Here is a 59,496-nt window from a genome sequence, read left to right on the forward strand (position 1 = left end):
CCCTGGTTTTGCAAAAGTTCCCTGCTGACAGCTTTGGGTGAGCTGATTTTCTGTGGCAGGAGAACGGTATGAACTCAGCACTGCTTAGGCAATGGGGAGAGTGAGATTTTTTATCATCCCAGGGTTTTATATCTCTGGTGCTCTACAAGAAATGACCTTTCTGGAAAAGACTTTGCCGTCAGTAGCTGTGGGAGCTCGACACTCTTCTTGAGCAAGCTGCCGGCTGCGTGTCCAGAGAGATGAGAGTTAATTTTAAAACATCCAGCATCCGTATTGGCAGGGAGGAAGGTTCCCTTGATTTTTTAAGCGCCAGCAAAACCTAAGCTTCTAAACCTTAATCCTTCTCTAAGCTGGAGCTGCCAGGCCAGGGCCAAGGGCAGAGAAAAACCCCCACTGCCTTAGCCAAACCAGCCGCATGGCTCTTCGGTGCCACCGCAGCAGGATGGAGGTGAGCCCACCCCTTCCAGCCAGGCTCCCTGTGAACCCCAAAACTTTTGGGCCACTCTGCCACACCGTCCTCCGAGACCATGCTGCGTTTACATCTGTCCTTTCCCAGCTTGGGCGCTTCAGAGTGAGTCCCGTGGGGCCGTCCCGGCAGCCACCCCGCTGCTGCAAGTTCAGCAACCGGGTGTTTGAGGTGGGCAGAGCTGGACGCGAACTGCAGGCAGGGTGCACTGGCAGCAGGAGGGGTGGCCCTGCCTGCGGGACAGCTCCAGGCTCAGCCCCCCAGAAGAAACCAACTATGAACCAAAATACATGAAAGCGCATTTTTTGCCGGAGCAGCGCGGCACTGGAGGTGTCCCCGGGAACCGCAGCGGCTGGGAGGGTCACCCCCAAAAAAGCCCTCTGCTGCTCAGGCCACTTCTCCCCGCGGGGTAACCCATCTCCCTGCAAGAGGGCATCCCCCAAACCCACCGGGCGTGGGGCCCCCCACGCAGCCCAGCAGGGCCGGGGCCGGGGGGCGGGCGGGCAGCGGCTCTGCGCGGGGCCGCGCAAGTCGCGCGGAGCTGCGCACGACCGGGCCGGGAGAGGAGGGGGGAGCAGCGCCCGCTCCCTCCGCGCCGCTCCGCGCCCGCGGGGCTGACGTCACCCTGCCCCGGGGCCGCCCGCGCTTATTGGCTGCGGGTGCCGTCAACGGTGTCTTCCCCCCCCCCTTCTTCCCCCCCCCTCCCCCCCCCCCGGTCCCGAGGCATGACCTCATCGCCGGCGCATTCTCGGCGGCGCGCGGAGCGGCGCGGAGCACCGCGGAGCAGCCCCCCCCCACCCCCCCTCCCCGGCGCCTCCCTGCCCGCCCGCTCGCCGCGGCATGCGGGCCCTGCGGCGCCGGCAGCGGCCGCGCCAGCGGACAGCCCGCGGAGCGGCGCGGCCGTCCGCGCCCGCCGCGCCGGGTCAGTGCAACCCCCTATAGATGTCTATAAGTGCCGGGTCTGTACGCCCCGCGCGGGGTGGGGGGACGGGCGGAGGGGGGGGGTAGCGCGGTGCAGCGCGCCCGCATGTGCGGAGCGGAGCCGGCATCGCGCCCAGCGCCGGTGGACAGCGCGAAAACATACACCTATGTGTGTACGTGTGTGTATGTAGATACAGGGCTTGGGGTTGTGAAGGGGCGGTTGGAATTATTCTGGTGCAAGGAAAAAAATGGGGGGGGGGGTGCTGGGGAGGGAGCAGCCCTGCAGCGGACTGCGCCGCGGGGATGGGAGGGCGGGGGGGGGGGGCGGGCGCTGCGCGGGCGCGCATGTCGGGGACGCTGCGCTTGTTTCGGGTGTGTGTGCGGGGGTGAGAATCCCCCCGTGCCTTCGCGGAGTGCGTGTGCCGGGCGGTGGTGGCGCAGGTGAGGAGGGGGCTTTGAGAAGGGCCGGGGAGCACCCGCTGTCCTGCGTGGCCGGGGGTCGCGTACGGAGGGGGTTTCTGTTGGGGGCCGAGGGCTGGTGTTTGAGGCACCGGCGTTAACAGCGCCGTGGGTTTTTCTGATGATGAAAGAGGTTGGAGTGTCGCCCTGTGTCCTTGGCGTTTAAACGAAGCCGGCATGTGTTCAGCAGCGGGGGTTTTCATGCAACACTTCACTGCTGCGGCTCCGAAGGTGCTGCTAGCGATTAATAAATTAAGCTGCCCGTTTAGAATAATCCCCCCCGCCTCCCCTAACGTGCATGGACCGATTGATCACACACCCCCCCACCCATTATTATTTAGTGATAAATGTTGCTTTTTGTGCTGAGCGGTGGTTGTTTTTAAAGATTCCTGGTTATTTCCCTTATTGATAAATAAGTTCCTTCTCCTTCCTGCTCCCCCCTCCCTTTTCTCCTCCCCCAGAATTAAATTCCTGAGCAACAGCAAAAGCTGATGTCAGTGCTTCGGCTTGCATTGAGGGAGCTCTGTGCACAGGTCAGTAATTTGCGGTTTCGTTAGAAGGCAGGACGCGGTGCAGTGCTGTTCTCTTAAGGATATTCGGATTTTTCTGGGCACGGATGCATTTATCTTTCCATATTGCGGTAGTTATCAGCAGCTCCCTCGTGGGAGCTGGGTGCTGCATAAGCATCTGTGGAAGAGACCGTCCCCATCCCAAGCAGCTAGCGATGACAAATGCGTTGGGAATAGTGGCCAGAGGTTTTGATCTCCCTCTAATTTGAGGTATAAAGGCAGACTCCCTCCCAGGAGACAAGCGAGATGCCCAAGAAGCCCTGAACAGGTAGCGCTGAGGATTGCGCCTGGCAGTCCAGGGGCCATGTTAACCTTGAAAGCAGCTTACCCATGGACCGGTGTTTAATGTTCGTGTGCATTGTCTCGTCCTCCTCCGCTAAGGCGAAAGGCTGGGGGCACGGCTGCCTGAGCACCCAAACGCGGCTGCAGGGAGCTTTGTTTTCGGAAGGACTCGGTGCACGGGAATTGGCGCTTATGGGTTTGGCCTTGCCTCATTCAGACAGGGTTTGCTTGTACTGTTGGAGGGTGTCCGTGCCGGGAGGACTCTTGCTGCGGAAGAGGTTTGTTGGGGTTTTGGGTCTGGCTGGGGGTTCCTGTGCTTGCTTTGGTTTTGCTTGTAACAGTTCCCAAAATGAAATAAGCTGCAGCACCGAGCAAACCCTCGTGGCCATAGCGGGAGGTATTTGGGATTTTAAAATGCCTGAAAGGGCTTTGCAGGTGCCTTGTCCCCGTTTTTGCCTGGCACAGCCATGCTGGCAGAGCCTGGATGTGTAGGACTGTCCGAACGCTGGGACCAGAGAGGACAGTTGGGCGCATGAGCAGCAGACAGATGCCCAGACGCCTCTTTGAGATGGCAGTAGGCAGAAATTCCTGCCCTCAGCCCATCAGCAATGTGCTCAAGCAGCACAAATCTGGGGCTGGAGTGTCTCCGAGCAGAGATGGCAGGATCTCACACCAAAAGGCTTTTAACCCAACAGATTTGCCCCCCATGGCTTTCAGTTGTCCCTGCCTTGACGCGAGATAGGGAGTAGGAAAGTAAAACCTGGATCTAGTATTGCTGTTTAAAATCCAGACTCAGCTATGCTTGGGAGAGGTGAGCAAAGTGGCCGGAATCCTTAGGAGCGTTCACTGGTGGCTCTGTATGGAGATTATTCTTGCAAATACTGCACTGTGTTTGTCTGCGGAGCGTGTTTTTGCTGGGTGCCAGGCACCTTGTTGAGAAAGCCACTGAGGTGCCTGCCTTTGGAGAGCTTAAATTCACCTAAAATTAAATGCAACGCTACTAGTACTACCAAAACACCCCCGAGGGCTGGGTAGGACTTTGCAGTAGTGTCTGTCCCATACTGCCAAATTGGATCCTGGGAGGTGGGAGAAAACTAGCTTCTCCCCCTGCAGCCACATCCCCCCAAAAAGACCTCCCCAAAGGCTGGAAACCCATTGTGGCTCTGGATTTCTGAAGTGACTTCTCTTGGCATGAATACGAGCGAGTCCGCGCTCCGTCCCTACTCCTTACCTCTGCACTAGCTGCTTTAATCTACGTAAGAGATGATAGGGAGTGTGTTATGCTTCGTTGCCTTTGAGCGAGGCTGTTCTTAGGGATCAGAGGTTAGTTTCTCCGGTGTGCAGCTTGGCTCCCGAAGCCCTGGGCGCAGGCAGGTGCAGAGCACCTTAACACCGTCGGGGACGGAAGGAGGAAAAGGAGGTGCTCCAGCACTTGCTAGCCTTGATTTACGGTGCAGGCTCATAGGATGCTGCCGTCATACTGAAACAGCTCTGGCAAACCAAGTCTTATAGGGAAGGAGGGGATAAAGAGTAGGAGCTTGCGGATACTGACTCCTCTCTGACTGGTAGTACAGCTGGGAGGTTGCACTAGGAGAGTTTGCAGACCTTTTTGCCCTCCGCTGTGGGTTTAATGGAAGTGTTAGGGGGAAGATGGCTGCAGAAATACCTGGGTGCTCCCGCTCCTCCAAGCACAGCCACTGTGTCTCCCCCTGCTCTTTTTCTTGCTGCTATGCAGAGAAACTCCTGCAGCCAGAGCAGCAATGCCGTCATCCTGTGGGGAAAGCTTCAGTGCACTCCTCTGCGTCCCCGTGCCCTCTGGGTTTTAAAACCTGTTTTTCCAGCTTTACGTTTCTTCTCTGAAGATACACCTGTCCCGCCTGATGCTGAGTGGGAAGGAGGCACCTGACGTAATTATGGGCAGGCTTGGGGAAGGGAGGTGAGTGGCCTGGGAGCATTCATCAGATAAGAAGCTAAACGAGCTCTCCACTCAAGATTTTCTCAAGCTTGCTCAGGAGGCCTGGGCGTACTTCGTGTGCAGGGTCATAACATGGCCAGGGGAATGTGAGGCGGGTAAAAACTGACTGTGCCAAAATGCTCTGCACTAGTGGTATCAGGGTCTGCTCTCAAAGCCAGGCAGAGCTTGTGGCGTGATTAGTGGCAGTGCAGGTTCCTGTGGGGACAGTGGGTGGTGTATTGCACTCTGGTGATGGCCTGATCAGGAGCTTTGCCTGCTCCTCTCATGGAGGGGGAGACCATGGCAGGTGGATGTGTCACATCCCGATGGGAGAGATGCTCTGCCAGAAGCGGGCCAGCAGCTGAGACCATGGTGGGACATACCGAGCTATGGCTGCAGCGGGCACCTTGGTTGCCCCTTTTCCTCTTTAGCATGAATTCATGGAAAGGAAAAGCGGGCACCTTGGTTGCCCCTTTTCCTCTGTAGCATGAATTCATGGAAAGGAAAACAAGCTCTTATCTCTTCCTCTTCCAAGAGCTCTTTGTAGACTTTCTACCCCAATCCTTTGGCTCAATGCTGTCCAAGAGGCTCCGTTGGCTCTCAACGATCTCTGCTTTGAGCAAGGAGACTAAGTTTAAGGGAGGGCCATGTTGGCCTGGCACAGAGCCCTGCCCAGCATGTGCTGCAGACTGCCATGGCTCCTGTAGGATGGCTTGTTCCATCTCTCTGCTATTTGGCTCTTCCTCTGAGGTTTTCTAGACTCAGCTGGACAAGGTAATCTAGGCTGGTGTGCAGGGGGCTTCTTCCTGTGCTTTGCCCAGAGCTTCTGTGCATTTTTTCTGCTCCGGACCTCCAGTTTCCAAAAGTGACAGGTAGTGCTTGTTTGCATGATGCCTTGAAAAGATAGGTATTTCAGAAGATAGGTGCAGTGGTAGCCCAGGCTGGGATCAGAGGAGAACCTGGAGATGCTCACTGGAAACTGGTCCAGTACATGGAGAGTCTCCTCGTGCGAACAGGGAGCAATAACAGCACAGGAGTGCGGGCACTGTATTGCATGAAGGTGAAATAAGTGATACATTTTGCACTGACTTGATTTAAGAGCATCCCAGCAACCTGTGTGGGGCTGAAAATCCTTCCTTGATTCCCTCTTTTCTTCCCATTCCTCTTATGCCTTTTTCCATGTTGTTTGCTGTGCATGGAAAGCCCTCATGGTTCATGTTTGCCCCCACCTCAATGTGTGCGTGCATGACTTGACTGCCTTCCTTGTACCTTTGTTAAACCAAGCCTTCAGGTCTCTTGGGGCAGAGACCTCATGTTCTTCAGGAATTTCTCCAAAGCCCTTCAGGGTGCTCTTGCAATTTGAAGAAGAGGCTCTCTGTGTAGCATTTCTGCATGCTGAGTTATGGGGAGCATAATTTCTGAGCCTACCGATGACTGGCAACAAGTCATTTGACGACCAGAAGGACAAGACAACCTGTTCTGATGTTAACATTAGCTCTCCTTTAAGGGAGAGAGGGGTTGGACCAGATGAGCTCCTGAGGTCCCTTCCAGCCTAAATTATTCCACGACTATTCCATAAATACCCACCATCCTGCTTCTCCCAGGCTTTTGTAAAATACCTGTTATTAGGCAGTGATGGTGAGGGGACGGAAAATGAGGTGGACCACTGCTTTGATCCTGGCATCCTCCCCTCCACAGCACGCGTCCTCTGGCCCTGCTAATGATGCAGTGCGTCTTTCCGGTTCTTCTCTGCCTACCCGCGTTACTCATCCGGCATGTAGGTGCATGGTGTGCCCGTATCCATGGCTTTTCATCTCGCCTTTTTTCTTCTTTTTAATAGGGGATTGAGTTCTTTGAGGAGCGCTGCTGTCTAAAGCTAGCACATGGTAATTCAGCTGATGCAGCAGAAGCTCTGGTAGAAATTTCAGTCCTTTTATTAGGTGATTGCAGGATTTTTTTCATCAAGCAAGTCAAGCCCCTCCCACACATTAAACCTGCCTCTGCTTAAATGGCACATCTCCCATTGAAATCCAGCCCCTCCTGGGTAACACCAGGCAATCTTTGCTCCAGACAAAGAGGGCCCATCAGTCTCTGGGGCGTGCTGTTGAAAAGAAGCAACCAAGAAGCATCTACAACATCAGATTGTTTTTTCGTTGCCTCTAACGACCCTCATTTCCAAGCTTCTGATGGCAGCCTGGTCCTCTTTGAGCTGTAGCTTGAGTGGAGTTATTCATGCCATCTTCATCTGCCTTGGCCGGCAGCCCTGCGTGGGGAGTGGACGGACGCAGCCTGAGCCTGGCTTGGCACTTGAGGCTGTTGAGTAGAGGGCTGGTGCGGAGAGGGTGCCAGCACTGCTGACTTGTGAGCTAGCCTGTGAAAAACCATGTTAACCGCTTTGCTGCTGTTGGTGGACCTTACAGAGATGTCTGCAGCAGCTTTGCTAGCTCAGCAGGGCTGAGACCCAGAAGCCAAGCAAACCTGAAGCTCTGCTTTACACCTTACCTGCTGCTCACCGCAGGTTTGTCTCTTCTGGTGGAAAGTCAGAAGGACACGGCAAGGCAGGAAGGTGACCCAGAGGGATGAGCCTCCAGCTGAAACTGAGCCAGGGGGCTGCCTGAATTATTCTGTGGGGTGGTGAAGGGACAAAATGCCTCCTGCACACCGAGCAAAGTTGACTGCTGCAAAAAACCCGAATGCAAATCTCTGACTGGGCAGAATCTCCCCAGACACATCCTTTTGTAAAGCACTTGCATTGTACCATTAAAAATAGATCGGCGTGTTCTCCGCTTGCTTGCTGAATGCTGATGCCTGTAATTCTGTGTCATCCTCGCAATCCCTTCTGCTTTGAGCTTGGCTGCCTCTTTGTCTGGCACCTGAACAAGGTTCATTCTGCAGTAACTGATATAAAGATAAGTGTGAGCTCTGTTGGAGTCTAGCAGGACGAGCAGGAAGGTGAGGAGGACTGATCTTACTTAGCTGGGGGGTCAACCAGTAGCCCTACAGGGGCAAGGCTTGGTGTCATCGCCCATGCTTTCTGTTGCGTGATGCAGAAGTGGGGATGAGTGAGACCTGCTGGCATGGAAATGAGTTGGAGGATGTTGAAGCTCTGGGTGGATGTCATGATGTATCTCTGTGGGTTTTTTTTGAAACTGGGGTTAAAAAATATATATATTTATCGTGCTTCAGTGTCTGCCTGGAGTTGGTGAGGGGAGTATTGCTGCTTGTTACCCCCAATGAATGGGTTCATCTAGTTTGCCACCCACAATAGCAACGATGATTGATAGGGGTTAAGAGAGAAGGCCCATGCTACAAACTGATGCAATACTTAGCTCTCAGTGAAGAGGCTAGGCTCTAGGCTGTCATACACAAAGAGCTATGGCATCTGACCAGCAAGCGGTGGCTCAGCATGGTCAATGGGCATGTGCTTGTCTGGGCTGGTGGGGATGGAGGAAGACCTGCAAATCACTTTGACCCCCGTGTCACCTCAGATTAACCGAACAAAACCACCTGGTAATGAATCACAGCCCCCAAGGGAAAAGGAAAGAGTGGGGTAGGAACATCACCTTGGGCTTTGCCTGTTTTGTGTTTTTTCTAGATAAACGTAACCCCTCTAAACTCAGAGTTGGTGCCTCCTCATGGCTGTGATCAGAGGTAGAGCCTGAGGTGACAAGTGCTAATTCATCCCAAACGCATGAGCAATTTAGCTATTGTGTGCGTATAGGAACCTTAGCAAGCCTTGAACCAGGTCAGAAAAGCCTTGCAAAGCCTATGTTACTGCCCGGGGGGATGTCTCATCTTGTGGAAAACCAGCGTAGCCCCTTGCATTTGAGTTGAATTCTGAGTCTCCTAAGGAGGGCCAGAGTTTCAGCAGGCGTAGAGTGGCGTAACTGTGGACATTGGCCTCTGCTGGCTGGAGACCTGTGCTGGGATCTGCACCTGCACCAGTTATCGTCAGAAACTGCGTAAAACCTGCCAGGAAGCAGCGACGTTGTTATTCAGGGGGCCAGGGGTCCTATTTGTCATTTAAATATGGGGGACTAATGACACTGTGCTGGGCAGATGCCAGTGGACTGCCCCTGTGTTTGCTAGGTGCTTGCTTCACCAGCCTTGGCCTCACCTGTGACTGTCCCTGACGCTTTGCTGAGGTGGACAAACTCATGTCGCTTGGGATTGTCCTTAAGAAGTGAAATGCTGGCGTATTTATCTGCAGCCTTGAAGAAACACAGCTTAATCCTGTGCTTTCTTTCACTTAGCATGTAGGTGTTGTGGGAAAATAGTACGCAGGTCCTGGACACCCTTTCTCTGAGAGACTGCACGTGCACCCCGCAGGTATTTACGGTGTCTGGTGTCCTAGGACAAGAGAGCTGGACCAGCCCTGCAGAAGTACCTAACTGCATACCTTTCTGGGCTGCCTCTGGTAGCTCTGGTTGCAAAAAGGCAAACAACAAGCTACTGGAGATCCCCAAGATAAGCCTGCTGGGCTCATGGGGTCCTACAGCAAATGGTGGAGATATCAGACAGTGGGCAGCAAGGGCACTTGAAGCATCAGTAGGACTAGATTTCCCTTCTCCAGTATGACATGGCCTCTGTGACATGTGCCAAGCTGGTCAAAGCCGAAGGTGCTTTCAGGCCTGAGAACCTGGCCAGCTCTCAGTTTGGCAGGGTGAGGATGGAAATGGGATAGCTTTAGTATTAGAAAGCAGGGTACTTGGGAGCTCCATCCTCAGCACGGGTAAAGGTAGCGATTAAATGGCTGGCTGGTCATGGATAACCTTTGGACTTGGCTTTTGTAGGCTTTGAAATGAAAGCTTGTGTTTATACTAACAGTCTCAACTGCAACCAGAAGAGACAGTCTGCTCTGCGGGGTGAGGGATGCATGGGAAAGACTCCCTTGCAGCTGGGTACTTGTCCCCTTTCCTTTCATCCATGTGTTCCTGTCTGGCTCGAGCGTGAGCAGCCCCTGAGCTGCCCTGTGCACCGGCCACATACCCAAGGCTGGCCACCCCCCCATGCCAGCACTGCCATGTGCCTCCACACCGTGTCCCTCATCTGGTGTGAATGCACCATCTGGCATTTTGCTGAAGGACATCCTGGTCCTTCAGCCACATCCTCTGGTGGATAACACCTTCTGGACCAAGGGCTGCAGATGCAGAGGGGAAATGGGAGGCGCAGGGAGGCAAGTGGGTGCTGCTTGGGCTCGTGTGGCTCCTTGCAGGGCTCCCCACCATGCTGCTTCCAGCCTACAGGAATTGAAAGGAGACTGCGGCAGAGAAAGGAGGAGGGGGAAAAAAAATTTTAAAAATCATAAGATCAGCAAGCAGCTGGGCCTGAAACTGTGGCAAAGGTGCAGTGGCTGCCTCCCGGCACTGTGCTGTGGGAAGAAGGGGAGGCTGCCCCTACCCCCCTTCCCGAAGCCTTCCCTGCACGGAGGGGGTGCGCAGGGGCTCTCGTCCCAGGGGGAGGATGTCTGCGGTGTGTAGGGAGCTGAGATGAGGATGTGAGATCAGCGTGGATGAGGCTGGGGCGGGGAGTCCTCTGTCTGCCCTGGGAAAACCCCCTTTGGGTCTCAGGGGTTTAGAGCAGGGCAGCAGACCGCATTGCCATCTCCCCTACGTCTTCATACTGCTGGGGCTTGGGAGATGTCGTTCCTCCCCATCCTTGAGATTCACCAGGGAAAGGTGGACAAGCAGACTTTGCGTCTGGGTTGGTGGATGTGGTTAGTGGTGTTTCCCAGCCTCGTTTTAAGGAGCAAAAGAAAAAAACCACTCCATTTTTTCATCATCAAGCAGAGAAATCTTTTGTGCTGCCTTTTAAAGAGAACTTGAGTAGCTGCTAAGAAATCATCAGCGGTTACATCACCTCCAAAGCCGCTACTGCAGGCACCTGACAGCTTTGTCCCCCTGCCACCCTGGGGGATCATTAGCGCTCCAAATTCCTCACCCTTGGAGAAAGCCTGTGTCCCTTGCTGGGAGAGAGAAGCCGCTACACAGTTTATGATGCTGCGAGTGGCAGAAGGGCATCAGGAGATGGGCTGAGGTTCACAGCAGATGGGATAGAGCAGAGGGACACATCCTGGAGTTTCCTAACGCTGTGCCATTTGCTAAGCTGGGTTCATCAACCCGTGCAGGACCCCAGCATCTCTCTGGGAGTGAGCCGAAGGCGCTGCGGTAGCATCGCCTCGGGCCGGAGACGCAGCCGTTGCCTGGCAGCTGCGGGTTTCCAGGGAAACCAGAGGTGCTAACTTGTTAATGAGCCCTGCATCCCTGATTGCTGCTGCAAAATAATAATAATTAGTAATAGGTCCGTGATTTAGGAATCTCTCAAACAGCGTGAGCCTGCCGAGGGGAGTTCACTAAGTGCCGAAGCACTTGAAAGAAATGAGGGGATGGGGAGGAAAAAGAAGGGTGGAGGGCTTGGCAAAAGTGCCATGTTTTACATCTTAATAAGTGCCTGGGGAGCTGAGGACTGGTGGGGTCCTGCCAGCATCCCAGTGGTAAGCCTGGGGCTGGTGGCAAGGCTGACCTGGATGGATGGAGGAGCCCTGGCCAGGCACCATCTCATTGCAGGGCTCAGAGGACACGGATATTTCCCCAGGTGGGCTGTGGGGGGGAAAAGCCAGATCACTTAGCTCAGTGCTGCTGGGTCCCCGGTGGAGATGGCAGTTCTTCAGGAACAGCTGCTTTCGTGGGTTACTGGGGACAAACGAGCAGGCATTTCTCTGTTGTGCTCTTATCCCTTGGTAAACTCAAGGTGGAGATGCCACCACAAAAGCGTGCTCCTGGGATGAGTATCACAGGGAGTGTGCTGTAGGTCCAGTCTCACATGATGGAAGCATGTTCACGGGGTCAGAGCTGCTTCCCGCATCGAGGGGAGTATCTCCTCAACTGGACCATGTGTGGAGAGTAGAGCTCTCCAGGACAAAACTACTAGCTTGTTGCAAAGAGTGGACATGCTGGTTAGTGAGGTTTATGGTTGCTACAGAAACGTGCTGGCCTTCCAGTTGATGTCTCCAGTAAAAGAGAAACCAGATCTGCACCCTTCCCATACCACGTGTCTCAGCTGGGGCCCTTGTGCAAGATGAGAAATTGAGGGAAGTGGCCTCCAACTCGGTGACCTGTGTTGGGCCAGCACATGAATGAGTTCCCGTGGTCCATCATGCCACACAGATAGACTCAGGCTGGGGCATGTTTTGGGTTTTCTTGCTCCCTTGCCCAGCCTGATTAGAAGAGGGTCACAGCCAGGTTGAACACTTGCCCTTAGCCCGACTTGCCATGCACATCTCTGTCACACTCGTGACTTGTGTGGCCAGCACCCCTCACCTGACGCACACGTCTGTGGAGGTGACACTGGGGACAGTCCTGATGAGCGGGCAGTTGGCCCAGCCTGTGTTTAAGCTCTGACCGCCTTTCTGTCCCTCGGCTGCAGTGTGGCCTCTCCTGCTTGGCTGTCCCCATTCGGCTAAGCCCTGTGCCCATCTCCTCATTACGGGCACTCCAGGGAGAGATGGGATTAAAGGATTATGGTAATGTTCTTCAGGAACACTCAAGAAGATTAAGATGGCTTTAATAAACTGATAAGAGAGGGACACAGCTATGTTTCTGAACCCCTAATTTAGGTTCCAGGTTAACGTTTTCCTCTGGTCTCCTGTCACCATGGTGAGAAGAACTCTTACTTCAGCAGTGCTCCATGGCTATGCCTGTTCCTTCAGTTTTCCTTTTGACCCATCTGAGCAGAAGCAGGAAGGCATCTTCCTTCCTTCTCTGGTAGCCTTCCCAGGTATGGAAGCATTAGAGCTCGTTCTTCTCAGAGACCATCTCCCATGCAGGCTGAGAGGTACTGTGAAGGTACCTGGCATACCTGTTAGCTGGGGATGAACCCACTACCTCTCAGTCTGGCTTCAAAATGCCCTGTGGTTGCTGGCAGAGAAGTGGCTTGTCTGCCTTTGACCTGGCCAGACATACTCTTAGTCCCTGTGTCTTGGGTCTAATGCCAACATTACAGCTCCATAGGACCACACCCCATTGGTGATTTCCATCCCCTGTAAAGGCTCCTGGAAAGAAGGGCAGAATGGACCAGCCTTGCCTTGCCTTCCCCCACATCTTTCAGGTGGAGGTGGGAGTGGGACCTGGCTGATGTGTCACACTTGTCTGCCACCAGGTCCACCTGGGTGTGCTGGAGTGGATGTTTATCTGGTTGTTCTGCAGGAGGGTGGCTATTAGCTGAGCTGGGAAACCTCCTCATTGGTCTTCTCCAATCTCTTCCACCCAAGCTCCTGGACGTCTGCCGGAACTTGATGCCTAGAAGGCCTCTTCTGAATGGGTTTCTCTCAGAGCGGTTAGGCGATCAAGGATCTGTTATCTTTCCCAGACCCCTCTATTTGTGTCTGAGACCCCCAAAGTTTAGCTCTTGCTCATTATCTGGAGAGCAGATACCACGTTATCTCCAGGGGTACTGTGCTATGTGTCCCCCCATGTTGGATCACTCCTTCCTCCCACTTCAGTCTTTCACTCTCATCCCTCTGCCATGGTATTATGCCAATCTTTTTTTGTCTGTTGACTCTCTCCATTCCCTTTTTATTTCTTGGATGTAATTGGAAGAGCCAAGAAGAATTCACAGCCTGGTGTCCTGATGGGGAAAGGAGGCAGAAAGTGATTTGGGGAGTGGGGTGTGAAAGGAAGACGAAGGGGAAAAGCTGGCTAATTTGCATCCTTTCTGAATGCCCTGGCTCTATAGCCAAGGTACAGCAGGGGGTCTTCTGGCAAGGCAGTAGCGACGTAATGAGGTGTGTCATATCCCAGCAGGAGCCAGCCTCGCTCCCCCTCAGACCCCCTAATTAGAACTGTTTCAATTTTTAAGCTCCCCTGGAGGAGTGCTGGGGGGAGGCAGGGGGAGTGGGGTTCCTGCGGTGGGGGGATCGCCAGCCGCCCACCGAGGGGGGCAGCTCTAATTGGAGTCGCCGCAAGGAGCTGCAGAGTGATGCAAGCTCACCGTGGGGCTGGGGACAGCAATGCTGTAGTGCTGCGGGGCTGCCAAAATGCTTTGTGCCAGGAGGGGCCATCACTATTACAGCTCTTAGGGGGTTCTTCCCCCCCCCCCCAATTCGAATTAATGCGTTGGCAGAGGCAGCAGGGGTGTGAGACAGGGGCAGGGGCGGGCTGCACGTCCTATTGTGGCCTCATGTTGGGAGTTTGGATCCTGAGGCTGAAGCCTGGGACATCTACCCTCTGCTTCAGGAGGCAGGTCTGGTAGCCCAGGGAAGTTGGGGCTGTTAATGCTGGAGTCATGAGCCAGAGCAAATGCTGGAACCCCCATCCTCATTTTCTGTGGCTTCTCATCCTTTTCCTGCAAGCTGTCTGTGTCCTCCAGGTTTGGTGACTGGTAACTGAGGTCCCTGTCATTCCACCCAGTAGCGTGTCCTACCCAGGCATCTCTTCTGTGTCTTGAGCTACCATTGCAGTAAGTGCCCACACCGCAGCGGCTTCCGGTGTAGGAGCTTCCAAGAACCACTGGCTTACTCAGATCAGGGTGACTCCTAAGCCTCCTCTAGTCCATGAACCAAATCCTGGCCCTGCAGAAGTCAATGAAAATCTTTATGCTGGCCTTTCAGGCATGGTGTTCATAGTCCTCCTAATTCAGATGCATTAACGCTTCCATGGAACAGCTTGTGGGTTCTCTCTAAAATACCATCTGGCAGGAACAAGAGGAGCCTGGTAATAGCCCAGGCTTATTTTCTGAATGACTGCAGCAGCATTAAAGCCTAATGCCATTAAAACATGCCTGCAGTGACGTGTGCCGTTAAAACCTAAGAAGACACCCTGAGGTGAATGCCCCCCAGCCTGCCTATTACTCTTGCAGACCCCATGGGTGGGCATAGAGGAAGCTTGTTCTTCTGGTAGCACTTCAGAGAGCACCAGGCTCGACCCTTCTCAGCTCGTAAGATGAAGCCCAGATATGTACCCCTGTATACGAACGCCCTTTCAAACTCTGTTCAAGTTAGATGCTGGAAAACAGTTGCTGCTTTGGGCCCATCTCGGTCCAAGTACAGCTTCCCATGGCCTCTGCCCTAATGCCTAGCCTGTTTGTTGAAGGCAGGAGTGAAGGTCAACTGGACTTCTTGGCTTCCCAGAGAAGTCATCTTCTCTTGACTTGCCAGGAGGCAAGCTGGCAAGATACCCATGAGCAGGCTCTGATAAAAAGGCGTGGGAAATCCAGTGTGAAGTGATGGACGTGGGTGAACAAACCTGATTTGGTGGTGTTTCTAATGGGCCCCGAACTAGCTATTACCATGTGGCAGCAAAACCTTAGAGCTGAGCTAAGCTGCTTCTGTGAAACCATTAGCTCTGTGCTCGGCAGAGGTCACAAAAAGCAAATTGAGTGTGAGGAGCTGCTGGGCTGGGAACAGGGATAGGAGGAGACATCTTGCCGCATGCAGGTCCCTGGTGTGCCTGCCTCTCAAACACAACGTGTTGGGGCTGGACAGGGTGGAAAAAGGCGTCTGTGCAACAGGCAGCTCTGTAGATGCTCTGACCTGAAAGGCTCCTAAATGAGATCTAAATGTGGTGAGAACTGCGGGGAAGCTGATTAGGGAACGGGCATGCATGCCCTCTTCCAGTGCAAGTAGTAAGGGTCACCCAGAGGAGCCATCGGTTAGCAGATTTGAAGCAAACCAGGGGAAGGGCTTCTTCGTCACAGCTGGCAAACCGTTCTGCTCCCTGCCACTGGCCACTGTGCCTGTTAAAAGCTGACATGGCTTCAAAAAGCAATTAGACAGGTTCATGGAAGAAAACTCTGCTAAGGGCTATTAAATACAAAGAGAAAACCTCTGGCTTGGGCAGCTCTGGAGCCACAGGTGCCCACGGGCTGGGAGAACATACCTAGAAAGTGTGGCTTGTTGCACTCTTACACTCTTCTGAAGGCATCTTCTGAAGGTCAAGCCCTTGGGGACTTGGCCCAAGGCAAGTGTCACGTCCTGCCCAGCTAACCTCTTCTCCTTTCCTGTCTTTCCAGGTTCAGCACAATGAATTGGCATCCTGGGTGTTAGCAGCGTGAGGAGACCAGGACGGGTGCCGCCCTGCTCACCCCTTACCCCCTTGCTTGTTCCCCTCGGGGAGACGGGTGCTGGCGTCCCTGCCCTGTCCTTCCGTCCCTTGTCCCCCGCTCGCCATAGAGGGGACAGGCCCGTTATGGCTGGGGACAGGCTCCCACGCAAGGTGATGGACCCAAAGAAGCTGGCTAGCCTCCTGAGGAACGGAGCAGAGGGCACCCTGGTCATCGACAGCCGCTCCTTCGTGGAGTACAATTCCTGGCACGTCCTCAGCTCCGTCAACATCTGCTGCTCCAAGCTTGTCAAGAGGAGGCTCCAGCAGGACAAGGTCTCTATCACAGAGCTCATCCAGCCTGCCTCCAAGATGAAGGTAGGGGATCTGGCCCTCACCTTCCCTGGTGGATGCTCGCACCCTCTTCCCAGTAGAAAGGGGCAGGGTGGGGGTGGGATGCAGACTGGCCTAAGGGCTGGTCTATGCCTGGTACGTGCATCTTCCTCCCCCGTCCCTTGACCCCGCTATCTGCTGGCATCAATCTCTCACCCTTTGGAGAGCTGGAGCGTGATCTCATGTGGCCACAGGGCTGTCCTCGGGGACCTGTTTGTTGCCCCCACCCCAGTGACGTGGCTCCCTGCTCCAGGAGCAAGTCTAACAGGTATATCAGCCTTAGGACTTGTCTTATGCCAGCAAACAACCCCAAAAAGCCTTCCTGGAGCTGTAAGCTTAATCCCCTGCTAAAAACTCTTCCCCTCCCCTCCCCTCTGTCATCTCTAACTCCATTCAGGGACATGTAATCCTCCTCCCCTGTGACGCCAGAAGCTCTTATCCGGTGTCATGGCATATTATCTCTCCCAGGCTCCTCTCTCTGTCGCTCCTGGTTAAATAATAGAGGTGGCTCTGAGCCACGGAGCTGGACTGGAACCCCGGCCAGAAGAGCGCCGGGTGCCCCTGCGGTGCCATCGGCCAGGTCCTGCCCTCTACTGCGATGCCGTGGGAGGGCTGCGCCGGTGGGTGCCAGCGGGTGGTTTGCCATCGCAGCCCACCCTCCCGCCACCTCGCTTTTACCGGCCCCCTCTCCCACCTTGTAATTTTATGGCAAAGCGAGGGTAATTCAGGCGATTAATCAAATGCCGGACCCAGCTGGAGCCATCTGCGGCGTGTCCCACCCCCCGCCCCCGGCCCTGCAAAGCCACCACCATTCGCATTGGCTGCCGGTGACATCACCGCGCTGGGATCAAGGGGGCTCGTGGCGCGGGGGGGGCCCAGCCTCACACCAGTCTGCAGCGGTGATGCTCCGGGCTGGGCGATTTGGAGGGGATTGCAGAGACTGATTCCCGAACTGCTTTAGCTGCTCTCAAATCCCTGGGAGAATAAAGCAGAATAATCAGTTTTTCGCAAGCTAGGAGGGAAGAGCGGTGCGGCCGCCCTCCTCCTGGCGAGGGTCACCTCTGCAGTGGCCGCTGTCACGTGGAACGGCAGCAGCAGCAGCAGCAGCAGCAAAAGCGATGTGCAAGGGGAAGGAAGAAGAGGAGGATGACGGGGAAGGGGGAAGCATGGAAGAGTTAACGTCAGCTGATGCCGTCCGCCTGCGAACCTGCAGCTCGGCAGCCGCAGAGGAGCAGTGGCTCCCAAAGGGGACAGCTGGTCTGTCCTGTCGGTCCCTGCTCTGTCCCCATAGAAGGAGCAATCGCCTCCTCCCTGCTCCTGGATCATTGCGTAATGGTTCAGGTACCAGCTGGGGATGTGATTACAACCAGGGACGCTAGCAGGGCAGAGAAGAGGCGTTGCCACCGTGTTTTAATCCACAGCTCTTTTATTTTCCTTTCTTTTCCCTTTGGTATGGCTGAAATCCCTCCTGGCCATCTGCAGGCAGGAGGCAGCGTGCCCCCACTGCTGCTCTGCGCAGCCCCTGCCGCACTCGCTGCTCCAACACTGACTGTCCCCACACACACAGCCTGGGAATTAATTAAGCTTCAGAGCACCCTTGTGAGGTTAAGCCACTTGCCCTGGGAAGCTGCAGGGGGGCACCGGGGGGGTCAGAGCTGTATTCTCATCTGGCACAAGGCAGGGGTGGTGGCCGTGGCTCAGAGTGTCCAAGCCTTTTCATTCACACACCTGTGAGTTTGCATTTTGGGGTGATAAACTCTCCTCTCCCCCTTTCTCCTTACCCCACGCCTCCAATTGCAGCCACTTGGGTCATGGACGTATTTTGGGACCCCCAGAAATCAATATAGTTCTGCTGCCTAGAGGTGCACAGACCCTCAGAGGGGGGATGCTGAAAGCTGGTTTAGACCTCCCTTACCCCCGTATCATTTCCCTGCCTCCACCTGCCATCGGTGGCCAACCCCCTCCGGCCCTGCTCTGCCCCTGGCTCCCCGCACCGGGGCTGGGGCAGGCGGTGGGGTGAAGTAGGGCAGGGGGACGAGGGGTACTGCTGGCGTTGGGAGCAGATGGCAGGAAGGGTGACATCAGTGGCGCGATTGTCTGGCCCCATTATTCCTCCTGACGGGCCTCCCGCCCTCCTCCCTTTTCCTGCTCTTGGCTGGCCAGGGCTGCCAAGACAAAGGCAGCCGGCAGCAACGTGGGGCTGCCCCAGCAGGGAAAGGGCAGCCCCAAGTCCCCACCTCATCCCGCTCCTCCTCGCCTGCCCAGTGCAAAGAGAGCTGGACCTGCTCATCCCGGCTTGGCGATGCCCCGGGCAGCAATTGCCTTCTGGGGAAGGGTGCAGGGGCTGATACAGAGCAAAGCTTTTGGGCAGCCCCACTCCTCCCGTGTGTGTGCAGGCAGCGGGGATGAGAGCATTTGTCCAATTTTCTTTTCCCAGTGCTCGCACCCGCTTTTCCGTACCACTGCTAAGGAAGGGTAGCATTAACGGTGCTTCTGGATGCCACGGTTCAGAGCAACGCTGTGCGATAACAGCAGCTCCTGGCTTTTTTTGGTGCAAGGAAAGGACCATTTGGTGGGAAAAAAGAAATGGGGAAAATAAAAATCCCTTTGTTTTTTCAATGAAATATGTCTACGATCGTGGGCATAGCTAAGCCACTGCTCCCTGAGCCCCATTGCGCACCGCATCTCACTGGGTGTGTGCGTCTTCCCATGGTGCCTGGCTGGGAAACTGCAGCAGCAGTTTGTTTCCCAATTAGCAATAGTATCTGTCTGCACAAAAATGGTACCAATGTACTGCTCTGGTTTTGTTCTTGAACCCTTCTCCCAATACTAACAATAATAAATTCTCCCAATACTAAATTCCAATAACAACTGGAATAATTCAGCTCCTTGGTGCTGTTTCAGGGGCAGAGGTTATGGGAAATTCCTGCTTGGGTTTTTTACTAGCATTTCTTGAGGGAAATGTTGAAAATTTCACTTCTTCAAGATCCCCCTGGAAAGTCTTTCCACCTCTCGACCTCTTCTCGCTTCCTGAAATGTAGCTATCTCTGGAGCAGCTACAGCCGCGGTTTGAGGCATGGCAAGGGTCTCTCTGGGTGATGGGAATATTTATTTATTTGCATTGGGAGCATGGCTCTGCAAGCAGCTGTTTTGCTTGAGGGAAAGCCGGGGCTTAGTTTTGAGCCATGTGCCTGACTGCTCTCTCTGTTGATGGAAGCCCTGTTATTTCAGTGGTGTGATTCACTGTGTTTTGAAACAATATGTGACTGAGATGTTGATAGTAATTGAGCTAATAAGAATAGCTTGCTCTTATCTTAGCCCAGATCACCTGTAGAGCATCACCGTCCCTGCTTGGCAGCCGTGGAGAGGCAGAGCAGGGACCCAGACTGTGTTGAACCATCCAGTGCCCTGGACCAAATATCCCTAAGGGGGTTACCTCCTGACAGAGCTGGGGAGGGTGATGGGGAGCGTGATAGGGAGCACTGGGCTCAGCACAAAGGCGATGGATGGTCTCAGCTGGGTTTGGTTGGAGCTGTTGTCCGGGTGGTCCCTGCTCCAGGCTGGCCATCCCCCCCAGCTGAGATGCTGGCAGGAAGGAGGTTTGTCCTTGGGGACGTGCCCTGGGCCACCTCCAGCACTGGGGTGGGCCAACAGCTTTACAAAGGCATTCAGGGATTTGCAAGCCCCACTCAACATCTACTTGGGGCCAAAAGACTTGCTGTGCCTTGGCCCTGCTGTCCCTTGCTGGCTGGATTTGGGGACCCTTTCTGAAGAGTGATGCCTGGGGGTTTGGTTACTTCAGCAGTCTTGGGGTGATGGGCAACCGCCAAGGGAGAGCTCCCACCATGGAGGTGCTGCTCCTCGGAGGGACTCTTCTGTTGTCAGCCGTGCCCCTACCCTACACCAGCCCCTGGCAGAGGCAGGAATGCAGCCCTGAGCATCTCTTCAGCTTTACCCTCCTCCTCTGCCCTGGTTAGCTTTTAACCTCCGTACGTTTACGGCCAGAGATGGGGCTGTGCCTTCCCCTGCATATCAGGAGAGCGTGAGACTCCTGGGAGACCCACGGACCTGATTAGACATCTCCCTCTCATTTCCCTTTGTGGCGAGGAGCCGGGATGCTGGTGCGGGCTCCTGGTGTGCTCCATGAGGACTTGTCTGGACCATCCTGCAGGCATCCTCATCCCAGCGAGCAGGGTATTTATTTTCTGCAGCCAGGCCATGCGAGGCCAGCGCTTGTTTGGATTTACATTGAGTGAAACCTTATAACTTTAATAAGATGTAAACTGTGTCGCACATCTCTGCCGTCGCTCAGCAACCCTGCAGTAATGGCCTAAACAAAGCCGCCCCGTGCGGAGGGAACACTAAATCCTATTGTAGGATAATTCTGCTCGGCCAGAGCTGGTGTCTCCCTTGCAGCCACCCTAGCCAGGACCGTGCAGCCGGGATGAGCTCCTGCCCCACTGCAGCTCGGTCCCTACCTCACTGTGCTTTTAGGGGAGATGCTTTCGCTGGCGTGGGGCTTTAGCCTGGGGACTTGGTTTTCAGGACGTGCTAAAGGCATGCTAGCGGGGCTTGAAGGGATAGTGGCCCTGCTAAGGACTGGCGGGATCCCAGCAGCCACTGTGTTTCCCTCCAGCTGCACTTGGGGTGTCCTCCTGCAAAAGTCCTGCTTCAGGGATGTCCGAGGAAGAAATGCTGGGGTAGATCCTCAGCTGGCTTATACCCAGGTGGCTTTGGTCATTTTTCAGTGTCTTACTTTAAAATTCCCGCGTCCTTTTCTCTTCCCTCTCGTCCTGCCACTGCCTTTTCATCCCTCCTGTCATCCCCCTGACCTGTGGGGCCATTTTTGCTCTCTGGTGCCCGGTGCTGGGCTGAGGACAGGCGGCTCCTTTGAGCTCCCCCCTTCCTATTGCAGAGCCACGTGCAGTGCCCCGGTGGGGATTTCTGTTGGTGCGGGGCCATCCTTCCACTGCAGCGAGGAGACGTGATGAGCTCAGCTAAATCGGTGTGCCCTGCAGTTTTATTTGGATGGTGCTCACGTTGCTGAGCAGGGAAGCACCTGCAGCAGGGTGTGAAAGCAGCATTAATATCGACTGCAACCCCGAGCGAATCTGTTCCGGTGGTAGGATAGGGCATGAGAATGGGACAGCAAAAGGAGGGAGCGAATCTGTTCCGGTGGTAGGATAGGGCATGAGAATGGGACAGCAAAAGGAGGAAGGTGTTCATGAGTGGTTCCTAGTTCAAGTGGTCTTCTAAAGGGATTTCGAAAAGGGATGGGCAGGGGGTGGGCAATGGGCAGCTCCAACACAAGCCAGAGGAGAGAGCGGCTCAGGGGTGCAGACCTTCCCTCCCTGCCTGCTGCTGCCTCCTCCTTCTCCCGCAGTGTGATGGATGTGCCTTACCCCGCCAGCTGGGAGGGCAGATGCTCGCAAGGCAGGCATATGCCATCCATCAGGCTATCAGTGAACGTGCTGAGCCATGCCTCTGCAAGGATTTTTATCTTCTTTTCATGCACAGACCTTCAGGTAGATGTAGGAACAGCTGGCTGCACCTTGAGTGCCCTTGCTGCAATCCAGGCGTGGCGGGACTCTTGCCTGCAGACAGCTGTCTGCATGTGGGGTACCCCACCATCTCACCTGACCCGGAGACCCTGCAGCAGCAGCAGGGTTGGGTGCTGTTTGTGGCATGTAAAGTCACATGAGAGCAGCCCAGGAGCTGCTTTCCCTCTAGCCCAGCACATCTGTGCAGTGTGCAAGCCCCACCAAGCATTACAAACAGCAGAAAGAGCATCCCTCTGAACATCCACTGAGCTAAAGAAGATATTTTCTCTCTCCTTCCGCCCTCAGAGGTGATCTGCAGGTTTGGGTTGAGCTTCCAGAGGGGTAGTGCCTACAGAGGTGTTACTGTGCTGGGCACAGTGTCTTCAGGCTGAGCCCTGAAGAACTGTTGCTCCAGCCCCACTCGCTCCAGCCGCAGCACAAGGGCAGTGCTGGCCGCACCCCTGCCTGCAGAACCACCCCCAAATCCCTGTCACACCAGCCAGGCTGCAGAGGAGTATCTGAGGGCAAAGGCTGGGTGGGGAGGAGGTGGTAGAAGAAGTCGCGGCGACTTCTGGGATGCGGTTAAGTAACGGCAACCTGAGGGTGGGCGATGGGGAGGAGTTACCCTATTTTGGGTAGGCTGCTCAAAAGTGCTTGCAGTTGGTGGGGCTGCTCTGATGGGCATCTTTACTGACACACTCACTTGTAGCTGTGGAGCAGAGTCCCAGCCTGGCTGGACCCTTCATTTGGGGAGTGAAGCCAGCTCTTGGGGATGGCGTGGAGCTGGGGTCTCCTGCTTGTGTGACCGCTAAATTCAGCTTTGCTTCCCATGGTGGTGTGGGCAGCAGCATCCTCGGCGCTCAGCCTAATTCTCTGACACCCGGGTTTCGCTGTTCCCCTGCAGGTGGAGGCGGAGGAGCACCAGGATGTGGTGGTCTACGACCAGAGCACACGGGATGTGAGTGGCTTGGCTGCCGACAGCTTCCTCTCCATCCTCCTGGGCAAGCTGGACAGCTGTTTCCACAGCGTCTCCATCCTCACAGGTAGGAGCCCTGGGTTAACACTTCATCTGGCGCTCATGCCCTTGGTCTGGAGTTACAGAGCTGTGGCCATGTGTGTCTATCTGGACGTGCTTTCCTGGCCACCAGTGGCTGTGGTGGCAGAGGGCAGCCTTGCACGTGGACCAAGGAGGCTCGACCCATACTAGCATCCCTGAGACCTCCCCATGCATTTGTTCCTTGCACCGTCCAGCTCCCTGCCTCTGTGCCCACCAGCCAGGGTGAATGAGAGAGGAGGGTACGGAGGGGTCGTGGTGGCGTGGATCCAGCCACCCAAAAGCTGCCTTTCATTCCCCCATCACTGCGCTGCATCAGCCCCGCTGAACGTGCCAAGGGCCAGACCCAGTTCGGGCACTCTGCTACCTCTCGCTGCTGTTAAAGGGAGGGCAGGAGAGGAGAGGAGATCCATGGATGTACTGAGAGGGGGAAGGAGGACAGGGGCAGAGGGTCATCACTGGGTGAGTCAGGGTCTGCTGGAGATGATGCTTTCTGGGCGCAAGCACACAGGCGGGAGGAGACACACGCTGCCCTAATTACAGCCCTTCCGCAGAGCAAAATGGGACACAGGCGACTGATGAATGAAATGCTCCAACCCAGCGGCGAGGAGGAGAAAGAGGCAGCGATCTGCCAAAGGGAGAGTTAAAGCTGCCTTTAATTCCCCATGGCTGGGATGGCCGGGCATCCACCTGGCTGGCTGCCCACCCCCGAGCTTTCTGCCCACAGAGGTGTGGGCAAGCACTGCCCCACACAGCCCCTCAGTCCCACTGAGCTCAGCCAGGCTCCTAGATAGTGCGGGAAGCACAGAGATGGGGACCATCGCTGTTCCCCAAGCCCGTCCTCATCCTGTGGCTATTGAGTACTGCTTTGGGGCTGAGGCAGAGGGTGCCGACCTGTGTCCCCAGGGCATCGCAGGGATGGAGGGAGCAGCTGTCCCTGCAAACCCAGCAGCGTGACAGACCCTGGGAAGGGGTAGTTGTGATGAGGAAGGTGGCACAAGCAAGGGGTATTCAGGGAGCCTTGCCTGTGCAAGACATGGGTAAGTGCTGTTGAACTAGAGCAGCTGCATTGTGATGGGGACCACAGAGCAGAGAAATAGCGGGAATAAACCCCCCAGTTCGAGGGTTTCAAAAGCAAGCAGGGACTACAGAAAATCATGTTAAAGCTAATTCATGTGGCCCGGGTTGCAGGAGCTCTGCTGAGGCCAGTGCTGGAGGATGTGGCTGTGAGCTTGCTATGGCAGTCCCCAGCCTGACCCAGCAGCCGCCCTGCAGCGCCAAGGTCATCGCGGCATAAACAAGGGCACGGCTTGGCACATGGTGCAGGAGAAGGAGAAGGTGGATTCGGTCACATCTGGGAAGGAACTTGCTTAGTCACCGGGATGGGTCAGGAAACAGCCTTCGCGGTATGACCCCGACACCCCCCAACCCACCGCCATGTTCCCAGGGCTGGGCGAGCTGTGCGCTGGCTGCGAACTCCCACCCCCCAAGTCCTCCTGGGGCAGGGACAGGGCTGGGTGAGGTGGCCCCAGAGCCTTCTCCTCCCTGGGAAGGCGAGGGGAGGCTTGGGGGACCCCTGTAGTACCAGTGCACCCCAGCCGCATGCACGGCATGCCCCATGCTGGGTGAGCACCGGTGGCATGCCACCCCCCCGGCCATCAGCATCGCCACCACTGAGCCCCCCACGAGCAAACCTGCACCCCACTTGGGTGCATGCATCCTCCATCTTCAGGGCGGCCATTTCCATCTCCCTGGGCTGCAGGAGCCCAGACCCCCAAGCAAGGGTGCGGCTGTGCTAAGAGCCAAGCAAAGCTTAAACCTTCCTAATTAAAAGCGCTGCAGGGCCACGGCCTGATGGGGAATGCGGGCCGCCAGCGGGTGGAAAAAACAGGAACCGAAATGTAGAACACTGGGTCATGGCGGCGGCGTTTTACATGGAAGTCGTGACTGGAAGCGGCTGCGGAGCGCGTCTGGGGGAGGCTGGGCACGCTTGCCGACACGCACAGCTTCCTCCTGCCTGAGGTGTGGGCAGCAGGGCAGCAGCCGGGTTCTTTTAGAGGCAGCTCTTGGGAGGTCTGAGGGGGAATGTGTGGGCTGGGCCCGATTCTGACCCCTCGCCCTGGTGGGGTTTAACCCCTCGTTCTGTATGACCCAGGCTCAGGCACCTTGTCCTGCCCCAGCCCGTCCTGTGTCCCAGAAGAGGTGCTTGGGTCCTGCCTGGAGGTGGCTTGTGACGCCAGCAGGGAGTCTGGCTGGCGAGGGCTGCCAAAATCTCAGGGTCCTACCCTAAAATCTCAGCCTGTCCCTAAGGGGATGCCAGCACCCCAGGGAACCCCATCCTGAGGGTCTCCAAACCCGTATGCCAGCCCTATGCAGCCTCAAAACCTCCCGAGCCCCTCCGTGCTCCCCAGCTTTCCTTAGCCCCAGCAGATGTGACGCTCATCCATGCCTCAGTGTCCCCATCTCGTGCAAATGCCGTGCTTGGCCATTCTTGCTCACCTCCAACCCCTCGTCCTTCAGACCCTTGAAGCAGCTGGTGGAGGCTGATGGTCAAGGACAGGGGAGCTGGAGGTGGCAAGAGTGGAGGTGGGGACCCCTCAAGGGTTAACAGCCCAGAAGCAGCTATTCCAGTGGGGCTGGGAAGGAGGAATCTGAGTCAATTATTCCCAGTCTTGGAAATCATCGGCTTCTCTTCTTTTTTCCCTTTTTTTTTTTTTTTAATTGTGTAAGTATAAATAGTGCTGCTTGCTGCCCTCCATCCGTGGGAGCAGAAAGCCTGTTGATTTATATGGTTTTCCTGACATCACATGAAGTGGTGGAAAACTGAATGGAGCCAACATTTTTCCTGCATTACGTAATGCCCCATCCCTCCCGGCCCAGCTCTGCTATTCCTGCAGGAGCCTGACTGTTCTTTAACCTTTGTTTACTTCAGCACAAAACCTCACTTTTTTGCTTTTTTTTTTGGTTATTTTTTTCTCTTTTTTTGGCTTTTCTTTTTTTTTTTTCACTTTGCCTTCCCCCCCACCCCCACCGTCTTCTTCCCCTTTGCAAACTCCCGCTTGGTTTTTATTAACAGCCATTATCTGTTTATGAAGCAGCAGCAGCAGCGGTCTGGCTCCGTCACTCCCTGATGGCTCCCGCATGCCAGCTCTTGTATTGGAGCCTGGCCAGAGCCGTAGCATGGTGCTGAGCTGCTGGGTGCTGAGCTTTGCTAGCTCCTCTTCGTTTGTCCAGCTGCAGCAGAGGGTGGGGAGATCTTCCTTCGCTCCCATTCAGTGGCTAGAAGTGACAGGCAAGGGCTTGGGATGCTCGTCCAGATGATGCTCAGGAGCATCATCCCATCCCTACTCCTGGTTCTTGGGCTGAGCGCTGGGCTCCTCTCTCCTGTGCCCAAAGCCATGTGCCAGCCAGAGATGAAACCAGGGTGGCGGTGTGGCCAGCACCGGTGGTCCCCGCAGCCTGGACCGCTGGGGTTGGGACCCCCCTTGCACGGCAGAGGCTCTTTTCGTTGTGGTTTCATGAGCGAGGCGAGCTTTATCATTGCGATATCGCGCGCCAACCTGAAACAGGCCCCTCGCTTGCTTTCTGAACTTGAGTCATGAGCTTTTCATCTGGCTCGGAAGCGCTTGTGAGATCATCTTCAGCTCCCCCCCCCCCTTTGTACCAATTCTTCAAGGAATGTTTAAATTTTCCAGTCCTGTTCTTTCTAAATTTGGAGCGTCTGTTTACTCCCAGGATTCGGAAAGAATGTAACAATATCATCAGCAAGAAATCCCTCCCAGCTCTCCACTCGCCATCCTCCTCCTCCGCGTGCAGGCTGGCCTCAGCAGCGCTGTCCGTGACCCAGGTTCTCTCCAGCCCAGTGGTGCCATGACTAGCCAGCATGGCTGGGGAGAGTTGTAATTGCGTGGTGGCCGTGAGGGGGCTGAGATTTGGGGGATTTCGGGGGAATCTACTAAAGGCAGGTGACTTCGGAGCGGACAAAATGAAGTAGTGAAAAGGGAAAGGGGATTTCCATTGCAGGAGCTGACTTGAGCTGCCCAGGCGGGAGTGGGTTCAGCACTGGCTGGAATTATTTTAGAAACAAGGACTCAGGGACAGCTGATTTTAATTAAAAAAAAAAGAAAAAGTATTACTTTTTTTTTTTTCAAAATAGAGACAGTTCTGAAAGGAGGTTAAACATCAGGGCAGCTGAATGTGACTTTGCGCATCCTTGGCTGAAAATACCGTGCTGCTTTTGTGTGTGCTGTTAGTGTGAGGCCGCATGCCAGCATCACATCTCCCTTGCTGCCTGCTGCTCTTGAAACACATCGGGCTGGGGCTGTTTTAGAGGGAAAGAGAAGATGTTTGAAAAAAGCTGAGCTAGGCAGGTGCAAAAGCAGCGCATAGGCAGGGCAGAGCAGAGGGGACTTGCTTTTAGTCGGAGTCCCGGGAGCTGCAGACAGGGTGTGCATCCGAAAGGCAGCAAAAATCCAAATGAATCTGCAAAACTTGTCATGGCTGATGCTGAAGCTAAAAGCTTAGGAGGATCCAGAACTAGGATTGAGGCATCTTCACAAACCCAATGTAAGAAAAAAAAATCTAAAACTTAAGAAAGAAAATACCCAGAACACCCACACTTCGGTCGTCAGTCAGAAGCTGTCTCATGGGAGTGGGGAAGCAGGACCCCACTGCAGCTGGTTATTTGATGGTCACCTTCCTCATCACCCACTCTGGACAGCATCATGATTTCATCTGATGACTTTGGTGTGTGAGCGTGTCTCCTGGGGACACAGCACGTGCAGGATGCCCTAGCTGGTGGACTTTGTCTTCTGACTCCAGCAGAGCCTTGGCTTGCTACACAAGCCTGAAGATGCACGCGTAGGTCAAGCGTTAGGGCACTTTCAGGTACCCCCAGACTGCAAGGTCTAAGAGCACTTGTGGACTTACTAGCATGAATCCATCAGATGTACCCACAAGTTTTTATTCTAAAGTCTAATTATTACCTCTGAACCTCCTACAAGCACCTCTGCCCACCCATGGACGTCTCCATCTCATAGCATACTGTGATGAACCGGAAGAAACAGATCCTCGGCTGGCAGGAGTGTGGATATGAGTAAGGAGGGTGCAGGGGTGCCATGAGATGGGAAGGAGCGCTCACATGGGACTTGTAGTGTCTTGCTTCTCTCAGATTTGGGAGTTTTGAAGAACCAGCTTTGCAAATAATGTGAACGGGGATCCTGGTTGTTGCTGATCTCCAAACTGCCCACATGATGCTTGGGAACAGAAGAAGGGTAAGAAGTGCCATGGAGGGGGTTATGCCCAGCTTTTGTCAGGCTGTTGGTGGTGGGGCGCAGGGGGATTACCTGCGGTGATGCTTTTCTTTTGACTGTTCAGAGGGATGGAGGTAGGGCGCTATTGCCAGCCTAATGGGAGAGGCACTTTTTTAAAAATCACAGCATTGGCTTGAGCCACTTGAAGTTGGACTTCAAAGGGTAACACCAAGGTTTGTGATTTTTACAGTCTTGGGGATTTAGGTAACTCTCTGAACCTCCCTCCCCCTTGCACAAAACATTGCTGGGTCCATGGCACCGAAGAAGTTACTTTCTTTCCTGCAGCAAAGCCGTCTGGGACCACTTTGGCCAAGGCAGGACTGTGTTTTCTCACCCCCCAGCCCCCATCCAGTGGGTGCTGGCATCCAACCCCAGCCCCCCAGCCTGGTGGTGGTCCCAGGGACTGCTCCCTGTTTCCGCAGCCTAAGGCGTGGCAGTGGGGTAAGGTACCCTCTTCCCACCCTCTGCCACGACCAGGAGATGCTTTGGAGGGTTTCGGCCCCAGCAGGACCAGTGGCTGCATCCCTGGGAGGGGTTAAGCCAGGTCACGTATGTGCGAGCTGATTGTATTCCAGACCTATGCTCTAAACCTCCCTATTTAGCAACACTGTCGTCAGACAACTTGTTTTCCCGATTCTATAATTACCCCGAGGAGCTTCCCCTCCCCCTCCAGCCACGTTTTTAACCATCAGCCCCAGAAAAGGCGAGCGAAAGGGCCAAAGGCAGAGAGGGACGGAGGAGAAGGGGCTTACGGAAGAGCAGCCCTCAGGTTGCCAAGACTTACAAAACCACTGTGTAATTTTGTTTCTCATTTCTGGAAAGCTGACAGGAGGAAGGCAACCTCCCCAGTAAGAGATCCTGATGGGCAGGAGCCGCTGCCCAGTTACGATTTCCTTCCTTTTGAGAAACCTGCCTCCCCTCGCCTGCCTCCCCCTTTCCCCGGGCCCGCGCCACACGCTTGCAAGAGGTTGGCGCTGGCAACTATTGTAAGGTCCTGGCGCTGGGTGGAGAGAAGAACTGCTGGCTGCTGCCCAGCTGGGCTTGTGCCAGGCTATAGGTACTGTTGTGATGGGTATAAAGGTGCTGAACAGGGGCTTTCTGCTCCCTGCTCTTGCAGGTGGGTTGCATGAGTCTCTCCGACCCATTGCAGCAGGTTTTTTGCCGGTGAGCGCTGTGGCGATGAGAGCAAAGCGGGGATAGCAAGGCTGGGCATCGCTCCCCACATGATGCACCTCCATCTCCTAAATAGGGGCTGGAGGCAGGATGGGTGACAGCCTGGCTAGGAGGAGCACCTGGGGAAAGGGGCCAAGGGGCAGCGAGTGATACGTGGGATGTGTCTCTGTGCTATGGATGTTGCCTTTCATCTGTCTACTTGCCAGTGCCCCCCAGCACGAGTTCCCAACCCCTACCCTGGTCCTGGCAAAGGGGTGAAGATGGGGAGGAGGACGCTGCCTGGTGAATGGTGGCTGCGGGTAGCATCTCCATGTGGCTGGACCTCATACTGATGGAGGAAGAGGGTGTCTTTTGCTGAGGGTCAGAGAGACACAGGACACCAGTGAGCCTCCTGCATCAAGAACTGCTTGGTGATGTTGTGCCCAGCTCCCTAGCTGCAGCCCTGAGCTGAAAACTAGGTCCAAATGCGTCCTGAAGGAACCTACGAGGACCAAAATAGCTTGTGCCGAGGGCTGTCGCAAGCCTGAAGGAGTCAGGCAACCAGAGGGCAGCGAGGGAAGGCAAATTCAGGTTTGTGGACCGCTGGGTCAGGGACAGGTTGATGATTGCACCCCCTAATTCACCACGTGCTTCCTGCAGCATCCCCTTTGGCTGGCACAGAGCAGCCAGCTGGCCGCTGCCCCTGCACGACTGGGTAATGTTTTCCACCCCAGCGGAGTCCCAAGCACAACCGACAGAGCCAGTCGCAGCTGAATTGCCCACCAGCGTGGGTAGAGCACCGCTGGCGCAGCAGTGGTGGGAGATGGAGGCGCCTCCATTGCTGGGAGCCATTGGCACTGGCCACCAGCATCATGCAGCCTCCCTTGTAGGGATGGAGGTGGCAAATGTGGGGGACCACAGACTCCCTGGGGAGCTGCTGTGGGAGCCACTTCCCAAGCATAGCTCTTAGGGGAAGGCTGCTCCTCTCTCTTCCAGCCTAGCTGGAGCATGCTTTGAATTTTATCCAGCCTCTGACCCACATCTGATAATAATCAAACCATATTTGTTACAACAACAAGGCTCGTTAGGAGGCTGGCTCCACTTGGGTGGGGGGAAGGGGAGAGCACTTAGTTAATGCCAATGACCTCATCTCATGTGATGTCATTCAAAGGAAAAACACTGAAGTCACTCACATATGGCTCAGCCTGGGGTTTTTCAGCCCATAAAGCTTCAGATTTTCAAAGGCACAATACATGCACCCCCTCCCTGCTCACTCCTCCGCTTGCTATAATCCTGAATGAGTTTCTGGAGGCCTGGGCTCAGACCAATAAACTCGTAAAGAGCTGTGTGGAGATGTATTAAGGAGTCCCGTGAGTGGGAAGTGGGGGACACAAGTAATTCTCTCCCCCAGGACAAGGAAGAAAACACATCAACCCCTAACCTGCTTCAGAAGCCACCGCTGATGGATAGATGCCAGCGGGACCGGGAAAGCCCATTCCTACATATCCCCTCTTGCTGGTCTTCTGCATATGAGAAGGCTTTGGTGGAGGCTGCATCTCCTCCAGACTATGGTCATTCTCCACAGGGACCAGGCAGATAACTCCAGCCGATGAGGCTGTGCGCAGGTGTGAGCAGCCCAGCACCAGCCCCTTTCCCCGCCAGCTGCTGGGGCCCATTTGCCTCCAGCTGTTTGAAACCACTCCAGGATGAGCATCCCTCCTGGGTGATGCTTTCAGTGGAGACATCAAGAGCAAAGATGAAGCTGGTGGTTAGGGACCTGCTGTCTGGTCCTCAGCTCTGTCCTGCAGCAGAGAACCCCAGAGAAGTTATTTAATCTTTTGTGCCTCAGTTTCCCCATTGGGAAATGGAGATCGTGGCATTGCCCTTCCTGGCGCTGGGGTTCAGAGTTAAACATCCCCCAGGGGATGCACGTTGGTCTGGCCAGGAGCAGCTGTGGGGAGGGGGCAGGACGGGGCTGCAGCAGGGAGCGGGGATGGAGAGTGGGTCCACATCCCCCTTTGGGCGCAGGGGCTTGATCACACACTGCCCTGGCTGGTGCTGAAATGAGATGTTGGCATCAGCATCCTCCTTCGAAGTCCCTGTCCCCAAATTAACTCCGCGGGGCCAAATCCGGCGTGGTGCAGCCATTGCTCGCTGCGAGGGCGGGGGAAGCTTTGGGCGGGTGAGAAAATCGCGGTTGCGCCTTTAAGCAGGGAGCAAAGCGTGTGTCGGGCCCGGCGCTGTGCTGCGTGTCTGTGTGCTGAGTAAGGAATGCGGCCGCATGCCTGACCCGTTAGCGATGGGCAGTGCGGCGAGCACGGCGGCGGGAGCATCAGCCGGGTTGGTGCTCACGGGCTGAGCTCATTCGGGCTGGAGCGGGAGCCGCGCACGCAGGGAGCGAGAGAGGAGGAGGAGGAGGAGGAGGAGGAGGGCGGCTGGAGCAAGGGCGCTACGCCGGGCCCCCTCTACCCCGCTCCATTCTTTCTATGCTTTTTATTTTGTCAGCCTGAAGGCTGGAGGTGGGGGAGGCTGGTGGTGCTCTGCCGCGGAGGGGGCTTTTGGGGGGTTTTTAGTATTTGGTTTGCCTGCCAGCTGTTGTTTTGCTAAGGCGAGAGGAGCCCCTGCGAGCCTGGATGCCCCTGGATGTAATGATTGCTCCCTCCGAGGACCAGTTCTGGACAGACATGCGCGAAGGGCAGATGAAGCTGAAAATAAGGGTGCGGAGGATGAAGGAGAGCAGGGACATGAGAGGTTTGTCAGCCGGCCGGCTCCTTTCCTTCCGATGGGGACGGAGGGGGAAGAGGGGGCTGCTCAGAGCCCTGCTTTACCCGGGGGGACGAGATCACCTTTGCCGAGCCGCTGCCGGGGAGCAGAGCGGGATGGCTGGCAATACAAAGAGCTGGCGAGCGGGGAGATGGAGGCGAGCGGAGGGGAGCGATCCCGGGCTCCCAGCCACGGGCGATGTATGGAGGCGCTGGCGGAGGCAGCTGGCCTGGTCCTGCGGGCAGCGGCACGGAGGGGGCAGCTCCTTCGGGCAGGTGAGGGGCTGCCTGAGGCAGGCAGGGACATCCGCGGCGGTACCGGCGTTAGGCAGCTTTCCACCTGGTGCGGGGTCTGGTGAGGCTGCCTGGCCGGGGGGGGAAAACCGCTCCGAGGTCCCCGGGGTGAACCCCTTCTCCATCCAGGCAAGCTTGGCGGAGCAGAGGAGGAGGAGGGAAGGAGGAAGGCTGCGGGAGACAGGGCAGGCTCTGCCGCCAGCATCTCTGTGCCGGTTTGGAGGGGTCACCAAGGCCGCGGGTGTTGGCACCCCGGGCAAAGGGGAGTGTGTGGTAGGCAAGGGATGAGCGAGGTTGGCGAGGTGCGCCAGCAGCAGTCGGCTGAAAGAGCCCTGCACTGCTGCCCGCATCCAGGCAGCTGCCCGGCGGAGCCATTTCGCTTCACTAGCACGGTTGCTGCCTGCCCATCTTTGGGAGGATTTCTTTCAGAAAGGGGGTTTGCAATGTTTCCACCCCCCAGTGCCAGGTAAAGGGCAAGCGGAGGAAGGGTATATTAACTGGAGCACCTTAAAAATATGCCGAGCCTGGAATGACCTAGATTATCGAAGGGTTGAATCAAGAAACTCCCCTTCCATCACCACTTAAAATGGGAGCCTGCTAAAAGTGCTTGACAGGTTTTTGTGGCATGAAGCACATAACCCAGTGATGGTGTCATTAGTAATAAGTCACTCCTGGAAATGACACATTTTTCTTTACTTAGAACGAGTGTGGCTGGTCCAAAGCAGGCACAGTCACCAGAGGAAAATCAAGCCCAGCAGCTTGGGGAGTGTGTCCGTGGTTGTGTGGGTGGAGGGCTTCCTTTCTGCCGCTTTTCCTTTTTTTTTAAGAGCGTTTTCCACGTGCTTGGGAGAACGGGATGGGGGTCTGGGACTAGCCTGTGAGGTCGGGGGGGCTGGCACAGGTTGGGAGGCAGCAGGGTGATGTAGCAGCAGATGGGCAGAGGCTGTTCAGGGTGACCATTGGGGAAACGGGGAATTCACATGAATCCATAATAGGGCTGATTCATCGGCTTTCTCATCCCCACTGCTTGGAAAAAAAAAAAGGAGCCAGCAGTGGGGTGATGAAATTTGGTGCTGAGTGAAGGGAGGGTGAAACCCGGGCTGGAGGAGAGCACAGGGGCTGGGCAGGGGGACACAGTGGGGACAGGGGACTAGGCGAGCACCAGACATCTCTCTCCAATGCAGTGGAAGTAAAAAAGCGTTAGCCAAGAGAGGGCGAGTTGGCCAGGCTGTGGGGAGCACCGGGATTTCACCCGGGTGGGTGGGAAGGGCATGCAAGCAAGCGGGCTGCCCGCATCGGGGCATCACTGGCAGGGCTGGGGAAAAGCAAAGGGGGCCACAGCGCCGAGAAGGGAGCAGTGAGGATGGAGGCAGGGGGGAAACTCAGAAATGTCCGAGGCAATGGGAAGCGCTGACAAAGCCCCAGAGCTTCCTGGAGCACAGTGAGTAAGGGTGGCAATATGCAGTGTTTCATCACGCCGCCCAGCTTAGCTCCCGGCACCAACAGGCTCCCACCCAGCACGAGAGCCAGGGAGATGGCATTTTGCAAAGAGGGATTTTCCCAGCGGCTCTGGGGATTGACATGCAGCGTGCCTGGCCCCTCCGCTTTCCTTCCTTCAGTTCAACCTGCCGCAGAGATGCTCACCCGAATGCTCGGGCTCGCTGCCCTGCCAAGGCTGAGCATGATGCAGGCGAGGGCTGGGGTTGTGCAGGTCACCCCGGCCCTTGTCATCTCCTGCCATACCTCAATTCAACAAGGTGGTTTAACACATGGCATTGGGAACAGTGTGTCCCCAGGGGTCTGGGGTGGTGGGGAGGGGGCATCCAGGCACCATTGTGGCCACGAAGCTGGCACAGCGGTGAGGGAGCCGTGCTGGCGTGGCGGCTGCTCCAGCAGCAGCTGAGGCGCGTGCTCACTTGCATGCCCCGCTGCCCCTCACCACGTGCCGCCCTGGCAGCGGCTCTCAGCCACCTCAGGCATTTTAATGAGGGCTGGGCAGAGCCCAGCCTCTCTCAGCCCCCTCGGCCACTGGGAGCTTTAGGGAGGCAGAGGGTCTCCAGCGCAAGTGCAGGCACAAAACCCACTGGTGGGGCTGCAGGCTGCTGCAAAAGCTCCAGCACCTGCACGGGAAACCGGTCTCTGAGCAGCTCCAGCTGCTGCTCTTTAACACTCAATACAGGAGCAATGTGGGCTATAAACCACCTTTTTAATACCCGCCGTAGGTCTCCTGCCAGCTCCTGGTGTGAGAGCTGGGGGTGAGGAGGTGAGGTGTGGCGGCTGCTGGTCCAGGAGAGCTTACAGCTCCTGCTGTGACTGTTCCCCTCCTTGCTGCCACAGACAGATGGCACAGTGAGGTGACATGTCACCTCTTCTTCCCTGTTTCCTGCTGGGCTGCTTTGGGTTGGATGTGCTCCACCATGCACATGGGAGGCTGGTGAACAGGACACGTCCCTGCTGCTCGGTGTGTCTCTGGGGGGGTATTTAGGAGACTCATGGGGCTGGGTGTGTTCAAGAGGCACATGGCTCTCTCAAAAGAGCAGTTTTGGGGTGAGGCAGGTGCCCTGGGCAGCCCTTTCATGGCTTCTTGCAGTCAGGGGGGTGCAGCATTGAGGCCAGAGCTGTTGGGTCATTTCAAGGGACTCTGAAGGAGGTGAGTCCATGGGGCTGGAGATGAATGGGCAGCCTGCAGCCGTCAGAGCGAGACATGAGAAGGTTTTCAAGCCCTCTCGTTTCCCTGTCTCCACTTTACGCCTCCAGCCTAGGAAGGTGGCATCAGTGCAGGGAGGGATGCAGGGAGCAGCAGGTAGCTGGGCTACGCCTGCTTGATGTGCCCCACACCTCCGTTTTAGCCCCAGCAGCATCTCTCCTAATGACCTGTGCAGATCAATGGATTGTAAATCCTCAAAGCTGGGGCTTACCACCAGGAGAAAAACAATGCCACACCACATCCCTGTCCCTAGCAAGGACTTTGTCACCTTCTGTGTCACCCTCCCTGCACCACCGCTGCTGCCCTGCCTTGGCAGAGAGGGGAGCAGGGCAACTTGCAGATGATGCCTGAGATGTTGTCAGTGTCCCAACCATGAGCTGGATGTGCCCAGAGACCACCTGAAGGTGACAGCCAACGCAGCGGGGGTGTCCCCAGGTGCAGCAGGGTCCCAGCTCGGCAGTCCAAGACATCTCTTCTTCCACCTTCTGATCTCCTTCCATGCCCATCAGCCCAGAACCAGCACTGGGGCTTTTTGTCCATTTTGGTTATAGCCATCTCATGGTCTTATGCAGCTGCTGGTGCAAAGAGAGACTGACAAAGGGGCTTCTCACTGTGCTGCTCAAGGGAAAAGTCGCAGGGCACCCCAATAGTTAGTGCTGGTACCACAGGGGCTTATTCAAAGATGCTACTGGCATCTCCCCTCAGGCTGGTGGATGGGCTTGGGAAGGATTCCCGGGCTGGCCGCCTTCCCTCTGCGGCATCTGTTCTCCCAACAAATCCAGTTTCACTGGGAGGTTGTCATAGATGTTCAGCTGGAAGAAGTGCAGAGAGGAGGGCTTGGCCAAGATGAGGGTGGGGGAGAAGTTGTGGGGTTTTTTCCCCTCCTCTGTTTGCTGCCAGGGCCATTCAGAGCAGGGCTGGGCGCTGGCCCAGAGGGGTCCCTGCAGGGCAGAGCCAGAGGTGGAAGGGAGGGTCAGCACCCCACGAGCGAAGCCCAGGATGGGGTAGGAAACAAGGTTTCAGTTGTTACACTCTTCTGGCACTAACTTGCTTCAACACCCCATGTCTGGGTTTTCCTCTTTCCCCTGTGGGGGGTGACAGCACTCCCCTCCCTCCTGAAGGCTGCATTTCTCTTCAGCCCCACCTTGAGCTGGAAACCGCTAAGGGTATTTATGTCTCTGGGGGTATTGCTGAATGAACTCCCCAAAGCTGGCGAGGATGATTTTCACCCCCCAGCCCTCTCAGAGACGTGCCTGATGCTGGTTCTTGGCTCCTCCTTCCTCCATCTTCAGCAGGAGCAGTGAAGGTGTCCCCACTTCGGGCCTGGTTCCCTGTGCCCAAACATCCCCCCCTCTCCTCCTGGGCCCCACCTCTGCCTCAAGGTAATTGCAGGAGGCTGGAAGAAACTGGGTTTTCCAGGGAATGGTTTTCAGAGCCCTCAGGAGTACTGGAGCCATGAGCATGGGGTTGTGCCATGCAGGGACCAGCTCCTCCCCAGCAAGCCCTCGCCAGGCTCGAGAGGAGCATCAAGAAGAAACCAAAGATCCCCAAGCACCCACTCCACATTATGTACAAATCTTTCCTGAGCTTAATTCCCCACATGCCAGGAGAAACAGCGCTCCCAGCACCAGCACTGCGAATAAAAGAGGAAAGACTAGGAAGAAAAGGAAAAGCTGGGATCCATGGCCCAGGGTATGGAGGGGGGAAAGCCCAGGTATCAGTTGGAGCCCAGCCAGGGACATTCACTGCCTTTGGGATTGTTTGGAAGAGCTGCTTCGCTTTCTAAAAATGAAAGGCATGCTAGAGCAGCCGGCACGGGGTGGGGTGAGCGTCGCTTCGAGGTTGGGATGGCGTCAGGTACCCCCGGCCCCATCTCTAGGGTTTCCCTCAAGCCCCGGCTGCCCTCAGCAGCTGCAAGCATGGGGGAAATGAGGACAGGCGGGATGGGACCGTGCCCGGGCTCCCAGACACAGGGTTGAGGCTTTGCTTGGGACAAGTGGGGCGACCTATGGGCATCATTTCAGGTGCCGGCATCCTCTGGTTGCTGGCCGCGTGCTGGGGTAGGCACTGCAGCCGAGGGTGCTGCTGCCACTCTCTGCAAACATCCCTGCCTGCTTTGCAACCCCCTTTGCCCCTGCCTGGACTTCCCCAGGCAGGGCTGGCAGAGGATCTGCTGCGGGCGAGTGCCGGCAGAGGCGGGCAAGGGGGAGAGAGCGGCGTGCCCCAACCTGCTTTAGCTATGAGATCACCCAATGCTCCCGGCTTTTAAAGAGCGATACGAAGCCATACACGGTCCCAGGCGGCTCTTGACGGGTATGAGAGTGCGAGAGGCTGGGGCCTGGGGACCAGAGCAGGCACCCATCCCCGGGGCTGCACTTTTGTGCCCCTGGCTCCCCAAAAATGTGCTGTGTTCCTTTGGAAAAATTCCCATGTTTTGCATGTGTCCAGGGGTCAAATCTGTGCCCCACTCGATCCCGTGTGCTGCAGGCTTCCCTGGGGGCAGCTGCAGGACACCCTTCCCGCAGGGTTCCTGCTTGAGCATCCCCCAGGCATCAGTGGCGTGTGCTCAAGCGCGGGGTGAAGCAGGGAGGTCTCACGTGTCCACGCAGTGCACTGGCCAGTGATTTACGCTCCTTGGCAATGGGGACGCAGCACAGGGATAAGCAGTAACCAGAGCTTCGCTGCACCTGCGCTGGGCCTCCTGCTTTCGCTCTGATTTAATGTCCCAGTTGAGAGGTGATGTCATTTCAGAGGGAGCCAGAGAAAAGGAAGTGCTAGAGAAGATAAGGTGCTTTAACTCTACCCCTCCCGGCTTGGCTGGTTTGGAAGCTGGGAGCTGTGTTAGCTGCCAGCCAGGCAGGTAAGAGAGGGGAGGAGAGAGGTTGGTTGGAGGACACCTTCCTCTTGGGGCAGTGGGAGCTGACACCAGGAGCTGCTGAGATGGAGGGTGGTGGAGTACCTTGGATGTTCCCAGGTGGTGTGAGCACAATTTTGTGCGCTGATTTGCCTTCTCCATCACCATCACCTCCCAAACATGTGGGGTGGGTTGTCTGCAGCACCAGTCATACCTCGTCAGAGCCTGGGCACCACACCAGCAGCCAGGGAGGTACTCCAGGAGGGTCAGCAGAAATGCTGGCAAAGTGGAGAAGGTAAACTGAGAATGTGCCAAGGCTGCCCTGCTTCCAAAGGGGAGAGAGACTGAGTGGAAAGATCGCTACCAAAGGCTCATTAAAAGGTCTTGTTTAGCTGTGCAGATGGGTCAGGGATTCCCATGGTGCTGAGTCCAGAAACTTGGACTTTCAGAAGAATCTCATGGGGGCATCCTGGTCCCTCTGACAGTCAGAGGTGGTCAAGTCCCAGAGTCGTCTCTGACCTTTGGGTGATGTCAAGCTGCATCTGCTTATTCATATGACTGGGAAAACCTCAAGGGAGACTGGTTGGGCTGATACAACCCAAGGTCCTCTTCATTGCACCAAGCTGCTGCCCAGATGTCCTCAGCTGGAGGGGAGTGAGGTTGGGCCACCACTAGCCAGACCTGGCTCTACCCCGGAGAATGGGATTGGTGAGCAAGAGCAAATCAGGATCACCAGTGGCCTTATGCAACCGCGCAGGATGTGCAACAGCACTGGGGGTTTTCCAGCTCCCCAAGCTGCCCACCACGCAGGAAGGGCAATGCTTGCTGCCCTGCTCAAGTCAGTGCTCTTGCTGCTTGAGTTGGGGACTGGTTTTCAGGCAGGCTCACTGGCAATTAGACCGTGCTTTTGATGGTGCCAGACACCATGACGATAGCTCTAGCTATCAGATGCCACTGACCACGGCCCAAGCTGGGTGTTTTCTCTCAATATTTGGCTTCAAGATGCTCAAGCTGGGTATGACTGCCCAGCAGCCTGGTGCAGTAAATTGGGTGCTGCTTGCTGTCACGTTCAGTAAGGTCAGAACGTGAAAAACAGCAATGGCCTGCAGGTACCAATGTGCCTGTCTGGTCCAACGTGGTGGAAATCATGGGCTCAGTGGGGCTGGCCAGAGGGGGCATCTCTGAGAAACCACAATGTGTGAGTGTAGCTGTTGTGGCAAGGTTTGGGCTGACCTCCCCAACCCAGGGAGCTTTGCACCTCAATGGGCTTGCTTGTCATCATCCTGCCTTGGCAGGTTTTGCTATCAAAAAGTGACCCTGCTTGTCCTCAGAGTAGTAGGCAGCCAAGAAAAGGACTTTCTCTTCCTGTTGTTTGTCTGAATGAAGTTGTGAAGAGCAGGAGGGGGTACAGGATGCCTCACGTGTGCGTTAATATCCATCTGCAGCAGGAAAAATCAGAGCTGCATCTCCATTCTTTTCTCCACGCGTGTGACACAGTCATCACAACGTGTCTACACTGGTTAGCAATGGCTGGTGGCTTTTTACTCCTCGAGGCTCTGTTCTCAGTGTTGCAGGGTTATCACCGCTTTGTCCCCAGCCTAGGCCTTGGGGTGCCAGGTACCGATGGTCTTGGTGTCGCTGCTACGAGCTCAGTGTCCCCATTTTCTCCACAGGAGGCTTTGCGACCTTCTCGTCCTGCTTCCCGGGGCTCTGCGAGGGGAAGCCAGCTGCCATCCTGCCGATGAGCATCTCCCAGCCATGCTTGCCTGTGGCCAACGTCGGCCCCACACGCATCCTGCCACATCTCTACCTGGGCTCCCAGAAAGATGTCCTAAACAAGGTATGACCATGTCGAGGAGACACATCCGCCCTGTCCCATCTGGGACTCTGGTCATGCAGAGGGATGAGGGCATTAAGGACTCTTCTCCTGCCCGTTGGGAGGACCACGCATGGTCAGTCTGACCTTACCAGGAGGCTGAAGCCAGGGAGTGTATAGGTAGAGCCTGGCACAACTGGGGAGGGTGGTTGCAGGATGAGTTGTCCTATATTGATGAGCTTTGGGGTGGTCAAATTCTTCCCAAGTGCCCGTAGCAAACTCAGAGGCAGGAGGAACAAGGCCAGGAAAACACCTGGGCTTGGAGGTGAAGTTACCACAGCTGGAGGCAGATGTGGAACAGGAGCTAGCTTTGCACCCACCTGCCTAGTCAGCCAAGCTGCCAGATAATACCACTTTCACCAACCGTGCGATCCCCTTGGGAGCCAGAGAGTGGGAACAAGCTGGGTTATTTAGCTGCAGCAGCGTGGGGACAGGCAGCTCTGGCCAGGGGCTTGTTCAGGAGGCCCAAAAAAATCAGTGAAATTTTGCTGTGGGGAGAGAGGAGAGAAGAGGGACAGTGCTCTTTTAAAGGTTCTGGAAGGGCTGTGCTGTGATGTCACACCAGGGAAGGAATTTTGTTTAAAGGAAAAATAATGTCGAGAAGAAAGAAAGAGGAATTGCAGTTAAAATGCTGCCGGGTGCCTGCCTACCGCGGGCAGGAGGGAGCCAGCCAGGCGTCCTCGCCTGGGGCAGGCAAGGGGGGAGAGGGACCACGATGCCAGAGGGAGGTTGGAGACAGAAGGGAGGGAGAGAGAAATTATATACAGGGAGTAGAAGGAAATGAAAGAGAAAAATGCCAAGAATGTGAGCCCAGGAGCTGGGCTGGCTCCGCTGAGCTGATGCTGGGCTCTGCAGAGCCTGCTGGGGCGGGCAGGAACTGGCCACTGGAAAGCCAGGGCCGAAATCCTGGTGCGGTCTCCTGAGGAGCCAATGTCAGGCAGGGAAATTGATGGTTTCCTTCCCTCCCGCCTCCTCAGAGGGTTTTGTTCATTTTTTGGAGCTGTGTTTTCTGCCATCCCCACGATGTGGCCAGAAGATGCTCTATTCATAGGCAGCAGAGTGGGATCAAGTGTGGAGGCCGTGCAGGGGTGATGCTTCTCTTCTCCAGCACGTTGCAAAGGAGAGATCCCACATGACAGCTCCACGCACTCCGACGTGTGAAAGGACTCTTTTATCTCCATGTTTTCTCCTCCTGTTTGATTCTCAGTCTTCCCTGGAATAGTGCAGACTAGGCACTGAGACCCAGCAGGTGGCACAGATGTTCCCGCATTTTTTATAAGCAACCTGCCCCCAGTTGTGCAGGTGATACCTAATCTGATGGGACAGGGAAAGAGATGGGGGTCAGATGAGCCATAAATTCCGTGTCAGCACTGCATATAGGTGAAGCTGGCCATAGCCCTGTGAGGGAAGGAATGGAGGTTGGTGTGGTTGCAGCAGTATGCACCCAGCAAGCCAGTTCTCTGATGAGTTCAAACCTGTGTCATCTAAATTGACGCAACCTTCTCAGCTGGTCTCTGCTGTACTACCATCAGCTAGGCCAAGGCAGCAGTGGGAGACCCACAGGAGAAAATATTGCGATGGGAAAAGGCAGGGAGTGCATGGCAAGGCAGATCTTCAGCACTTGGTGCTGGCTGAACTCAGCTGATCATTCGATCACTCCTTTCCCACCAGGACTTGATGACGCAGAATGGGATAAGCTATGTCCTCAACGCCAGCAACTCCTGTCCCAAGCCAGACTTCATCTGTGATAGTCACTTCATGCGCATTCCTGTCAATGACAACTACTGTGAGAAGCTGCTTCCTTGGCTGGACAAGTCCATTGAATTCATTGGTGAGCTTTTGTTACAATGGTTGCAGACCCTCCAGTCCTCAGCCTTCAAAACCTGAACTTGTCTTCTGTCCTCCATGGTCTTAGTCCCAGCAACCCTTGTTCTTTCACACAAAGGGGTTGAGGGTTGGGGAGGGAGGCTAGAGTAATTTTGCTAGCCATCTCTGACCGCGTCAATGCTTTTCTCTCTGTCTCCTCTACCATGCTCCAGACAAGGCCAAGGTGTCCAGCTGCCAGGTGATTGTGCACTGTTTGGCCGGGATCTCCCGGTCGGCCACCATCGCCATCGCCTACATCATGAAGACCATGGGTATGTCGTCAGATGATGCTTACAGGTGAGTTTTCCCCAGAGGGCAGGGAGGGGGTAAGCTGGTATGCTTTGCTCCAGGGAAGGAAAGCAGACTGAGCCCAGAAGGAGAGGGTGGGAGCTCCTTGAAGCTCTGTCTTGCCTTGGCTGAGTCCCAGTGAAACCAAACCAAACCAAACCTCCCTTCGTAAATGCGATGAGGAATGGTTGGGAGCGGTAAAATGGAGGGGGAGGCAGTCCCAGCTCTACCCCTAGGGCATCCCGAGGCCCCATGGTTCCCCAAGACCCCTTTCTTTGGAGGGTCTGGTCAGAAGGTCCTGGACAATACCTCTTCTCCCCAAAGAGGCTGAGAGAGTAGGGGTGACTCGCTGAAGGACCAAGCACCAACTGGGGCTGTCTGTGCCTCTCGGCAGGTTCGTTAAGGACCGTCGCCCGTCCATCTCGCCCAACTTCAACTTCCTGGGCCAGCTCCTGGAGTACGAGAGGAGCCTGAAGCTCCTCAAGGCCCTGAAGTCAAAGGGTGACCGGGGCGAGGGGGACGCCCAGCAGGACCTGGCAGAGGCGGCTGAGGGCAGCCGGCACCCCCCACCACCTACCTCAGAGAAGGCCGAGGAGGTGCCGAGAGGCACCGGCTCGGCATCCCCCCACGGTGACCCCGAGCGGCAAGGCGGGACCCCGAAGGTCCTGTCACCCACCAGCCTGCAGCAGGGGCTCAACGGCTTGCACCTCTCCTCTGAGCGCATCCAGGACACCAACCGCCTGAAACGCTCCTTCTCCCTGGACATCAAGTCCGCCTACTCCCCCGGCCTGCGGCAGGACCCCCCTGGGCCCCCTGGCCCTGGGGACGCCCCCAAACTCTGCAAGCTAGACAGCCCCTCGGGCCCTGGCGGCCTCGGCCCTTTCTCCCCAGGGGCGGACAGCCCCGACCGGCCGAGCGGGCCCGACCTCCTGCTGGAGGCCAAGGTGAGGCAGCGGCGGAAGCACCGGCACCCGGCAGGCTCGCCGGCCCACGGGCTCAGCCTCAACGTTGGCGGGGCCTGCACCGCACGCAAGAGCCCTGGCGCTGAGGACGGGCTGCCACCGCGGCTCGGCCAGCCGGCCGCCGCTCCTGGTGCCGCCACCACCGGCGCCTGGAGTGGGGTGCACCTGGAGTCCCCCAGCACCCCCTCTGGCGAGGCCGGCTGGTACTTTGGCACGGACTCCGGCAGCGCCGGTGGTAGTGGCGGGAGCCTGTTTGCGGGAGCCGGCCCGTATCCACCGCCGTTTGGCTGCGGCGCGGTGGCGGGCAGCTGCGAGATCAGACTGAGGGACAAGGCGCGGGCCGAGCCGCGGGACGGGCGGCACAGCTGGCACGAGGAGGCCGGCGCCGAGAAGCAGTTCAAGCGGAGGAGCTGCCAGATGGAGTTCGAGGAGACCATGTCTGAGGGCAGGGCCCGGGAAGAGCTGGGCAAAATCGGCAAACAGTCCAGCTTTTCGGGCAGCATGGAGATCATTGAGGTGTCCTGACACCCACCCAGGATGCCCGGAGAGTGGGGACAGGGATGGGGGGGGGGGATATTTAAGCTGGGGGGAGAGGGGAGGGGAGGGGGGCGGCGGGGTTGGGGCGGGAGTATTTATACCCATGTGTGCATTTTCGGGAGCGCACGCGCTGAAATCAAAGCGAAGGCAGACGAGGCTTCCCAGAGTCAGGAAACATAACGGTGGATGCTTAGTGTCCTTCCTGCGCCCACCCTGGTCTTTCCCCCCCATCCCCTGGGGGTCCCAGCCCTCAGAGACCCACGCTCGAAATTTGGGCGTAAAATTAGAGCGGGAAGGGGCAGGGGTTGCAATTCTGGCTGCAGGGATGGGGCACAGCGCCTGTAGGGGGGACCACGGCCGTCTCTTCCCTGTGACCTGGTGCACTAAGCATGCTCCTCCTGTTTCTCTGGCTAAGTATCCTAAAAATGCTGCACTGGAGCAGCCCTATACATATATAAATATATATTATATATAATATAAAGAAAAAAAATCGAAAACACACACACAAAGGAAAAGGTAAATGGTTTTACTGCGATTTTTATTGAGACGTAAATAATATTTCAATTTTTTTGTTTTGTTTTTAATTTATTGAAGCTGTTCATTCTGGCAATGATTTGCAGACAATGTGGGGCGGTACTTTCAGCTCTATTTTTACTGTGTATGGTATTTAAATCTGAAATACGAGTTTCTAAGCAATATCTGAGGCCTGTGGCTCCTTCTATAGCTCATGTCGACTACAAAGATTTCCCCCCCTCCTTCCCTCCGGGCACAGCGACAAGGGGACAGGAGACTCTTGTGGGCACTTTTTCTAGAAATGAACAAGTGTACGAGCAAACTGTAAAACCTTCTTACAACACAAACTGAGCCAGAAAACTCTCTTCTGGAAGCTGCTGCTGCTTCTTCATTCCTTCGTCTCTGTTTGCTTCTCCTCGTCCCCATTCCGGCCATCACCCCTGACCTGGCCATCATCCCATCCCAGCCATTGTCCCCATCCTGGTTGTCACTCTCTCCCAGCCATGTGCCCCTCCCCTCCCCTGGGCTGCCCATCCTCACTGGAGAGGGCAAGGAGGGAGTCACCCGAAGCAGAGGGAAGGGTGCCGGGTGTCACCTCCAGCTGTGTGGGGAAGGGGAAGGCATCAGAGGCTGCTGCAGCGAAGGCAGGGAGGGGAGGCTGGTGGTAGTTGGGATTTCTTGTCAGGGGGGTGCCTTGCCTGCCCACCCCAGCCCTTTGGCTCTCCCTTGCCTCAGCCACCTTGCTTGGGAGGTATGGGCATCGTTTTCCCTTTGGGGGTGGTGGTTTTTCAGGCTTCCCCCATCCTTTGCTTCTCATCTGAGAAACTCATGGGGAGCATATTTGCAGGTGCTGGGACTTCCCCAGCCCTGTTCCCCTCCAGGCCGGCTTCCCTCTTTCCAGCGGGTATAAGCCGGCCAGACATGAAGCTCTGCAAGCGCACAGGGGGCACAACTGATGTATTTTCGGAAGCGTTTGGCTGCTTCCCCTCGTGTCAGTGGGGAGCCAAGCTCTTGCCCTCAAACCCCAACACCAGGCTTGCTGAGAAGCTGCTTTCTGGAGCTGTAGGCACTGAACTGCCTCCGCTGCAAAGCACATCTCTTCCTGTGGCTGTCTTTGCTTTCTCCCTTGTCTTGCGCTAGTTTGCAAAGCTAATACCTCAGGGGTCTCCGTTTGTGCATGTCTGTGTCCTGTGTCATCCTCGGAGTGATGTTTTTTCTTTTCTGGGTCCACATGATTTCTCTCTCTTTCCCTTGCTCCTCCTCTCGTCGTTCGTTTCTATCTTTAAATCAAACTACACGTGACAAAACCAAATGATCTCAGGTTTAAAACTGAACACAAAGCAGAGGTGTGCAAGGTGGGGCTGCAATCGTGTGAGGAGGGACTGCTCGCTTCAGCTGGTTGCTTCCCAAACACCTCTGTGTCCACAGTCAAAGCAAGTCTCCCCAGGGGCTCCTTGTTCTCTTCAGGCCAGCTTTAGTTTTTCTGGTGTTCTATGGGGCCAGTTGGTGAGATGCTGGGGACCCCCAGGTGCTCCTGCCTGGTTCCCCAAGATGTGGTGGGAAGGGACAGGGGTGGCTGGAGAGCCAGGGACCACCTGCCTCTCTCCCCACATGAGGGCGAGAGATCTCATAGTCATCCCTTGAAAGCCCAGTGCCATCCATCAGTGTGTCCAGCAACCACCTCAAACCAGCTCAGTGTTGCCAACCTGAACATTTCTCCCTTCTGGCCATGAAAGAACGATTGCACTATTTTCTAAGCTCCCTTTTTAGATTCCAGCAAGCATTTGGGTGCATCCCATGAGGATGGACACGGCTACCGCTCAGGAGCTGCACTTACAGCAGGGTCTCCTAAGTGGGCATCAATGTCAAGTCCAAGGAGAGAGGGTAAAAGGCTTCGTCCTCTCTCCAGTAAGCCCAGGGTTAGTGTTGCCTGCCTCCTGCCCAAGCAGTGCTGCTGGTCCTCCTTCCCCTCCTGTTGCCCTCAGCAGTGCTGTCTCTTCCCAAGCATGCCAGGGGTCATCGCCTACTGACCTCTGCTCCGTGTCACTCAGTTCCTGCCCATCCCGTAGTCCTCCAGGGTTGGTGCCAGCATGGATCAACTGAGCTCAGGTCAAGCAAGTTGCTGGCAGGAGCTGGTTAGGTGTAGCTTTGGGCAATGGAGAGGTGGCTAGATGACTTCCCAAGGGATTTAATAAAAAGAGGACAACAGGTTGGCGCAGCCAGGTGGGGAGATGAGACTGGGTGCTAGCGAGCTCTCATGTAACTCATCCCGTTAGCTGGCATGGTGTGTTATGAACACAAAAAAGCAGCTGAAGTAAGTCAGGAAGGAGAGGGCACGTGTTGTAACTGAGACTCTGAATGTCTGCAAAGAGGCAGATACGTGGTTTGCTTTTTGTCATCTCCATTCTGCCATCCCTTGGATGCTCTTCAGCCATGCTTGAGGCTTTAGGCACTGTGGTCTCCTCTCTTCTCTGAAACCAGAGCAGAGAGATGAAGATTTTAAGATTAGTAGATCATAACTGCCAGGAGACACTCATGACCCACCTCTGCAGCCTTATTTTGATGTACTTTGTAGTCTTCTGATGTACTTCCCCTTTATGTTGAGCATGTGCACTAGAAGCCCTCTGGTGCAATATTTTAAGGCTACATCCAGCAAATATGCCTTGATGGAGCAGCCCTGGCTGAGTGTCTCCTGACAGTGCTGACCCAAAGCCATCAGGGTCACCAAGTGGCTTGCAATTAACTTGAAATGATTTTTTTAAATTGGACTCTGTCTAATAGACCACTTTGTCCATGAATCAGCAGCTGTGAGTTGTCATGAGGATGGTTGTTCTGGCTGGTAGCCCTCCCCACCATCTGTCAGCCAAGTCTTTTTATGGGCTCTTACAGCCAGATGACCCAACCCAAAGCATCACTGGAACCAAAATGTCACCTTTCCATGCTGATCTGATGAGGGTGCATTTATTAGTAGGGACCCACAGTGACAGAAGCGTGAGCAGAGGAGCGGAAAGGTCTCTCCTTTCAAGAGAGGAATCAACAAAGCTGTTGAGTTCCCAACAGTTGCGGCAGCGGCAATGGCTGAGCTTTCCACTACATGAAGGATGGAGCAAACCACAGCTTTCCTTCAGGCTAGAAGGGGCATCGCGCCTTTGCCTCCAGCCCTGGCCTGTCCCCAGGGCTGACCCTCCCTGGCCACCTCCTTCCTGGCCACCTCTGGGGGGCTGAGTGAAGCCGGCAGGAGGGCAGTGATCAGGTTGGCAACACTGAGCCAGAGGCGTTGGTCGGAGCAGGCTCGTCCCCAGCCTCGGCAGCAGCATCCCCAGCCCCTGCTGCCTTCCCGGCCCTTCTCTTTGTCTTCTTGTTTCTTTGGATGTCCATCCCCATTACATTTGTCCCCCAGAACCTCTTCCTGCTGTCCCCTTCCCCCTCCCATCCTTAATACTAATGATAATAAGCTATCAGTGTTGTCATTGCAATCTATGAATGATAGATTTGAGTATTTATGATTATTATTACTATTATTATGGTTATGATTCTGTACTTTTTTGCTTCTTACTCTTTGTATGTTGCTCTTTGTTTCTCTGTTGTGAATAAACGCAAGGCCCCGTCACACCTTCTCTCTGCTCCCCACAGGCTGGCTGGGGCTGCACTAGGCACAGCTCTCAGCTGTCCCAAGGCCCAGGAGGCAAACCCTTGTCAGAGGAGCTGGAGGGTCGTGCTTCCTAACAGTATAAAGACACCCAGACCCGGGGCAGATCTGTTCTCTTAACTCTTCCCTTCCCTTCCTGCAGCTCCTGTCCCCGGTACAGGCGCCTGCTCACGTTTGCAAGAGGCAGGAACCCACTGGCACCAAGAACAGAGGATTAAATGGCAAAAGCTTAAAGCTTTTGTAACAGCTTTAAGGAGCATTGGCCAGGTATACAGCTCATGGAGTCAGCTCCCTCCAGGTTATGGTCCTCTCATGTTCTTCTGCTGGCAGTGCCTACAGGCTGCATCTTCACCCCCAGGGGCCTCTTGCTCTGCTGCCGCAGCTGGTTTGGAAAGCTCCCCCCGCTCAGCTGAGCCCATGCGCTCGTGCCCTGTTTTAGCCACGTGCCCTGGGCTTTCTTGGCTTGAGCATCCTCCTCATGCCGGTGAGCTTCCCCTGCCCAGGGACAGCCTGGGGAGGACACATGGCCAGTGTTAGAGCAAGCTCAGTGGCAGAGCCGCAAGGAGAGATGTGAGCAGCCTCTGGTACCTGGAGGGATTCAGAACGGGGCTGGGAATGGCTCCCGACACGGGATGGATACGGCCTTTATCCAACACTGATAAATCGGGCTGTCATAAGCAGAAAGAGTCTGGTGCTGCTTTTTCGCACCCATCGCCTGGGCTGCTTGTACAACCTGGAGGTTTCCAGATGACTGTAGGGTGAAGGAGGAGACATCAGGGGAAGGGAAGAGGAACCTGGTCTGCACCACGGTATGAAACACTCTCCATACTGCGCCAGCCCCGTGAAGAGTCATTTTAATTTGCAGGGTTAAACATCACCCTTCTCCAAGCGGCCTGAGCATGGTCTCTAGTCTCTGTCGTGACTTTGCTTGGCTGTGGGTTGCAGTTCTTCTCATCATGCTGTGCTGAACTCATTTCCAAGGTTGCTCTGAGGCCGCACTGGAGAGCAGAGAGCTCAGGTCTCACCCCTCTCTCAGGGGACCCTGGCAGACCCCCACTGGGGTCCCAGTCCAGCGTCACCCTTCCTACCTCACCTGCTTTTGGGGCAGCCGTGGAGGGGTAGGGAGCAGGCAGGTCCCGACCACGCTGTGTCTGAGCCTCCTCAGCTCCCACCCCTGTCCCTGCAGGATCAGGCCCTTTCTCAGCAAGCACAACACGGGGAGGGGGTCTGCGCCCACCCTGGTGTACCTGGGGACTCCTGAGCAGGGAAGAGAGGCTCTGGCCACCAGACCCACCATGCTCCCTTCCTTGCTGCCCATTTGGCCAGTGCCAGCATCAGACCTGGGGAGACAACCTGCCCCTGCCTCGTCTTTATTTATTTATTACCGGAGGCTGTAAACAGCAGTGCTTTTCTACCCTCTACTTTCTTTTCCTTTCTTTTGTATTTTGGAACAACGTGTTGTAATAAATACCCAAATAGGTGTTTTAACAGCTGGTGTCAGCCTTGGTTTTTGAGGGTCAGACCATCTCAGGGTGGGGCTGGAGGGTCCTCTTTGGGGGTTTGGGGAGGGTGATGGATCTTTGGCTGCATCAATGGGGGCCAGAGGCAGTGGAGAGTTGGACACACAGCCAGACCTGGACATACATCCAGACCCACGTCTATGTATAAGGCACAGTGGCTGGAAGCTGCAGCTGGACTGATTCAAAGCAGAAATAAGACTCATGACTGAGGGAGTAGGGGGATAATAATTAATGGGGGCATTCATGAGCCCACGGACTGCAAATTCCCACTCCAGGGATTTCTGATGGTCCGGTGTGTGATTTACAGCTCTGAAGCTGCAGGCAGGCACCTGAGCAGCCCCTTTCTAGTGGAAAGGACTGCCCAGGTCCTGCTCCAGATGGGTATGTACAAGTGTAGGGGATGGTAGAGACTGTCAAGCTAGAGCACAAAGGCATGGAGTGTTTGCATTGAAATACATTCTGTTATTAATAATTATTATTAATTATTAATATTTTTTTGCCTCCTAGCTATGCTCTTCTCCCACCTTCCTCCTGGCATGGTGACAGCGTGTAGTTGCACGCTTGCTGTGCACTACAGCTAAACCCTACAAGGATCCCCCCGGGGTGCCCCCATGGCTGCCTGGGCCATCGCCTCTTCCCCACAGCAGCAGCTGTGCTGTGCTCGGGGGGGCAGCCAGCAGGCATTGACCAGCAGCCCCGTTTTGGCTGGGCTGTGCTCAAGCGGAGGCTGGTGGAAGCGTTTCCCCGCTCCCCCCTGCAGCAGGTTTGCTTTGGAGGGAAGTGAAGGCGTGAGCAAGCTCCCTGCAGCTCTGGCTCCAGAAAGCCACGGCACTTATTGACTTAAATGCAGAAGGGACGTCCATCCCCACGGCTGTTTTCCACAGGCTGGGCTAAATCCCCTGGTCTTTTATAAATCCACCCCCCTCATCCAGCTGCAATTGCTGAGTCTTTTGTAAAGCCTCTCAAAAGTACTGCCATCATCTGCTGCTAGGGTAGAAATTACACTGCCCGGCATTAAGCTTCGGCCCCCTGCTTGGCTGACCCCACTAGTGGCTTCAGAGGGGCTGTTTGCATGCTCTCCTCTCTCACCCATTCATTGCGGTGCATGACACGGAAAGAGAAAATTATTTAATACAGAAACGTGAGCGTTGCTCCCATCTCCCTCCCCATTTACCTGCTCCTGGCTTCATTTTTCCAAACCCGCTGCCCTGGGGAAGATGCTGCAGTGGAGTCCCCAGGGCTGATGTCTTGTGTCGCTGCTTCCATGGGCACAGCTAAATCCCCTCGTGTTTTAGAGAGTAATTCCCTCTGGGCCAGGGGACTGCTGGGCCATTGGGTCACCAGCAGTGGCACGCACGCAGGTGGGGACCCAGGTGATGCTGCAGGGTGTCTGCTCTTAGCTGGGTCTACAAGTATGCATAGGCTCTGTCCCCTGGCAGAGACACCCATGGGTGCACACCTGGCACAGCTTCCTCCCCCTGCCCCAGTGCCGCGGCTGCCTCTCCTCCCACTCCTCGTGGTTTGCATGGCAGAAACCATTACTGCAACAAGAAACCCAGGAACGTCCTTTTTCCAGCTCTTGGGCTTTTATTGACTCAGAATGGCTGCCAAGCCAATAAATAAATGTTCCTTGAGCTAAATATAGCAGCCACTGAAATAGGCTGCCGCGTATTTATTTAGCTTGTGGCCTCTTTGAAAGCTTGCCAGTCCGTACTGCCTCTACCTTCCCGCTGTCCCACCCCAGGCTGCGGCCACCCACCGCGGGGCCATGGCTGAGTCAGCGTGGGGAGAAGGGGTCACAAAAAGTCAGCCCCATCTCCACAGGGCTGGAGAACCAGGGTGGCAGGGTCCGGCAGCCGGAGGAGCTTTGGCCCCCTGTACCCCTGCACCCCTGCCCAGAGAGCTGGGGGTCCCCAGGAGGGACGTTTCCTGGAGCAGTCAGGCAGGGGCTGAGCCAGCCACAAGCCGGTTTCCTCTCCTGGGAGGACATGGGGCCTTTTTGCATCACTGGAGCCTGGAAAAGAGAATTTATCATCTCCCGCAGGCTTTCCAGCACTAGGTGATGCGCATTGCTTTTCCACACTTTGCAGGAGTGTAAATATTCCTGCTGCAGAGATGCTGCATGTGTCAGGACCCTGAGGGCAGCTGGGGCCATGAACTGACCACCACCCATGCACCCCTGCTTGAGTCAGGACACTCAGACCTGTACCCCGAGCCGTGCCATGGCTGTGACCTGGGTCTCTGGCCCCGGCTGCCAGATGCACATCAGGCAATGCTATAGCCATGTCACCAGCTGCAGCAGGGGAGCCAGGGACCCCCTGGATCGACCCTGCTTCATTGCGTGTGTCCTGGTTTCATGGGGATAAAATTATAGACTCAATTTTCTGTTACATTTTGTTTCAGTTTGTGGCCAGCCATGGTATGGTGATCAAGGCCCTTAGCAGTGAAAGCCAGGGCAGCTGACCCAGGCTGGCCCACAGGTGTACTCTGTAACATTAACATCAGGTTCACTATAAATGGGAAAGCTTCCTTGGGATGGGGAGGCTTTCCTTTCTTCCTTCTCCTTTGGTTTTCTTATTTTATTAAATCTGTTTAAATTTCAACCCATGAGTCTCCCTCCTTTTCCCAATTCCCTTTCTCAGTCGGGGAGGGGAGATTGGGTGATAGAACAACAGGTTATTGTTTAGCCCTGGGTATGGGCTAAGCAGAGACAGTGTGTCTGGGAGATGCCATTTGCTGTGTCAGTGAGATGAGCCCTTATTAGGGCACCGCACTCTGAGACCCTCCATGGGATGTGTGTTTGTCTGGAGCCCTGGAGGTTGTGCATTGATGCAAGAAGGGATGGGCTTCACCCCTCCGACACTGATGGAAAGTGAGGTGAGGACTGCTCTTGTGCTGCAGACACTGCCCTACACCCTGAGCCTAACAGAAATAGGATGCTGCTTACCTGGGGCTGTGACGACTTCATTGCAGCTCCATGCCAACAAAGGGAAAAACCCTGTCACTCCCTGGAAAGCCACATTTGCTCCTGGAGCAATCCAAGACATTAATAACGCTTAGCACTTACAGGGAGTTTTGCTAAACGTGAGCTAATCCTTACAACACCCATGGGAAGGAGAAAAGTAATTATTGTTATTGGGCTTGATTTTTCCTTTCCCATGTAGGAGGAGAATCCCACTCACCCCAGCTTTTACAAATACGAAACCTGGAGCAAAGATGACAGGTTACTTGCCAAAGCCCACCCAGGAAGGCAGAGCTGGAGCTGAACTAGTGTGTGTGTGGGGGGGAAATCCTTGCCCCCAGTCCTGCTCCTATGCCACCAGGCTATAATTCCCCAGTTGATAGGGTAATTCTGGTCCCCTTGTGGGTCCTCACCTGTGGGATGCCAGAGGGATGCGTATGCTTTGTACCGCTGCTTACCTTCCTCTTCACAATGTCAGTTCACAAGGTGGTGAGATGATAATATCCTGCTCTCAGTGGCAGCCAGCCAAGGCTCGTGAGCATATTGGTTTAGAGCACTACTGTGGTGAGTCCCAAAATTCCCACCTATGACCCCCCTTTGGGAATCACAGCTCCAGACCTGCTGCCATGTGTGGTTGACCCCACCGGCAAGCAGCCCCCGTCACTGTGGCCAGCGCAGTGCTGGCAGCATGGGGGGAAAGGAGCCGATGGACCAGTCCTTGGGCTTGTCCCAGCCACACAGCATTGGAGCAAGACTGGCTTAGAGAACTGAGATGCTGCTGGGGTCTCTCCTGGGGTAGGGGGTCCCTCTTAGGGCACAGAAGGGCTGGGTTTGGATGCCCTGGGTGAGAGTGGAGACCAAAGTGAAGGTCAACAGCCTGCCTGGGTCCTTTGCAAGGAGAAGGGGCAGTTTTAGGGGGTTCCCTAAAACCAGCAATGCTCCCCGGCCACACTCTTCAGCTGAAACCCGTGCACTTAGTGCCTGAGTGCAAATACTGTCTGTCGGCGGTACCCAGATGATGTCATTTAGTTTTCCAGGCTTCTGGGCTGAGCCAGCAGCTCGAGCCAGTATGACCGAAGATGTTTTATTTAGAAGGAGCCCAAGCACAACCGAGCCCAGACCTTCACAGTACCCCCCTGCTACCTCCCTTCCCTGCTGATGCAACCCTGGCTGCGGCAGGGACGCCAGGCTGCCTCAAAGGAGGTCACTCTTGGGAAGCTCAAAGTGGGACCCTGTGGGGTGGGTGGGAAGGGGGGATACTTCAGGGGGCAGGTGAGGGTGATGCTTGGTCTGTGCTGCCCACTGTCCCCAGGACCGGGGAACCTCCAGGTCCCTCCGGGTGATGTGCACGACCAGGGAGTGCTCGTCTGCCCAGGTGCCTTTTCCCTCCCTCCAGCTCCCTGAGAAACTTGGCCCCAACTCCCCAGTGCGGCTGCAGCCACCCTCCTCATCCTCACACTTGCCATCTCCAGGCTGGGTTACTGCAACCAAGCCTCAGGCTGGCTCAGGTGGGCTTTTTAGTTGGAAAGCAAATGTTTTCCCCTGCTGACACCCCTTAACCTGCCTCCTCTGCCTCAGCAGCATCTCCTGACGGGTGAGTGGCTAAGAATAGCCCTGCCGCTGGCTCCAGGCTGGTGCTGTTTGCTCAGTGACTCAGAGCTGGCCGGGCAGGCACTGCTCAAAGGGCCCCATTACTCATCTGTCTGTGTTGCCCCAAGGATGGAGTTTGTGTCTCTCACTCGCCTCTCCTTTAAAGATGCTTTATTTATTTCTTTTTAATAAAGCCGTCATCCACAAAGAGAGGTAATTATCCTGCTGTGGATTTACCGCTAAATATGTGTGCCCTGACCCAAAATGCTGCAACCCCCATTGATCATGCTGGCAGCCCCTCGGTATTGCTCCTGCTCACTGCCCTGCCAGGAGGGAGCTGTGTGGGTAGGAGCAGGGCAAGAGAAAAATGCCTTCCAAAATCTCATTTCATAGCACCAGGGTAAGCATGGAAACAAAAAATCCTCTCCTCCAGAAACCATCCATGTTGAATGCCAGCGTGGATCTGGCTGTGCCCAAATCCAACTGGCCCCTCACATGCCCATGACATGACCCGGCTGCTCCCATCTTGCCCACAGCCCACAGTAATTGCAACCCTCCTTCCTCTCCGCAGAGTGTCTCATTGCCCAGTGGGTGCTGCAGCGTCTGCAAAACACCTTGGCAAATTAAAACAGGCCTCCATGTTAAAAAGTGGCTCTATTTCCAAACAACAAAAAGGCACCATCTTCCCCATCTGGTTTGCTCCGCTGAGGCACTCTGTGAGTCACAGCCAGTCGTGCTGGGAACACAGCTGCATCCTGACGGGTGCACATTTGTGTCTGCAAGGCACTGCCATGCCAGCGCTGCCACTGCTGGGGGAGGACACGGCTCCCCTGCCTGCCCTGCCACCGCGGGGACAGTCACTCGGGATGCAGCAAGCGCGGCGCTGGCAGCAAACTGGAGGAAGTGCACTGGGATGACATTTTCTTCTCCAGCTGCTGCTTCAGCCCCATAGTCCCCCTCTTTTTCTGTTCTTCAGGCTTTTCTTCTATGTCTTCCAACCCTGCCACTTCATGGCATCACTTTAGAACCCTCCCATCATCAGGGGGCCTGTTACCCCAGCCCGAGATGCTTCACGAAGCCTCGGCAGCACCTGAGAGCAGACATAGCCCCCATACCAGGGCACGCCTGGGGTACCCCAAGACAGGTCTGGTTTGTGTCTTGCAGAGACATGCGTTGGGTGCAAATAGATCCACCCCGCATGGAAGCGGGCAGCTGGTCTGGATTTGGGCTGTTGTTGGGGTGCTTTTCCTCACCACCCTGCCCTGGGTCTCTACAAAACAGATGCTAAGGGCCTGATTCTGCACCGCTAATGTGGGGGAGCCTTTCCATCCATTTGGGATGAGCAGGCCCCCAGTGCCTCTCCGCAAAGCTGTGCACAGGGGAGCTGGGGGCTCACACCTCAGAGGAGGTGGTGTCCCCAGCTCCACAGAACCAAGCTCAGGCAAGGCCGACAGCTGCCAGGGATGCAAGGACAGAGGGAAGTGGGATCCTGGGCATCCACCTGTGGGCTGGAAATGAAACGCCTGCATGCTCTGGTAAACACGTATTTGTGTGCTCCCTCCATCCCAATGACCTCCCCTCAGTGTCAACCCATGGGGCCATCTGGCTGGTCATGATGCCATATGAGAGCAGGACCAACCTGCTAGGCTTGCTCCCGTCTAGCAGACCCCACTGAGCCCCACAGCATCCATCACACCACCAAGGGCTGCCAAGCAGCTGGTGGCAACCCCGGGAACCATGGGCACAGCAAAGCCAGGACGTGCCGGAGGAGACAACGGGGCATCGGTGGCCCAAACCAGAGCTTTGTGGGACACCTTTCCCTGGCACCTGCCTCAAAGACAGGCTCTGAGCAGGGCTGGAGGGAAGTCCTTGAGCTGTGTCTGGAGCAAAAGCGGTGCCCTGGCCCTGCATAGCCCTGCAGCCCTGGCAGCGCCCGGCCTGCAGCAAGGCATGTGAGCAACCTCTAGTGGCAGCTCCCGGCGGCTCGGGAGCTCTTTAAACCACCAAAATTTGGTCTGTGCAACACCAGGCGATGGGAAAGGAAGTTTATCCTCATTTCATGTCCTTGGGGAGCGCTCGGGGTGCTGGTCAGTGCCGGATGAATCCCATTTTCCAAGTGTGCTGAAGTACCGCTGCAGGTGTTTGGTACAAAGAGGAGGAGGAGGTGGAGGAAGAAGGGATGAAGGCCGACGGTTGCTCACGTGCCTTGTTGGACAGATGCAGGACAGAAGTCCAGAGGGCGAAGCTGCCTTCAAGGCGACAGCCCATGGTGGGACAGGAGCCCCCGGCCTGGCCCTGGCCCTGGCCCCACCAGGCTGTGTGACATGAGGAAGGGCAGGTGCCCACCTCTGTGCTTCAGCTTTGAAATCTTTTGCACCCTACAGGTGCAAATTACTGCATAAGAGCAAGGCCATGCTGGCTCAGTGTCTCTGCAATCAACCTGCCCTCCTGCAGCCTGGCTAGGAGGGACATGTCAGCTCTGGTGTCTGCGGTGTCCAGCTGGGGTGTCTGCGGTGTCCAGCTCCCATCTTATCTCCAGCCCACTGCCCATGCACTGTACTGGGGAAGGGAAGGGCTCCATGTGCTCCTAAGAGCCGCATCTGTCCTGCTTCATTCACCTGAATCATGCGGTGCAAGTCTTTCGCATCTCTAAAGCCACTGGGGAGTGGGTTTGGGTTACGGCATTGTCAAACTCAAGGCACCAAGTGTTGGGCTTCTGACAGGTGGCTGTACAAGATGCTACAGTCCTCTCCACTTCTAGGACACCCTGCTATGCACCCCAAAACTCCCTTACTGACATCCCAGCCTGTCTGCTTCATCAGCAAGAGACATCAGTGACAGGTCCTTACTGCCTACCAGACTGTGTGTCCCACCTGTGACCCATGTGCGGTCCCCAACACCAGGAGCTGAGAGGAGCTCAGCAGCAATCCTCTCTGGCACAGCCTGTCATTTTGGGGTGTGCAGGAATGCTGCTTCCTTCAGCCTGGCTTCAAGCTTGGCTTCGGCTTTGCCCTGGCATCCCCTGGGCACAGCGCGGTGACGAAGTGTCTGCATTCGGGCTGAGAGAGCCTCCGCACAGCTGCTGCTCAGCAGACTTGGTGGTGCCCCAACCAAGGGCCAGACAGCGTCGTCTCCAGCCAGGGACCATTAACCTTCCCCCACCTGACACACTCCTCAGACCTTGCTGATGCCAAGAAAAAGTACATCATAAAGTCGAAGTGCTGCCGGGGCTGCCTCTCCCTGCCCTGCTCTCCCTGTAATTGCTGCACAGGCCATCCATTAGGGACAAGAGCCAGGATGTGCAGGAGATGCTCCCAACAAGCACCTGGCACTCCTGCCTCTCACTCACTACAAACCTCTGGGACAGACTGTCGCAGATGACCAGGATATTTTGGTCATGCAGCCCTTGAGAAAATGCCCAGGTACTCAGGGCTTTGTGCCACTTACCCTTCCTGTGGGGTGAGCCCAGAGAGCCACAAGTTCAGCCCTGGGTGCTGCACTGAGGCAGGCACAGGAGGTACGGACAAGTCAGAGATGGGAGAAGAGCAATTTCCTTCAGGGTGAAGACACCACCTGATTAAGCGGTGCCTGTGGGGGCTGTAGCTGAGGCCATAATGTCAGTGGGCGAGCACAGTGGGGTGCATTGAGAGGACTGTAAACTTTCTGCCCTCCCCTCTCCCACCTTGGCCCCAGTCCTCTGGGTCATGCAGGATTCCTGAAGTGCTTTCAGCTCTGAAGAGTTTTTTTAGTTGTAGGAAGCTGAGGAAAAAAAAAGACAATTCAGTATTCCTCTGCAAATCCCATTTGCCACGCGCCCCCAGTTCCCCATGCTGCAGCACTGGGCGCAAGGCTGGCGCAGGGGAGGAAAACCTCGCCAGGCAAAGCAGGAGCAGGCAGCGAACAGGAATAACTGAGGCTCAGGTGCCTGATGGACTCCTGAGGGTGACTGTCTTCACCCCAGTCCCACCAGCATGCCCCTTGCACCCTTCCAAAGCCAGGCAGTCAGGTGCCCAGCAGGGCAGCAGTGGGAATACAGAGGTCTCTTAGGAAGCCGAATAACCTCCTCAGGCAGGGGAAGACTCCTTCTTTGGTGTATTTTTATATCAGAGTGGATTAAAGGGGATACAGCCAGCAAGATAACCTGGATCACTGCAAGGAGTCATCTAGCTCAGATAACCTCTGTGGTTTCGCCAGCTCCACTGCATATTGATAGTACCCAGCCGAAGACCAAGCCTTGATCCCCCTCCTCACCAAAAAAACGGTCCATGCACAGAGGATTAATGAAAAAGGATCTTCCTGCTGCCTCCTGCACCAGGCAGCACTGCTGACAGAGCCGCAGAGACGATATCAAGCTTTTCTCCAACGCAGACTGGCTGCCCTTGGCTCTCGCACCCACCAAAGCTATTAGCAATGAGCTCACCCTTCTATTATCGCTGATCCAGGGAGTCTGGAGGCTCTCGGAAGCACGGCTATCGATCCACGCCTCTTATGCGTCCCCCTCAGGGCTTTGGTTTCAGGAAACCTCTTTGCCTTTCCTCTCCTTGTCTCTCCTCCACAGCCTCCAGGAATGCTTGTCTGAGGGACCTTGGAGCTGGAAGTTAAGGGAAAAGCAGCTAGGACTGCAGTGAGAAGGATGGGGCTTTAGCCTGGCCAGCACCACCTGTTTGCTGTGGCTGACTGCGTACTTTATTATTCCTCTGTCTTCCTCAGTGGAGGAAGGGGAAGACTTTTCCCCTAGGTTAAGGCTGGAGGTTAAGAGAGGGAAAGCCTGGTGCCTTGCAGGGGAACCAGCCCTACGTGGTCTCTGCTCATCCACGCCATGCACTTTCTGAAGGGGCTGTGCCCACAGCGGCGTCCTCTTCTCCCTCTCCCACGCTTGCAGAGCTGTCAGCATGACTTGTGCCAACAGGTAAACAGGCGACTGCGTCTCTGTGCAAACTCACCCCGGCGGCACAAGCAGATAAGCCTGTTAGTCTGCTGGGGAGCACTCAGTTATGGTAATGATCAACTCAGCAGCATCCTGCTACCCCCTCAAGGACAATCCTGCACCCCTCGGGCCACTTCTCACATCCGTTCAGGTCCACCTTGCCCAGGCAACGAGGTGGCAGGGTAAGGAACTACTCTGGGCAGCTGGGGAGTCAAAAAAGACTGGTAGAGCTACAGCCAGAAACCACATCATCTGCTTTGGGCTCCTTTCCTAGGTATGAAGCAAACAACTTGCTGCCTGGCCCCTTATAAAATGGGCTCCCTCACTCCTCCTGCATCACCAGGAAGACTTTCAGGTGCCTGGGTACACTTCATAAATGACTAATGAGCCATCACAAACATTAGAGCTAGTGCTGGTTGCTAGAGGCAGACCGGGATCAAGCCCTCGCTTGCATCTATCAGCTCCACCCAGGAAGCAGACTTGCCTTTAACAGCTAGATGAAGAAACAAGCAGACAAACAACCTCCTGGTGCCCTGACCAGGCAAGATCTGAGGCTGGCAGCCCATGGGAAGGAGTGACCATGACAAGAGGGAGGAAAACTCACATCTTGCTACAGCCACCTTCAGAGAGCTCCTCCAGAGAGGGGGATTTGGTGGTGGCTGTGTTTTTCCCTAGAGGTGGGTTAGGGCTAGCAGGGAGAAGTCCTTTATTTTTGGGTGAGTTGGTGGACAACAAAGCCTTGGAGCCTGTGGATGCCCTGAGGAAACCTCCATGCTCAGCCAGAGCCCTGGCGTGCCCAGCACAGGGGTTTTCATCTTGTCCTTTAAAAACTGCTCTTGCAGCCCCGTTTTGCAGGTGGGACACACACCTTGGAGCAGAGGCCTGATCTCATGAAAGGACCAACGGGTGCACTTCCATACACCCATGAAGATAAACTCCAAGGAGTTGTTTCAGCCAGTTTCATGTACATGAATGATGGTTCTACGGTAACAACCAGAGGCATTTTTTTAGGTGATGATTCATTCATGGCACCATTCAGATTCATTCAGAT

The 59,496-nt window shown here is 55.6% G+C and overlaps 1 protein-coding gene across 6 annotated transcripts; it reads left to right on the top strand.

The window, feature by feature from the left end:
- Positions 1–1,324: 1,324 nt before the first annotated feature.
- Positions 1,325–43,327, top strand: DUSP8 (dual specificity phosphatase 8). 6 transcript variants are annotated; one of them, XM_068398280.1, is made up of 7 exons: positions 1,325–1,388; positions 15,659–16,065; positions 22,525–22,663; positions 39,429–39,595; positions 41,303–41,462; positions 41,671–41,794; positions 42,180–43,327. In XM_068398280.1, the coding sequence occupies exons 2-7, from the start codon at positions 15,835–15,837 to the stop codon at positions 43,270–43,272; spliced, it is 1,914 nt and encodes a 637-aa protein (XP_068254381.1). In that variant the 5' UTR covers positions 1,325–1,388; positions 15,659–15,834; the 3' UTR covers positions 43,273–43,327. The 6 variants fall into 6 exon arrangements, with proteins under 6 accessions (XP_068254381.1, XP_068254384.1, XP_068254383.1 ...); XM_068398283.1 differs by lacking the exon at positions 1,325–1,388 and adding an exon at positions 1,487–1,560; XM_068398282.1 differs by lacking the exon at positions 1,325–1,388 and adding an exon at positions 2,334–2,379.
- The last annotated feature ends 16,169 nt before the right edge of the window (positions 43,328–59,496 follow it).

This window comes from Nyctibius grandis, chromosome 4, assembly GCF_013368605.1.
Source record: "Nyctibius grandis isolate bNycGra1 chromosome 4, bNycGra1.pri, whole genome shotgun sequence".
Classification (NCBI taxonomy): Eukaryota; Metazoa; Chordata; class Aves; order Nyctibiiformes; family Nyctibiidae; genus Nyctibius; species Nyctibius grandis.

What these genes read in the sequence shown, in the direction of transcription:
- DUSP8 (XM_068398280.1), top strand. Translation starts at nt 15,835, where the DNA reads ATGGCTGGGGACAGGCTCCCACGCAAGGTGATGGACCCAAAGAAGCTG. An exon ending in AGCCTGCCTCCAAGATGAAG is followed by an intron (nt 16,066 to 22,524) that starts GTAGGGGATCTG and finishes GTTCCCCTGCAG; the next exon opens with GTGGAGGCGGAGGAGCACCA. An exon ending in CAGCGTCTCCATCCTCACAG is followed by an intron (nt 22,664 to 39,428) that starts GTAGGAGCCCTG and finishes TTTTCTCCACAG; the next exon opens with GAGGCTTTGCGACCTTCTCG.